Source organism: Cajanus cajan, chromosome 3 (assembly GCF_000230855.2).
Source record: "Cajanus cajan strain Asha chromosome 3, NIPB_CcT2T_4, whole genome shotgun sequence".
Classification (NCBI taxonomy): domain Eukaryota; kingdom Viridiplantae; phylum Streptophyta; class Magnoliopsida; order Fabales; family Fabaceae; genus Cajanus; species Cajanus cajan.
In genome coordinates, this window is record NC_138519.1 from 20,787,420 (window position 1) to 20,859,508 (window position 72,089).

General features: G+C 35.8%; 4 protein-coding genes and 1 long non-coding RNA gene across 6 annotated transcripts in view; 4 read left to right on the plus strand and 1 right to left on the minus strand.

Annotated features, from left to right (window-relative positions):
* The window catches only part of LOC145955670 (DEK domain-containing chromatin-associated protein 1-like), a 7,628-nt gene extending 2,529 nt beyond the window's left edge, over positions 1-5,099 (minus strand). For both annotated transcript variants that reach the window (XM_083070667.1, XM_083070666.1), the window contains exon 1: positions 1-5,099. This exon is cut by the window's left edge and continues 1,215 nt beyond it. The gene's annotated coding sequence lies outside the window, so the exon portion shown is untranslated.
* Positions 5,100-19,476: 14,377 nt separating this feature from the next.
* Positions 19,477-21,018, plus strand: LOC145956137 (putative disease resistance protein At4g27220). Its single transcript, XM_083071700.1, has one exon. It carries the CDS (start codon positions 19,477-19,479, stop codon positions 21,016-21,018), a length of 1,542 nt encoding a protein of 513 aa, XP_082927826.1.
* A 12,820-nt stretch (positions 21,019-33,838) lies between these two features.
* Positions 33,839-37,603, plus strand: LOC109793653 (transposon Ty3-I Gag-Pol polyprotein). Its single transcript, XM_020353113.2, has one exon. It carries the CDS (start codon positions 33,839-33,841, stop codon positions 37,601-37,603), a length of 3,765 nt encoding a protein of 1,254 aa, XP_020208702.2.
* Positions 37,604-43,512: 5,909 nt separating this feature from the next.
* LOC145956139 (uncharacterized) lies at positions 43,513-45,664 on the plus strand. The gene is made up of 2 exons (XM_083071701.1): positions 43,513-44,323; positions 44,837-45,664. The coding sequence occupies exons 1-2, from the start codon at positions 43,670-43,672 to the stop codon at positions 45,662-45,664; spliced, it is 1,482 nt and encodes a 493-aa protein (XP_082927827.1). The 5' UTR covers positions 43,513-43,669.
* Positions 45,665-71,298: 25,634 nt separating this feature from the next.
* The window catches only part of LOC145955671 (uncharacterized), a 10,569-nt gene continuing 9,778 nt past the window's right edge, over positions 71,299-72,089 (plus strand). Inside the window, exon 1 of the long non-coding RNA XR_014432321.1 lies at positions 71,299-72,089. This exon is cut by the window's right edge and continues 2,575 nt beyond it. This is a non-coding gene — a long non-coding RNA (uncharacterized LOC145955671).

Consider the following 72,089-nt stretch of genomic DNA (forward strand, 5'->3'; position numbering starts at 1 on the left):
TATATATTTTAAAGTTTTTATTTTATTAAATTAATTAAAAATTAATTATATTTTATCACTTTTTAATAAAGTAAGTGAATGATAATTAAATATTATAATTATTTTACAATAATTTAAAATGAAAAGATAATAAAATATGTTAACTTATGTTTCAAATAAAATGCTTTAAAATATTATAATCAAAAGAAATCCAATATTAAATCAAAAGATTATAAAAATTATAACTAAAACATAATAAATATTTTGATATTAAATTTATTATATCTTAAAATTAATTAAATATTTGTATCAAATAAACTGATACAGATTTTAGATTTTATTTACTATGTTTTATAATAAAAAGAAATCCAATATTAAATCAAAAGATTATAAAAAATTATAACTAAAATCATAATAAATATTCTGATACTAGATTTTAAAAATATATTTTAATTAAAAATATATTTTTGGTGAATATGATGGTTAAAAGTATTTTTTATAAATAATTATATCAAAAATAAATTTTAAAATCTTATAATGGTGTTTTTTTAATGATGTTAACTTAAATATTCCCAAGATTTTAGAATAAATTAAAATGAAAAGATAATAAAATATGTTAATCTGTGTTGGGATTTTATTTCAACACGAAACTTTAAAATAAATGTGTGAATAAAAAAAACTCTGTCAAACGGTCATATATTCTGTTTGATAGAGAAAAAAGTAAGGAAGCACATTGTGATGTATTAAAAACTGATCAAAAAGAACCAGCGGGTGGTTTGCCCAATTAATTAAGGGGGAAGACTTAAGATTTTCTCCACGTAAGTATTTGTATGGATTCGAGCTCTACTATCAGTAATTTTAGCCTTTTTAAACAAAGTAGGTGTAATTGTAATAAAAAGAAGGTGTATATATCATAAGTTAAATACTATGAACATCTATGAGTAAATTAAAATCAAAGGATAATAATTTTTTTAATTACTAAAAAATATTTCATTTTATAATTATTTCACAAATTCTTACTAATTTTTGTATAAGTCAATTGCTTTTAAATAATGAAACTAACACGATTATATCCATTGAATCGAATGATTAAGCCTAACTTTTAAAATATCAATTGAAATAAAACAAGATTCATGAAAATAATTTCAAAATATATTAGGTAAATAATTTTTATATATAATAAAATTAAAGACAAGGATTAAAATAATCAATGGAGTTAATGTAATATTCATTTATAAATCCAATATTAAATCAAAAGATAATAAAAATTATAACTAAAATATTTATAAATTTTCTAATATTAAATTTAGTATATATTAAAATTAATTAATTAAATATTTGTATTTAAGAAATTGTTAAAGATTTTAGATATTTATTTTAAAGTTTTTATTTTATTAAATTAATTAAAAATTAATTAAATTTTATCACTTTTTAATAAAGTGGGTGAATGATAATGAATTAACTAAAATTCAAAAATATATTTTAATTAAAAATAATTTTTTGGTTAATACGGTAACTAAAAAGTATTATAATAAATAATAAAACTAAAAAAAATAAATTTTATAATGGTTATTTTTTTAATGATGCTAAATTAAATATTTTAATTATTTTACAATAAATTAAATAAAAAAATAATAAAATATGTTAATTGATATTTTAAATAAAATATATTAAAATATCATAACCAAAAGAAATCAAGTATTATATTGAAAGATGAATAATTGATTTAGTATGTATATACCTAATTTTATTTAAATTATATATTGAATTTAATTTTTACGTATGAATTTTTTATTACTGAAACAATTAAATTCTTTGTTTAAATATATTTATATTATAAACAATATAAATTGTTAAGATAATTCTATAAGATATAGTTTAGATATACTAGTTTATACTCTCTTAATTTATTGTTTAGTTTCCTTAGTCAGTTTTATCTAAATTCCTAAACTTTAGGGATTGATTATGTTTTTTGTCTATTTATTTTATTGTATCCATCAATTCAATAACATGAAAATCATTCAGATTCAAGTACTAAGGAAACTAAACTAGAAATTAGGAGAGGATAAACTAGTATATCTAAACTATATCTTATAGAATTATCTTAACATAAATATATAACAAAAAACACAATATTTTTTTAAAAATAATGTAATTTACTCTACTCACATACAAAAATTAATAAACGTACAAAGTAATCAAATATAAAGATAATAAAATAATTTAATTATTTTACAATAAATTAAATATAAAGATAATAAAATAATTATTATTATAATTACTAGCAAGAAAAAGGCACTTCGTGTCTGCATTGTATTAAAAAAAATTAAAAGAAAAAAAATAAAAAATTACTCATAAAAAAGTAGTTATTAAAAAATAAATAAAGGATAAAATAATTCATGTAAAAATAAAAAGTAAAAGTAATTATTGTAAAAATGATTTATTAGTTTCAAATTATTAAATTTGATTAAAAAAAATTTTTCTAACTTTTTAACATAAAAGGGTATAATGGTCCAAAAAAAAATGGAGACCAAAGTAGTTACTGAAAATTATATTCCCTTTATATATTAGTATAGATATTAAATTTACAATAATATATTGAAATTATATATACTTTTATTTATCTTTTAAATATTAAACTTGTTGATTTATATAATAAAGTGAAATTTATAAGTCTAAAATTTTGTATACTTTTATTTATCTTTTAATCAATATTAAACTTGTTCCAGACATGGCTGTTGTACCTTAAAATGTGATTCCAGAACGGGCCGTTCTGGATATACATGCTTCTTTTGTTATTTTTCTTATATTTAAATATAAATGTATAATTTTAATATCTCTATGGTTCCTATGAGAAACCTAAGGGAATGCATTTGTAATTGTAAGAGACAATTATATGAGTCAGATGTTTATTGTATGGATTAAAGTGCTCTGTGGGTTCTTAAGAGAACCATGAGAGAAACAAACAAACTATACAAGTTTATATTTTGCTTTTTGATTGTTCTGTTGTATTCCTTGTTGCATGAGATGTATGAATATCTATTTAATTTCACAAATAGATGAGTTTTGATTTGAATTAAACATGTTTGATCTCTTATTTCATTTCAACTTTTGAAATATATATATATATATATTATTTATTTTATATTTTTCAATAAATAACTAAATTAATACTTTTGAAATATATAAAATTAAAAATTATGAAATTAGAAAGATATTTTTTAATAAATAAATAAATTAGTTAATTATTATTTATTTTATATTTGTGGACATTATCTTCTTATAGTTATTTTAATGACTTTTATAGAATGTTTTAAAGGTTTTTAATAATTATTAGTATTTTAATAATGAATATTTATGAAAATTAATTTTTGTAATATTTTGATTTTTAAGTAGCCCAAAACGGGCCGTTCTCAAACTTGGGCTTCTACGCTCTTAAGTAAAAACAGTTGCGCCCTGACTATCAGCTGCTTTTGGTTTAGTGGCCTACCATGGTCATGTAATCGATTACCAGTGCGTGTTTGCTTGTTCTGATATATGTAATCGATTACAGAGTAGTGTAATCGATTACCAGGGGCAAAATGCACAGAATCTGAAAAGGGGTAATCGATTACCATATTAATGTAATCGATTACTCGGCGCATCTGCACTTATATTCGTGCAGTTCGTCTTCTTCCTCATGAAAGAAAACCCAAATAAAAATTTAATCTTTTGATTTGAATTCCAAGCATTTGTGAAATTCTTTGAAATAGTAGAATTTCAAATTCTCCCAAAAATGTAAGAATTTGAAATTCCTCATATTTTTTTCCCTTATTTCACTTATATATTTTATCTTATATCTTCATATTTTTAATTATTGAATATTCAAAAATACTTTAAAAATTATTAAATATTAACTAAATTAATTTTTAAAATTATTAAATATTTAAAAATTGGTTAACATTTTTTTTATAAAATTTTATTTAAAAATCTCAACATATAAATATCCTTTTAAAAGCAATTTTATCATGATAGAATCATATTATCATATCCAAATTAACAATTTAAAATTTAAAAAAAATTGAATTGACTTATCCAAACAAAATATTTTAACAATGATAGAAATTGAAATCAAAGTAATTCAAATATCAAGAATTTCAAATTCCTTGAATTTGTAAAATTACTCATCCAAACACACCATAAAGGAATGCAATTGTAAGAGACAATTATATGAGTAAGATGTTTATTGTATGGATTAGAGTACTCTGTGGGTTCTTAAGAGAACCTGAGAGAAACAAATAAACTATGTAAGTTTATATTTTGCTTTTTGATTGTTCTGTTGTATATTTATACATAAACTAATAATTTGATAAATATAACTTATTATATATTAATATACTTTTACAAAAATATAAATATACATATCTTATATATCTACTATATTTATATTTTTGTAAAAGTATATTAATATATACTAACTTATATTTATCAAATTATCAATTTATCTATAAATATACTAAAAATATTATTGATATTAATTTATTAGCAATATTAAATTATTAATAATATATAAATTTTATTTATTTAGTAATAATAAATATATATCATTTGTTACATTAATAAAAATTATAGTATATGTTAACTTAAATAAGCAAATAATTGTATAATTTTAAATTATTATTATTATTATTATATATACATATATTAAAATTTTAAAATTATTAAATTTTTAATGGGAGAGATTCAAATTGCACAATTATGATTTTTGAGGGACTATAATTGTTCAATTAAAAATTAAACGACTAAAATTGCACAATTACAATCCTTTAGGGACTAAAATTATCCAATTAAAATCTTAGGGATCAAAATTGCACAATTACAATACTTGAGGGATCAAAAATGTAATTAAGCCAAAATTAAATTAATATTCTTTTTTTTTTTAATTTCATAAGTTTTTTTTTTAAATATTTTTAATGAATGTCTTAGTTTCTTATGTTCAAAATTGACAATTTTTTATTTAATTAAATGAATTTCATAATTTTTTCAGTCCTTTAATGAAATAAAATATTTTTAATTTTATTATTTTTTTAAAAAAAATTTAACATATTTTCTTTAATTATGCATAATTCTTAAATATAAAAGTTTCATAAATAAAATTTAATATTTTGAGAGGAAACAATTTGTCACAAATTTTTCACAAAATATTTTAACCTATTTGTGACGGAATTTTGAGAGGGAAAAATCCGTCACTAAATTTTTTCATTTTAGTGACGAACTTTGTGACGGATTTTTTAGAGACGAAGTTCATTCCGTCACAAAATCCGTCACAAACATTTTTTTTATTTAGCGATGAAATTTGTGACGGATTTTTAGAGACGAAAATTTTTCCGTCACAAAATCCGTCACAAATTTTTTTTTTTTGATTCAGTGACGAAATTTGTGACGGATTTTTAGAGACGGAATATATTCCGTCACAAAATCCGTCACAAAAGTCAATAAATTCTAGTCCGTCACAAAACTTAAAATTCCCTCACAAAATCCGTCACTATTAGCGATGCTATTTTTTCCGTCACAAAATTCGTCACAAATATGAATTTTTCTAGTAGTGACTTTAGACCGCCGACGCAAAATGACAAATTACAAAAGCATCTTTTGGGCGACGTGGGGGACAAGGGACCCACGACTTCTTACTCAGATGCCTTAATCTTCAAAAGAGTCTTCAATATCTTCTTCTAGTCTTTTCAGAAATTTTTTTTGTATTTCTTCATGTTGTTGGGCTTTTTGAGCAGCGGCCTTTTTTATATTTTGCATAATTTGGGCCACCTTTTCTATTGGTTGCTACAAACTCGCAAAATCGACTTCTTCATCTTCAGGGAATTGGGCCATTTGCATTTCATAACAATCTTCAGGAGTGTTCTCTTCATCTTCAGATTCTGATCCCAAAGAGGATAAAGCTTCTAGCAATTGTTTCTTCAGTAAAGCCTTGTCTTCTTTGGTAGCAGGAGCTTTATTTAAATCCAAAATAGATTTTTTGGATAGATTTTCGATTTTTTTGGAGGATTGGGCCTCAGAGCGATAGCCCACAGTTTTCCATTTCTGAAATTTATCTTCTACATATTTAATTTCAAACTTTTTCCACCAAAAAACTTTCGTTTTTCAGCAAATGGTCTTCGGATAGGATTCTTCTCGATGCTGGTGTATTTCAAGAATATGGGCTAAAAGCCAACTTATGCCCATGGTGGAACAAAATTTTATTAATCGAATATGCTGGGGAAAGTTTGGGGTAAGGGTTTTATATTTTCTATAAATATTCAAAACATTTTCAGGAATGATGGACTGAACTAGGCCAATTGAAAAGAACTAGTCTACAAACCAATTTGGAAGGGGTAAGGGTAATTCATTCTTAAAGCTTATATACCAGGAATGTTTTGGATTTTCTTCAAGGAGTATATAAGTTCAAGCAGTTTGATAATCAAAATAAGTATATGATGGAGGGTCAAAGGGTCTTGAAAAGGTTTTTTCTGTGAAAGGGTGTTGCTTCCAGTCATGGTAGGACAACACTTTGGCTATTTTTAGTTTGGAATAATTTACTATTGAGGAATTTTTTGGATCTGTAACCTGAGTAATTTCAACGGAACCAGTGTCTATTAAAATAAATTGATAAAATTTTTTGGTTTTATTCAAATTTTCATTTTTAGGAATCCAACTCCAATGAGGAGGAGCCAAATTCTTGATTATTTTCCATGGGTTTTCTTGATGGAGGACCATCCATGGTACTTCATGTGAAACCCATCACATGGTTCATGAATATGACCAATTTGAGTAGTATAGTATTTTATTTTTTATTCTTCCAATTTTACCCTTGTATTTTGGGGTATTTTAGTCATAGGATTTATTTTCTTTGTATTTCCCATTTTACCCTTGTATTATGGGGTGTTTTAGATGATTAGGGTTTTAATTTTGGGCTAGGGTGTTACATGAGGAGGTGACGCATTTTTGGTGAGCATTGGACCTATTTTTGGTGTTAGAAAGGCTTAGGCCCAAGTGGAGGGCAAATGTTGCATGGACTTATCATGCACCTAGAAATAGCCAATCTAACCCCTTAGATTCCATCCTTGGCCACCAAGTAGCATCTAGGGTTCATTTGGCATTTCATTTGGAGTGCATTTGCCTTGTGAATTTCGGCCATGCATTGCTCCAAATGCAACCCTAGATGCCTCCCCTCCTATAAATACCCAACACCCCACCACTTGTAAATACTTTGGATTATATGATATTGAGTGAGCCTTTTGTGCCTCAAAATCCATCCTTAGTCACTAGTTAGTTTCGGCTAGCCTCCTCCTATCTCCACCCTTGGAGAATAGGAACCCTAGAGTGGCCTCCACCTATACTTGGAGTGAGCCAACCTTGAGCAACCAAATACCATTCACCTAAACATTTCCGCCACCCTAAACCTACTTCACGCCCATCTTCCTTTCCCCATCATAAGTCACCTTTTGTCTACCCTTTTGTGAGCCTAGATCAAGGGCGAGGTCTCCTCCCTTCACACTCTACATCAATCATGGAAAGGAGGAAGCCATCAAGTGGTATCAAGAGCCAAGGTTCATCAAGGGTAAACGTTATTTTTCCTTGTCTCCTTTGTCTTCTTTCCATTCGGTCTTTGTCTCTCTTTTGCTTTCTTTGTATGACCGAATGTTTGGGTTCATATTCTTGCTTCTTGTGAACCTTCCTTGAAAATTTTAGGTTTCCATTATTAGGTGTTGCCATGCTTTTCATTTTCTTGAGTCTCACATGAACATGAAGAACATGCTATGAACATGCTTTTTGATTTTTGAATCCACCTAAAGTTTTGTCTTTTTTTTGTTTCCTATATTTTGTCTACATAAATTCCATGTATGTGCCAAACACTTTGCATGAAACACATGAACAAAATATGCCATATTGCATTCCATAGTGGGCGTGACATATAACTTTCTTTTTAGGAGTCATTCATGCATGCTACCTAGTCCTAGCATGTTCTATGTGATTTTTTGATTTCCATGTGTAAACATTTCCTTGCACATGCATAACCGCCCACTCTCCTTGCATTCTCACTTGATTTGGTCATCTTTCTATGCCTAAAGAAACCCTAAAAGAATCTAAGAGGTGTGCTGAAAAATTTTGTGCCAACAACTTGTACTAGATAGTACAAGTCATTTTCCACTCAAAAGATACCCTAAACACCTCTAAAATCACGCCACTTGTCTTCTTCTCCTTCTCCTAAAATTTGACCTAATTTTCACCACCCACAAGTGCAAAACCTAAGCAACAATGGGCTGAACATTAAAGAAAAGAAATTGGACCCAAGAAGCCTAAAAGAAATTGACGTGAAAAATAGAACAAAAGAAGAAAAAGTATCAAAAAAAAAATTGGACCAAAAAGGACTTGTTGCTAGACTTGTGGACTTGGACCATTACCTAAGCATTTGGAGTTGGACTTGTGACATTTTTGGACCATTGTTGAGACCTTAATATTGGCTGGACCGAATCACTAAAAGACTTAATCAAGTGAGCATAAACACTAATCCACTCTAGTGCCTTTCTAGGATTAATCTTTTGTGTGCTTCCTTTTTTTTTTATTGAGTCTTAATTTTTAGTTTGTCTTTCTTTGGCCTCTTTTGTTTTGTCTCCATCAATTCTCCTTGAGTTTAGCCTTCCTAATTGTGCTTTTTCAGTTTTATTTCTTGGACTCTTGCTCTTTGGGTTGGTTTCACTTTACTTGTAGGTGAAGAACTTCTCTAGTAAACTATCACACCCTTTGGTGGATTTGAGTGGAGGGGTGAACCGAATCCAAACCTAGCCTTTGGAGGGATTTCACTACACTAAAAGGAGTGATCAAACACTTGGAGAGGACTAACAAGTTTGCTCTTTGTGAAGGAACCAAGTGGAGGAGTTTGAAGACTTAGACTTGTGTTTTTCATAATTTTGCTTAATTTTTCTTCTTCTCGGCCTAGTGTGTTTTTGGGCCTTAGTTTCTTTCTTTTTGGTTTGTAATTTGGCCATTCTTAAACCTCTTCATTTTGGTTTAGCTTCGTGTAGTTTGAAGGTGATTTGAAAACCTTCACCTAGGACCTCGACTAGAATATGTTTTAAGTGCTTTTCTTTTGCATGCTTTATAGTTTTTGGTAGTATAATTGTTAGGACTCTTATCTTTGCTCCAATTTACGTTTAGAAGGCCTTTGCCTACTAGCGGTAACGTGCACACACACACTTTACTATTGTGCCAAATTGTTTTGGTAAGAAAAGTAGAAAAGGCTTAGTGATTTTTACTTGATAGGGCTTGGTTATTAAGTGATTCTTTGTAGTCCACCTCCCCTTGAAAGTTCACTTTGTACACTTAGGCCTTTTCCTACCTATCTTGCACCTTGAAAACCCTTTTTGTGAAAATCTTTTTATCACTCACTCTTTGTGAAAACCATTTCAAACCCTTTTTGAAAACAATTTGTGAAACAAGGGTCCTCTAGTGTGGAAGAATATAGGCAATCTATGGAGTTGCTAATGATGAGGGCTGGGATTAGGGAGGAAGAGAGGACCACAATCTCTAGATTTCAAAGTGGTCTAAACCTTGAGATAAGAGACAAAGTTGAACTTTTGCCATATAGAGATTTGAATGAACTTGTTCAACTTTGCTCAAGAGTGGAGCATCAACTTACAAGAAAACCTTTTCGAAAAGACTCCACTCCCTCTTATTCCAAGAATTTTAAGAAGGAGGGTCACTCTTCCCTACCTTATCCCAAAGAAGAAAAAGAAAAAGAAAAAGAAAAAGAAAAACCATCTTTTAAGGCATCTTCCAAAGACACTAAAACAAGTGACATCAAGTGTTTCAAGTGTCTTGGCCGTGGGCACATTGCTTCACAATGTCCCACCAAGAAAACCATGCTTTTGAAGGGCCAAGATCACTATAGTAGCCTTGATGAAGTTACTTCCTCATCTTCAAGAGATGAAGAAGAAGTTTTAGAATCCGAGGAAGAAATCTTACCTTGTGAAGGAGACCTATTGTTGGTTAGAAGGCTCCTTAACAATCAATCTAGTGAAATTGACCAATCACAAAGAGAGAACTTGTTTCAAACAAAATGCAAGGTCTTAGAAAGTACTTGTTCTCTCATTGTCGATAGTGGGTCTACTTCTAATTGCTGTAGTACTAGATTGGTTGATAAGCTAGCCTTAACTACAAAACCTCATCCTAAACCTTACAAAATGCAATGGATCAATGAGGAAAGAGGTGTTGTAGTTAACCAACAAGCAATCATACCAATCTCTATTGGCAATTATAAAGAAGAAGTTTTGTGTGATATAGTGCCATTAGAGGTTAGCCATGTCTTGCTTGGGAGGCCATGGCAATTTGACAAGCAAACAATCCATGATGGCCTCACAAATAAAATAAGTTTCCAACACTTAGGTAAGAAGTTTGTGTGCTGTCCTCTATCACCCTCTCAAGTGAATGAGGACCAACTCAAACTAAAGGCTAAGAAAGATGATGAAGAGAAAAGCAAAAACAAAAACAAAAAGAAAAGAAAAGAAAAAAAGAATTTTTCCTTTGAAGAAAAAGGGCTAGGTTCAAGTGAACCTTAACCCTTGTGCCATCCTCTTTTCTTTGGTGCCAAAGAAAGATGGCAATAGAGGATGTGCACCATTTTAGAAAGCCATCATTGAATAAAAGGCACCCAATCCCTAAGTTAGATGATTTGGTGAATGAATTGCATGGGTCAATAAATTTTTAAATGATGATGCCTCTTTGGCTCTCCCCTTTGCCCTAAGCACTTTCATTCAACAAATTGTGTACTTAAGGATTGCATAATTAAGTTTTAATATTTTACTCCCCTAATTGTGGTTTCACTTCTTTTGAAGGATCAATGGAATTGGAAGAGCTTAAAGATTTGAGGTCAAATCCCTCTCAAGAAGGAGGGGATGATGGAGGACCATCCATGGTACTTCATGTGAAACCCATCACATGGTTCATGACTATGACCAATTTGAGTAGTATAGTATTTTATTTTTTATTCTTCCAATTTTACCCTTGTATTTTGGGGTATTTTAGTCATAGGATTTATTTTCTTTGTATTTCCCATTTTACCCTTGTATTATGGGGTGCTTTAGATGGTTAGGGTTTTAATTTTGGGCTAGGGTGTTACATGAGGAGGTGACGCATTTTTGGTGAGCATTGGACCTATTTTTGGTGTTAGAAAGGCTTAGGCCCAAGTGGAGGGCAAAGGTTGCATGGACTTATCATGCACCTAGAAATAGCCAATCTAACCCCTTAGATTCCATCCTTGGCCACCAAGTAGCATCTAGGGTTCATTTGGCATTTCATTTGGAGTGCATTTGCCTTGTGAATTTCGGCCATGCATTGCTCCAAATGCAACCCTAGATTCCTCCCCTCCTATAAATACCCAACACCCCACCACTTGTAAATACTTTGGATTATATGATATTGAGTGAGCCTTTTGTGCCTCAAAATCCATCCTTAGTCACTAGTTAGTTTCGGTTAACCTCCTCCTATCTCCACCCTTGGAGAATAGGAACCCTAGAGTGGCCTCCACCTATACTTGGAGTGAGCCAACCTTGAGCAACCAAATACCATTCACCTAAACATTTCCGCCACCCTAAACCTACTTCACGCCCATCTTCCTTTCCCCATCATAAGTCACCTTTTGTCTACCCTTTTGAGAGCCTAGATCAAGGGCGAGGTCTCCTCCCTTCACACTCTACATTAATCATGGAAAGGAGGAAGCCATCACTTCTTCTTGCCAGTGGTTTTCGATGGAAACCACATGTTGACAATGATCAAGGATATGAAAATCTTTGGGAATTCTTTCCCTATTCTGGGATGATGATGATGAGGCCTTTTCAGGGGTTAATGGATTGTGAGCTAATACTGTAAATTTATTTTCAAGAGGAGTTTTATTCAAGGTATGAGGAAGTTTTCTAGTTTGGGTTGTTTTTGAATATGAGGGTGCAAAGTCATCTAGCGTGAGGCTAGATGGCCCTGACTTTTCAGAAGGGTTGGGCTGAGAGCCCATTTTCTTTGTCGGGGTGGTCATGAGAGGAACCCTGCAAAAATTCTCTTGTTAAAAAATCTGGAATAGAATTATTTTTCCCTTTTATAAATTCAATTTCAAAGTCAAAACAGGATATTAAACTTTGCCATCTTGCAAAGATTTGTTTCGAAACTAGGTTTTTAACATCTTTTTCTAAAACTTCTTTTGCTGATTTACAATCTATTCTTAGCAAAAAGGTTTTATTTATTAAATCATGCTGAAACTTTTGCATGCATAAAACAATGCTTAAAATTTCTTTTTTAATAGTACTATATTTGGTTTGGGCTGGATTCCAAATACCCGAATGGTATTTCACTATTTGTTCAGGATGGTTTTCTACCTTTTGCTTAAGTATTCCCCCATACCCTTGGTTTGAGGCATCAGTTTCAACTATTAGTTGGGCTTCGGGGTTTGGTATTCCTAAACAAGGTAAGGTTTTTACTTGGGCTTTTACATCCTGAACTATTTTAGTGAGCTCAGGGGTCCAAGGTTTTGGGTTTTTCCGTAACCTATTATACAAGGGTTTACACAATATTCTAATTTTTGGAATAAAATCAGCTACATAGTTTACACAACCTAGAAATCGTTGTAACTGAGTTTTATCTTTAATTTCATCAAGAAATTTTTCAGAAAATTCAATACTTCTTTTAATAGGGGTAATTGTTCCTTGGTATATATCATGACCCAAAAATTTAATTTTTGTTTGGGCTAACTTAATCTTCTTTTGAGATACTACCATCCCATTTTTCTTGATTAAATTTTTAAATATTCTTAAATTTTTTAAATGTTGTTCAATTGATTAAGAGAATATAAGCACATCATCTATATAGACTAGTGCAAATTTTGAATAAGGATTCAAAATAGTATTCATTATATTCTGAAATTCTGATGGGGCATTTTTGAGTCCCATTGGCATTACATTCCATTCGTACTGTCCAAATGGAACTATGAAGGAAGTTTTATATTTATCTTCTTCTTTAACTTTTATTTGGTAATATCCACTCTTCATATCAAATTTTGAAAATATTGTGGCGTTATATATTCTACTTATTAATTCTGATTTGTTTGGTAAAGGATACCTAATCCATTTTAGAACTTTATTCAATGGTTTATAATTTATAACCATTCTTGGTTCTCCTCTTTCAATTTCAGAAGCATTCTGTACATAAAATGCAGCACAACTCCATAGAGATTTACTAGGTCTTATTAATTTTTTATCCAAAAATTGTTTAATTTCTTTTCTACAATATTCAAGGGTTTCTTTATTCAATTGTACTGGTTTTGCTTTAGTTGGAATGTCTTTTTCAGAAAATCCTTCTTCATATGGTAATTCTATTTCAAAGGAATTACGATCCCAGAAAGCATTAGGAACCTCTGAGCATATTTCCTTTATAATTTCATTTTTAATATCCTTAAATTGTTTTATAACTTGAGGATTTTTTAATCTTTCTTCAATTTGTTTATATCTTATTTCATTCTTTAATAATTTAATTTGATCGGTTTTTGCTTGTATTCTGGTTAAAAAATTGTCTTCATTTATATCTTTTAAATTATGTATTTCTTTTATTTTCTTTGGTTTTATAAATTCAAATATTAATTCTTTAAATTGTATTCCTTCTGATGTTAGAGTAAAAGGGTATATTTGAGTTAGGAAAGGGGTTCCTAAAATCATTTCTTCACTAATGTCTGGGGTTAATATAAATGAGTTCTTAAAACATGTTCCTTTATTACAAATATAAGCATTTGAATGTTTATATTTTACCTTTAATTTATTTGAATTAGCAGCTCTTAAAGTTTGTACAGTTTTCTCATAATATTGAGTAGGGATTAAACCTTCTCTTATACAATTTAAATCTGCTCCTGAATCTACTAAAGCAGTCAAGGTTTTATGAAAGGTTCTTCCTATCTTTAAAGTAGCTTTTATTAACCATTTTTGTTGTATAATTTTTATTTGCTGTATTACGACATTTTCTTCATTATTATTTGAAGTAGAGGGTTGATCTTCTTTTTCTAAAATAGCTTTTATTATTTCATTTTTTTGAAAATTTTCTTGTTTTATTTCTAAAATATGATTTTTAATTATATTAATTTCTTCTTTTAATTTATTAATTTCTCTTTGCAAATCTTTTATATCTACAGGTTTTTCTCGTATTGCAGCTTTCTTAATTATTTGTGAAAAATCATATCCACTAAATTCAGGAGTGTCTACTGGTTCTTCTTGATTTTTATCTTCTAAAATTAAATATTTTAATTTAACTAAATACGCTAGTTTGTCTTCTTCATTTGGTATTTTATCTATCATTTCTAGTATTAATTTAGATTATGCAGTTATTACATTTATCTTAAATGAGCACGCACAAAGTTCTTCATCACATTCACACTCACTATCTTCTTCACTAGAGGTTTCTAAATTTTCTAAAAAATCTTCACTATCACTATTTTCATTTTCACTTTTAGATTCATATAATAATAATTTTGCTATTTGATCTTTTAATTCTTCTGACATATTTAAATTATTAATTTTTTCTTTTACTTTACAATCTTTTTTCATGTGATCATAACGACCACACTTAAAACAAACTATTCCTTTATTTTTATTTTGATAGTTTAGTTTCTTAAACTTTTTCTTATTATTATTGTTGTTATAAAAGTTTTTCTTTTTATAAGGTATATTTTTTCTAAAATTCTTACTTCTTTTAAAAGATTTTCTAAAATTTTGTTTATTTTTTCTAGAGGGAGGAGTTAAACTTTCATACCCATATTGGGCACAAAAATTACCTAATTCTTTATTTCCATTTTCTTTTTGCTTTTTAATTTATTTTTCTAATTTCATATCGTTGCAAATCTGTATGACGGTATTTTTTATTACAGCAATTATTCTTCCATAAGTTAATTCTTGTAGACTTTCATCATATAATTGGCCTAATTTTTCTCTTACTTTAGTAGCAAAGACTGGGAGTAATCCTATGTTATCAAACAATTATAAATTTTACTTTATTTCTCTTTATTTTTTATTTATTTCTTATCAAATCAATTCTCAACTATTCTTTTTCATTCCTTCTATTCTTCCCACTCCACCAAACAAAACATTAGCGAAAACTCATCCTTTTCCCTTTTTGTCCTTCATGACTAAGAGAGAGAGCCCAAAAAACCTACAGAAACACGGATTTTTAGTGGCCCAAACTACTCCCTTTCTCAACCTACACCTCAATCCCAACAATAAACCATCAAATCTCACGAATTTAGCCACATGCAACAACAAGAAAATTGAAATTAACCTTTTTCTCAAGAAGGACCCAAACCCATTTTCCCTCAACATTTTCACATCAATGCAACTTAAAATCACATCATCTTTAATCATACATAAGTTAAGAACTCAAATCAAGTTTCTCTTACCACGATTAACTTCTTAAAAGCTGTAATCGAGGAAGGAAAGTTTTCCCAAAAACTAGCTTTTCTCTACTTTTCTACTGGAATCGCAACTCTAAAGATCACCCTTTAGCTACTCGAGACTTGAATCTCTAGCTTGAAAAAAATCAGGGGTTCTTGGAAGTCTTGGAGGAGAAAAAAATCTTCTCATTTTCTAGAACCCTTATCTCTCTTAAAATTTAAAAATGAAATATGAAATTTGGCTTTTCGTTACCCTACATTAACCTTATCCTCCTCTTTTCCAACTTTATCCTTTTATTAAGTTTAAGACTTCATAACTTTAGGATTCTCTCGTCACTGTTCCTTCTCTAACCAGCAAACAACATCAGACAAAGCAGTTAATAAAAATAATTTTCATATAGGAAAAACGATTGTGTTACATAATTTATATTAAAAATATTTATTTATTATGAATTTTAATTTTAATTATGATTTTATTTTACATACTAAAATATTAATTACATTTAAAATTCATATAAATAAATATTTTTAAATATATAAATTATATTTTAGATTTATGATAAATAATATAAATTGTGACATAAGATTATTTTTAGTTTTGATAATTTATTTTAAAAATTAAAATTTAATTAAAAATAAATATGATCAACACTAATGGAAATAGATAAAAAGTTAACTCTGTGCAAACTTTCTTATTGAGAAGAATGTCTAAGAAAAATCTTGTTAAGGAAAATTTTTTAAAAACATTATCGTGCAAGATAATTATTATCATTTATATATATAGAGTCACATGGAATATATTTTGATATTTATAATCATTATTACTTATTAATTAGATTATTTTATTATTTTTTTCATTATGTACTTGTCCAATTCAACAACATTTGTCTACCTTTTCAATTTTTCTCTGTTATAATTAATGTTACACTTGTTTATTTATTTTTTTTTAACCAAGGTTTAGGTATAGGGTATTTATCGTCAAAAACAGTTACTAATTTTCATTAAGGACCGTTAGTGTGCACAAGGTTGATATTTTCCTCCCACCGTAATATTTTCCACCTAACGACTTGTGTCAACTAATGTTTGTATTATACTTGATGTTTGAATTTGAATAATTAATACTTATTTCTTCCATCAATTTCTATTATTAGTTGCAATAATCCATGCTAATCATTCTACAAGTATTTATCTTTTTCTTTTTTTTTTTCAATTCAAAACTTAATTATGAATTGACATGTCCTGTGAGAATGACACAACTAGTTAAGTTCCTTTACTCCTACCGACTAGGACTTAGGATAAATCTTCAAAGATGTTAGTGGTTGACTTTGGACTTGTATGGAATTGTACCTTGCTCTAATCTAATTGAATTGACATTGTTATAAAGTCAGAGTTGTAATATCTCCATTCCCTCCTCGTGTTTATATCCTATATTCATCTATGTTCCCATATTCTACGGTATGAAATTTGTGTCGCTATCTTTGTTCTCGTAGGGTATTAGATATACTAGCATTTGTCAAAAATTAATTAAATATTTTTTTTTGCAAAATAATATAAAAAAAAAATGAATTTCAACATAGAGTAGCAATACAAAATTACATTAAGTTTCATTTGACATAAATTTAAAATAGAGTAAGAATTACATAAATCAAGTAAATAATAAAAAAGAATAAATTAAGTTTCTAAAAATTTAAAGTGAGGACAAGTATAGATATAGGGTGAGTAAGTATATATCCATTCTTATCCTCATACCCAATTTAATAAACCAAGTATTATAGTTAGATTAGATATTTTCATCAAAGTCGCAATGGATTCGGATATTATCTACATGTTAACACAAAACAATCCTAGAGTTGATGTTGTGCCAATGAGACCAACATGCATATCATGACATGTTTGATAAATAATCTTAATCTTCAAGTATATCACTAAGAGTTTGATTATTAGTTCTATATGTTTGAAAAAAAACTTATCGAAAGAGATCAATTTCTCTAATAGAACTCAATATCTCCATATATTAACTTTTAAGGTGTACTTAGGTTATGTGAAAAATATAAAAGTAAATGAGTACTTATTGTTTGTCTAAAAGCAACTGTGGTGTTAGTGGATTGCGTATTGTAACCGCGTTGATGTCTTGTAAAATAGATGAATACTTAAGAAATATATTGATGTTGCGTACTAAAATAATCCTTAATTTCTAATAAGGTTTTATCATATTTTTATTTTTTTTTATCTCTATAATTTGATTTTTAGTCTTTATTATTATATAACTAAAATTTTGGTTCTTATAGTATTATCATATTTTATTTTATTTATTTATTTTTTTTTTTAATTAGGAGGTATAATTTCTTTCCATGTGATTAGCTAGTATAGGCCGACCTTTCTTGAACAGGTCTGTTCTAAAGGCTCATACCTCTGTATCCTTGAGTTCTAACGACTTACATCTAGTTGATGAACCATGACCGTAAGAGCATGATTAAGGGTCTGATGTGCCCCTTTGGCGCTTCAGCTGAGACTGTAGAGGATCGTTCTTGGTCCACTAATGGCTGAGATGGTCACACTGTTGTCTGACAGACCTAAATTTTTATCAATATTGGTTGGTATAAGTGGTAATGACTTGTGTTCCTTAACCAAGATGTCTAAGCTTGAATCCTAACTTAAATATGGAATAAATTATGTTGAAAGAGGAATATTCACTTTACATGTGTTCACGGTCTTTGGTGAAGACTAATCGCAGATACTTTTTACCAATTATATGGTTATCCAAAAAAAAACCTCTATATGAGCAAAATGTTACCTCCGGTCACAACTCCATGCTAAAGTCAAGGATCGAACTTGATCCTTGATTAAGGAGCACAAGTGTGCCAAAGTGTCAAATGGTTTGTGCTAAAATCTTTTGGTTATTTTACTTTATTGATAGTCCTTATAACTTTATTTCGTATAAATTTTGATTTCTCTGGCATTGTAAATATTATTTTTAATGATTGTACGTGTTCTAACGTGTTTTTGATAAAAGAGGCGAAAACTAACATCTATAAATATAAAGATGAAAAACTAAACTTGGAAGAGACTAAAACCAACATTGAATTAAATTATTGGAAACAAAAATGTGTTTAAACATTCTGATATTTGATTACTTGGTATTAATGTACAGGTGAAGATGTAGTTAATGGCGGGAGAAAAATCAATATTGAAGCATGGATGTTGTTGATTTGCTTTTGAAGGTGTTACAATGTCTAAAGCCTGTGTTGCAATATCTATGGTCGGTGGTGTCGCCATATCTACAGTTGGTGGTGTCGCCATATCTAGAGCAGGTGTTGCAATATCTAAAGTTGGTATTGCAATTTCTTAAGTTGGTGTTGCAATATCTAAAGCCGCAACTGTATGAATTGTTGCCTTACGAAATCAGAGTTAAAAAACTAGCCAAAGGTGTCAACAAACTGCTGGAAGTGAAAAACAGGGTGCAACTTAAAGTTATAGAGGAAGAAGAAAATGAGAGAGATATTGGCGATGTTACTATATGGTTACAAGAGGTAGATAGGGTCATTTATGACTATGAGGATTTCATGAAAGATGAAGAGCATCCGTATGCCGTGTGTTCCGATGGTTACCTTCCTAAACCAGCAATAAGATATCGTCTAAGCAGAATAGTAAATCGTATTACAAGAAGGGTTAATGTACTACTGGAGACCGCAAATAAATGGTTGGACTTGGGCCCACCTCCTTCCAATGCTGATGTTGATAACATTAGGTATGAAAGTTTTGCATCGAGAAATCATACAATGGGTGATATTATGAAAGCCTTGTCTTAGAATAGTGGATTAAAGCCTAACTCAACCTTACAAAACCGGCTTTTAAGGTAAAGGTTGCTTTCCACTTATATATTATTTAATTGCCTAATCTCTAGTCGATGTGAGACTTGGGTTTTTCCCAATACCTTGGAAGACTCAAATGTTGGAGTGATTGGAGTTTGTGGGTGGAGTGGTGTGGGCAAGACAAGTTTAATCAAAGAAGTTGCTAAGAAAGTAAAAGGCAACATTTTTGTTGAGGTGATTATGGTGAACGTTACAAGTTGTCCCAACATACCAATTATTCAAGGTCAAATTGCTGACAGGTTGGGGATGAAATTGGAAGAGAAAACCGAGAGTGGAAAAGCAGCTCGCTTAAGGGAGAGATTAAAGAACTCCAAGGAGAAAACGCTTATAATTCTAGATAATATGGGAGTCAAACTGGACTTCAGTATGTTGGGAATTCCATTTGATAACAATGATCGTAACAAGATGAATCACAAAAAGAAAAACCCTTTGGCCTACCACAATTATGCAATGAAAATAGAGGAATTTGATGCTACCAGTTTGTTGAAGAAAGAAGATTCTCTTACAAGTTACAAAGGATGCAAAATTTTGATGATTTCCGACAATAAACAACTTTTGTTAAGTCAGATGGATGGGAAACAAATTCCAACTTTTTGTGTAGAAGCATTGATGGAAGAGGAAGCAAAGATGATGTTTAAGAATATGGCTGAAATGGATGATGAAAATACTCTATTTGAAGCGTTAGCAGCTCAAATCGCCAAGAAAAGTAAAGGGTTGCCCATGACGATCGTAACAATTGCAAATGCATTAAAATATAAGAGTCTTCCTATATGGGAGGATACATATCGAAAGCTTGAAAGCCAAAACTTGACAACAATGCTCGAGTTTACCATAAAGCTAAGTTATGATCTTTTAGAAAATGAGGAACTCCAACACTTTTTCTTACTTTGTGCTCGCATGGGTCATGATGCATTAATTACTGACTTGGTGAGATATTGCATTGGTTTGGATTTACTTCATGGAGTTTACACAGTAAGGGAAGCTAGAGATAGAGTACACGTGTTGGTTGCGAAGTTGAAAGAGTTAAGTTTGCTGTCTGATAGCTTTTCAAGTGACCGTTTCACCATGCATGATATTATCCGTGATGCGGCTTTGTCGATAGCGTCCCAACAAATGTATGCATTTGCACCAACAAAGGAAAAACTAGATGAATGGCCGAGCATGGATAAGCTTAAAAGGTACACTGTTATTGTTTTACAACATTGTGATGTGACTGACATCATGAAAGAGTTTCCTCAAAGAATAAATTGTTTTGGACTTAGAGTCTTCCATTTTGACAATAAGGATCCACGTCTGAGAATACCAGACAATATTTTTTATGGAATGAAAGAACTTCGGGTGTTGATATTGATTGGCATTCATCTATCACCATTACCTTCATCAATTAAATGCTTAACAAAACTCAAAATGCTTTGTTTCGACCAATGCAAGCTTGGTAAAGATTTATCTATCATAGGAGAGTTGGAGAAATTAAGAGTTCTTAGTTTATCAGGAACTGATATTGAACATTTGCCTGTTGAGTTGAGGAAGTTAGCGAAGCTACAAATTTTTGACATCAGTAATTGTTTTCAACTTCACACGTTTCCTGCTAATGTATTGTCAAGTTTGACTAGCTTGGAAGAGTTGTATGTGGGAAATAGCCCGATTCAATGGAAAGATGAAGCAGGACAAGGAAACCAAATTGGAAATGCTAGTCTTTCTGAGCTAATGCATCTGAATTAGTTAAGGAAACTAGACATTCAGATCCCAAAAGTCACCCATTTGCCAATGAAATTGTTCTTTGACAAGTTGGACAGTTACAAAATGGTCATTAGAGAATTTAATTCGTATACAGTGGCGGATTTCAAGATGCGAGAGACTTTTGAAGCATCAAGATATTTGGCACTTCAGCAAGAAGAAGGCTTTGACATTCATCATCGAAAAGAGATCAAATTACTATTCAGAAGAGTTGAAAATTTGTTGTTGGGACAACTAAATGATGTCAAAGATATTTTCTATGAATTGAATTATGAAGGATTTCCATATCTGAAATATTTGTCCATTATAGGTAACTCAAAAGTTAAGTTCATCATCAATTCAGAGAACCCAACATATCCTGAGAAAGCATTTCCCAAATTAGAGTCATTGTTTCTCTTTAAAGTCAACAACATGGAACATATATGCCACACTCAAATTACAAACGATTCGTTCTGCAAATTGAAAGTCATCAACATCAAGATCTGTAATCATTTAAAAAATGTCTTCTTCTCTTCTATGCTCAAACATCTTTCTGCACTTGAAGCAATAGAAATTTCTGAGTGTAGCTCTTTGAAAGAGATTGTTACCGTGGAAAACATTAGAGATCGAATTAAGTTTCCTGAATTACGCTCTTTGACACTACAATCTTTATCTAAATTTATTGGATTCTACACCCTTGGTGCATCAATAGGAGAGCAAATGCCAAATTGGAAGCCTCGTGAACTTTTTGATGAAGAGGTGTGCTCAAAATTGTTCTGTTGATTTGATTTATCTTTAATGTTTTGGACTTGCTTATATTCTATACTATATTCAATTCTAGAAGAGATGTGCTCAAATTGCGAGTAACTTGAATACAAACTTGAGAAAATCAAAATAAATTTTTTAACTTTGGAGACCAGTTAATTAAATATGTTTGTCGTTGCACGTTGCAATTTTCAAATTAGAGAGATTGGAGCTGTCCTCTTTTAAAATCGAAAAATATGGAATGACCAACCTTTAACTAGACTTTTCTTTCAAAATTTGATACACTTGGATGTGAATAATTGCTGCAATTTGCGATACCTACTGTCCTTTCGATGTCCAAAGGTCTGATGAATCGTCAAAGCCTTTTCTTAAGTGAATGTAGGATGATGGAGAGCATATTTATTGCAACGGAAGTTAGTATGATCGAAATTGAGGTAAGTTGATGGACTATATCATATTTCAGATCTTTAATATTTGATATGTAGCTGCTACCCATGTTATCTCAGATATTAGATGATTTAAATTTTTTGTGATGATGAAAACTACAAAGAAAAACCTAAATCTCACATAGGCTAAAGATTAGGCAAAAATATAATATTAGGCAAAAATATAATATATAAGTAAGATCAATCTTCATTTTACAAGATAGTTTTATATGATTCACTTAGATCTAAAATCTGTAGTATACTAGGCATGGGGAGCTGTATTAAAAAAAACACATAAGATTCACACTATTAGAGATAAGACAAAAATAGAGTATATAAATAAAAGTTGATTTAGGCCCAAAACTAGTGGTGCTAGATGTGAAGAAATGTAATGAAAAAAACTTAAGTCTTACATCAGTTAGAGATAATACAAAAATAAAATAGTAAATGAGGGGTCAACCTTCACCTTACATGTTGATTTGAACTCAACCCATAGTGTTGGGTGTGAGGGGACATATTAGAAAAAATCCAAGTCTCACATCGACTAAAGATAAGAAAAAACTAAAGATAAGACAAAACTAGAGTATATAAGTAGAGGACATTTTTCATCTTACAAGTTGATTTAGGCTCAAAACTCAAGGTCCAGGTGTGAGGAGTGTATTAGAAAAATTGCAAGTTCTACATCAGCTAGAGAATAAGTTGAATAGAGTATATAAGTTGACTTAGGCCCAAATCTTAGAGTGTTTGTGATGGAAGACTTGTTGAGAAACCGGATTGATGTTGATTCCCCTTCAAGCTTCTCCCTAGATCTTTGGCTCCTTGATTCTTCCTATGCTTGGTTAAGGTCTCCTATGGAGGAGGAGGCCTTAAGACCACCACGGTTGGTGGAGAAACTCTCCCAAGAGGCGCCACTCCTTGAAGAAGAGATAAACCCCTTCAATTCTCACCACACTCTTCTATGGAAGGGATAAGAGAATTGGATACACTCAAAGAGGTTTAGGGACTTTTGGAAGAGAGAAATCTGAACTCAACTCAGAAAATGCAATCTCTAATTCATCAAAAGTGTTTTACAATGAAGGAAAAACGAAAATATAGGAGTAGGAAGCTTGGAGAGTAAGCTAGTCTTAACCATGGTTCACTAGGAACCATGGTAAGGTCTAGCTAACCACTCATGGTCTTAGAGGCTTGGAGTGCAAGCTACTCACTTAGCTTGCTTGGTAACCAAGCTAAGGAGAAGCTTGTGCTTCAAGCTTCCAAGCTTGAGAAGAACCAAGCAATTTGCCAAGTGTGAACACAAGTGTGAACACAAGTGTGAACACATCTAGGTGGGCGGCCTTTTGGACCTATTTTACTCCAATCACGTTTGAAAATGGTTAATTTGGTTTAGTTAGGTTCATTCAATGTGAATGGAACCTAGCTAAATCAAATCTATGAAAAATTAGGAGTAAAATGAGTCCAATATGTAAATTTTAGCCTAGGACCACCTTTGGCTAAATTGCTAGGAGCACTCTCTAGCTTACTAAGGACACTCTATATTTTGCTAATGCCACTCCTACTAGAAAAACTAAAAAGAATGTATTTCTAGGTTAGGTTAAATGGAGTCAAAGTGCCCAAGTGACCTACCCTAGAAACAATATACAATAGCTACTAGAAAGGAAATAAAGTGCCTCACAAATACAAAGGCAAAAATACACCTATACAAGTATCTAATATATACAAGGTACAAGAAATCAACTATACAAGTATGTACAATGGAAACTCAAGAAACTAATAAGAGGAAACATAATCAATGCTCATGAAGAGCAAAGGTCTAAGAAGCACCTCCTCTGTAGAAGTCTCTTCGAGCTTCCTAACCATGGACCTTGTTAAAGGCCCAATGGTCTTCAAGTGTGAGCATCCTTGGTTCACCCTTCACCCTTCTTGGTCTTACTTCTTCCAAAGGGATCCTTGGGGATTAGATTTCCATCATACCCTCCCCCTTCGAAAGGATTTGTCCTCAAATCCAGTGGTCCTTCCACAAAGATAGCATCACCTACAATGAAAATAAGAAATAAAGCATTAGGGATGACATATTCATATAACAGATGTGGAAAGTGCACCCTATGAGGAATTCCTTCTATAGTCCTAGAAAGGGTCCTTAGATTAGGAAGGATGGGTTCTATAAGAATAGGATCCTCACTATAGTGTAGTCTGAGTGTAAAACTAATTCCTAAAAATGTTAAAGTGCTAAAACTATAACAAACTAATGAAGTAGTCCTATATACTAAGATATCTTGCCTAAAGTACCCTATGTAGTAACCTAGGCTTCTATAAGAAAACAAAGTGAATATAATAAGGAAACTACCTAGACAACCCTTGATCATATTATATGTTAGATACATCATGGAAGAGGGTGTAAAGAGTTTAGAAAAGTCATAGAATCTAATTTGGTCTTGAAGGAAAGTAGTAAAATTAAGTTCAAAGAAGTTTGAACTTCCCTTAAGATCAAAAATAGAAATTAAGACACCATGAGATGTATCTAATAAACAATATAAATCAAAGGTTGGGTGCTTTATTAGAACAACTAAAGAAAGAGAAGTCCTAAATAGACAATGGCTGTCTACTTTGGGCACCACCAAAGTAGTAGCATAAAAAGTAGAACTAGGTGAAGTCCACTCCTTCTTCACAAGACTAAGAACTTGAGATCCTTTATTTTCAAAAATGTTTAGGTTGTGGATCTTAAGCTCTAAGGCTGTGGCAGCAGTAGAAAAAGAGCTAAAATCTTTGTGAAGAAGAAAAGTCTTTTTGCAATCATTTTGAATTAAAAAGTGACTTTCCTTTTGCACGAGATTTTTGGAGGAGACACTATCCTCCTTACTCTTTTCCAAGAGTAGTGTCTTTTTAGTGTTAAGAAGGTGAAGAGGTTGTTCAACTAGAAGACATTTCTTGATAGAATGTTTTATTAAAAATTGACTTCTAGGAACAACTTCCTTAGAGGAGACACTACCCTCCAACTCTAGAACCTTCTTTTTCTCCTCTTTTCTTTTTTTTGATTTCATAATTACTTGATCCTCCAGCACTTGTGAAGGTGAAAGAGGAGTCAAGGTGTGTTTCTTGCCTAGGTGGACTAGGCAAATTTTGTTTGTAACACCATCATGAATGGCCTTCCTATCATGTTGACAAGGCCTTCCAAGTAAAATGTGGCTTGCATCCATTGGAATTATATCACATAACATTTCATCTTTATATTTTCCAATGGAGAAAGGAACATTTACTTGATCCTTAACTTCTATAGGGCCATCCTCATTAAGCCATTGAAGTTTATAAGATTTAGGATGGGCTATAGTAGTTAGGTTAAGCTTATCAACCAACCTTTGGCTTACAAAGTTATTACAAGATCCACTATCAACAATGAGAGAACAAGTTTTCTTAAAAATTTTGCATCTAGAATGGAAAAGGTTCTCTCTTTGTGATTGATCATTGGGTTGGTTGGTAAGTAACCTTTGGGCAATGAATAGGTCACCTTCACATGGTGCTTCCTCACTAGAACTAAGACTAGCATTTTCTTCATTTGAGGATGATAAAGAAGATGAAGTGCTTTCCTCACTTAGGATCTCATTGCCCCTAATGATCATGGTCTTTTTTGTGGGGCATTGGGAAGCTATGTGTCCCCTCCCTAAGCACTTAAAGCACTTAATGGAACTAGTTCTAGGCTCATCGGAAGGCTTTTGTTTTTCTTTATAGGGTAGTAGTTCAACTTTATCCCTAATCTCTAGGTTTAGGCCACTTTTGAAAGCTAGCTATGGTGGTTCTCTCTTCTTCCCTAATTCCAGCCCTTAGCATAAGCAACTCCATTTGTTGCCTATATTCCTCCACACTAAGGTTCCTTTGTTGGAGTCTTTGGAGCTTTTCCATTAACTCCCTCTCAAAATAAGGAGGAATGTGCCTTTTCCTTAAGGCACTCCTAAGTTCATTCCAATATTTAATGGAGGGCTCTCTCATAATTTGTTTTTCTCTCATTAGGGAAGTCCACCAATGCATAGCACTCCCTTGAAAACTAAGGGTAGCCATAGGAACTCTTTTCTCTTCACTCACATTGTGGCAAGTGAAGATTTGTTCAACCTTCATCTCCCAATCCAACTAATCATCAACATTATCTTTTCCATGGAAGGGAGGAAGGTCAAACATAGGTTCTCTAGAGGTTGTATCATGCATAGGCCTATGATGCCTAGGGGGTCTTTGATAGTAGCCATCATCATGGTGACTACTATAAAACCCTTCACTTGTTAATGAGTGAGTGTGTGAGTGATGGCTTTTGGGTCTAGATGACCCATCATCATGTGAATGCTTATGGGACCTAGAAGGCCCCTCTCCATCATGTCTCTTGGGCCTAGAATGCCCATGTCCCTCATTGGCATGGGGTTTGCTAGCCTCACCCCCCACCACAAGTTTACTTAACAACTCTCTAATGGTTTCATTATTTTTTTCATTTTCTAAGTCTTTTTTTCTAATATACTCCCTAAGTTTTCTAAGTTCATCTTTAGTGCTCTTATGACTCTTAAGGGAATGTTGACCATGCACACTACTATTATGAGAATGATCACTCATTTTTGCAAGGTAAAAGGTTTTCACAAATATTTAAAGAATTTTGCAAAATGAGTGATAAAAATTTTCACAAAGAGTTTTTTTTTTCTTTTTAGTGTAATACTAAGTACTTGGAGGTCTAAGTATACAAGTTGCACTATCAAGGGAGGTGAGCTACAAGGAGCCACTTAATAACCAAGACTTTTCAAGTGGAAATTACTAAACCCCCTTATACTTTTCTTACAAAACAAAGTTTTCACACAAGAAAGCAAAGTAGTTGTGTGTGTGTGCACGAAACCCCTAATAGGCAAGGAAGCCTTCTAACACGAACTTAGAAGCTAAACAAGTAAAAGGAAAGCAAGTAAAGCATGTACTAGTCGTAGGGTCCTAATGTGGAAGTCCAAGTGGCACTTGAAGCTTTTTGGGACACTCCCACAAATCTAAACGAAGTATGAAAGCAATAAATCTAGGCGTGTCCTAATGGAGCCCAAATGGGACTTAAAGCCTTTGGGGACCCTTCCACAAGTACTAAACGAAGCTATGAGTCTTTATTTAGAACTATTTAGGAAGTGGTGGAACTTAAACAATGTCCCAAACAACCACTCCTAAATGTAGGTTTGTATACAATAGCAAAATTAAACAAAACTAACCCAAGTAGGGTTAAAGAGTTACAAATCAATGGAAACAAAACCAAATCAAAATCTTCTTGAAGAATCTCCTCCAAGAGTAGTTAGGACAGGTCTAGAACAGCCTTGAAACCAAGAGAAAACGTCCCAAATTGGTCTCCTCCAAGCCTTCACCAAGCCCTCCAAATCCGTCACTAATTTCTACAAAATCCGTCACAAATTTGTCTCCAAATCCGTCTCTAATTGTAACCTAAAATTCAAAAACAATTCTTGGCTGCAAAATTAACAAACAAGTGAGCCTATCCAAGGTGTTTCACTCAGGTTTGGTGTACCTCAATCTCCTTCAAGTATAAGCTCCTTTGAGATTAGCCAATATATCTCAATTATTCCTTCCTTCCAAGTGTGATGGCTTGAAAAAGGATTATGGCTTCACCAAGGCTTAACAACCAAAACAAGAGAGAGTAGAGGCCAAGGAATGAAAACTGAAAAGTACAATTTAGAAAGGCTACACTCTAATGGGAATTAATGAGACAAAACAAAGAGGGCCAAGAAGACACAAAGCAACAAATAAAAGCAAATTTCAAAAGCTAGCACACAAAAGATTATACCTAGGAATGGTACTAGAATGGATTACAAAAACCAAAATAAAATTTGTGCAATTGTTTTGAAGGTTTTAAAGTCTTTTTCCAACCACTGGACAGCAAGCAAACCTCACAAAAATTCACACAAAAATTCAAGGCCAAGTGCTACAAAATTTGCTTTGTTTTCACTTTAATTTTTCTAGGTTTTCTCTTTTGTTTTCTTTTCTTTTTCTTTTCCTTTTGTCACTTTTCTTTCTTTCTTTTCTTTCAATACAGAGTGTAAGCACTTCAAACAGAGGCCAAACAATTAATAAAGAGGTTTTCAAGTGGTGGAGAAAAGAAGAACAAGAAGAGTAGAAGTGTAAGTGTACTAGTCAAAAAATTTCAACACAAAATGTTACTAGTTTTAGTACTAGTTTGTTCACTTCTTTTGTACACTTTAATTTTCGTTTTCAATACACTTATACCTCTGTTTTCTTTTATCAAAACAAGCACAAGACACACAAGGAATTGCTGGTCACAAATTGCTAAGAAACTATTAGCAAAAGAAGTTCACAAAAATTGACTCTAGAACATGTTAGGTCTAATAACATGCATTGGAATCTTTTATGAGCACACTAAGATTTATTTAATGTTCAACCAGAAATGACACAATTCAAGAACAGAGGTTAACACATTAAGATTCAAAAAGAAAAAGGCACAACAAGGATTTAATGACAAGAAAAACAACTACACATGACTCTAAGACAAAACTAGTAGATTAAGAAATGTAAAAAGCTTGTATTCTTGTTTCTTTTTAGGAGTTTTCTTTTAGTCCGAATTTATAGGAGTCCAAAGATAAAAGCAATCCTAAAACAATCAAAAAGACATACAAAGAATACCTAAAGGCACATACAAGGATTGATTCACAAGAAATTATAAAATGAATCAAGAAAAGCAAGACAAGGTGAGTGTGTTCTATAGATTTATATATGTGACACAAGAACCACTCAAGGCACACAAACTCAAGACACAAAAAGGAAATACATGGAGGAATAGTAAAGACACATAACAAGATGATATTGGACGAACAAACACAAGACAAAAAGCATAGGAACGAATTTACCAAGGAGACCTAGCTCTTGATACCAAATGATGGAAGACTTGTTGAGAAACCGGATTGATGTTGATTCCCCTTCAAGCTTCTCCCTAGATCTTTGGCTCCTTGATTCTTCCTATGCTTGGTTAAGGTCTCCTATGGAGGAGGAGGCCTTAAGACCACCACGGTTGGTGGAGAAACTCTCCCAAGAGGCGCCACCCCTTGAAGAAGAGATAAGCCCCTTCAATTCTCACCACACTCTTCTATGGAAGGGATAAGAGAATTTGATGCACTCAAAGAGGTTTAGGGACTTTTGGAAGAGAGAAATCTGAACTCAACTCAGAAAATGCAATCTCTAATTCATCAAAAGTGTTTTACAATGAAGGAAAAACGAAAATATAGGAGTAGGAAGCTTGGAGAGTAAGCTAGTCTTAACCATGGTTCACTAGGAACCATGGTAAGGTCTAGCTAACCACTCATGGTCTTAGAGGCTTGGAGTGCAAGCTACTCACTTAGCTTGCTTGGTAAGCAAGCTAAGGAGAAGCTTGTGCTTCAAGCTTCCAAGCTTGAGAAGAACCAAGCAATTTGGCCAAGTGTGAACACAAGTGTGAACACAAGTGTGAACACATCTAGGTGGGCGGCCTTTTGGACCTATTTTACTCCAATCACGTTTGAAAATGGTTAACTTGGTTTAGTTAGGTTCATTCAATATGAATGGAACCTAGCTAAATCAAATCTATGAAAAATTAGGAGTAAAATGAGTCCAATATGTAAATTTTAGCCTAGGACCACCTTTGGCTAAATTGCTAGGAGCACTCTCTAGCTTACTAAGGACACTCTATATTTTGCTAATGCCACTCCTACTAGAAAAACTAAAAAGAATGTATTTCTAGGTTAGGTTAAATGGAGTCAAAGTGCCCAAGTGACCTACCCTAGAAACAATATACAATAGCTACTAGAAAGGAAATAAAGTGCCTCACAAATACAAAGGCAAAAATACACCTATACAAGTATCTACTATATACAAGGTACAAGAAATCAACTATACAAGTATGTACAATGGAAACTCAAGAAACTAATAAGAGGAAACATAATCAATGCTCATGAAGAGCAAAGGTCTAAGAAGCACCTCCTCTGTAGAAGTCTCTTCGAGCTTCCTAACCATGGACCTAGTTAAAGGCCCAATGGTCTTCAAGTGTGAGCATCCTTGGTTCACCCTTCACCCTTCTTGGTCTTACTTCTTCCAAAGGGATCCTTAAGGATTAGATTTCCATCAGTTTGGCATGGGATTAGAAAAAATTCAAGTCTTATATTGTTTAAAGTAAAGGCCAAAATAAAATATATAAGTGAAGGACAATTTTTACTTTATAAGCTGGTTTAGGCCCAAAACTCATAGTTTTGGATGTGAAGATATGTATTAGAAAAAAACTTAAGTCCCATATTAGTAAGAGATAAGGCCAAAAATAGAATATACAGGTGGGTAGGACAATTCTTATTTTACAAATTGATTTTATAGGATTGAGTTAAGTTTAAAATTTACATTCTCTAATTGCACATTAACTAGAAATAAAGCAATGGTTGAATTAGGCTTAAAATTCACATTTTATAGCTATATTAGAGCTCTAATATAAAGTTTAGCTATGATTTTATAGAGTTAAATTAGGTTAAAAACTCACATTCTCTAATGGTTGAATTAGGCTTAAAATTCACATTTTATAGCTATATTAGAGCTCTAATATAAAGTTGAGCTTTGGTTTCCATCCTCAATTCGTTTTGCTTCGTTTTTATTACTTTTTGATATTTTGACCAGTGCAGCAAACTTTTATTATTACCATCGTCTGCATGAAAGTCCTTCAATTGTTTTTTTTTCCTTCTCTTCTTGACAATAAGAACTAACATGCTTGGGCTCGATCGATGCACCTAGCTTTGATTTTGAAGAATAAGAAGTTCGTGGATGGTATCATCCCTAAACCTGTAATTTCAGCCTTTCAGGACCATTATGTTTTGCTTGGACTCGTTGCAATACAATGGTTGTTTCTTGCCTTCAAAGATCCATATCATAAATTCATAATCCATAGTCAAACATTGTTAGATGAATTTTTGACTTAATTATGTTTTTAATCCTTCTAATTTGAAGAATGTATATTTTTGTCCCAAAATTTTAAAACTTATGTTTTTAGTCCCTAAAATATAAAAAATTATTATTTTAGTCTTTCAAATTCAAAATTTATCTTTTTAATCGTTCAAATTTAAAACATGTGCTTTTAGTTCTCAAAATATAAATACATTATTATTTTAATTTCTATACTCAAATATTATTAATTAATTTATTGTACAAAATTCTTTTATAATTGTTAGTGAAAACATCACGTTAGATCAACTAATTAATACTATAAAATTATGTTAATTTGTTACTCTCAATTATACTATTGCTAATATTACATAACTATTGTAATCTATCATTGTCAATTAGACTATTACTAGTTTCATTCTCAGTGAAAACATCACATTAGAGTGACTAATATTACAAAATTGTCATGATCAAATATTGTCAATCATGTTATCAGTGGTCATTAGAGACTAAAATAATATTTTTAAAATTATAAAAACTAAAATAACAAATTTTAAATTTGAGGGATTAAAAATAATAATTTTTATATTTTGAGGACTAAACACATATTTAGTTTCAAGGACTAGAAGAATATATATGTACTAGTAAGGCCATTCGGCCACCTGGTTTGGCCACTCGGCCACCTGATAGCCGACACCCAATCGGCCCCTGAATGACCGAACCAGGTGGCCGAATGCCGTTCGGCTACCAGATGGCCGAGTGAACTCAGATTCCTACTAATAGAGGTAAGAATGTACCCATAATTAAGGATTAAGGGTTAAGCATACCCGTAAGCCGATTAGGAGCGTATTACCTAATCTGGTAATCTTGTTACAGGGCCCATGGAAGTCCGGGCCCATAAATGTCAGTATAAATAGCTCTTGTCACGAGGTAAGGTCACTGTTCATTAATTGCCATCGATATCTGCGCTTTGTCCTGACTTGAGCGTCGGAGTGCCTTTTGCAGGTACCTCCCCCACACCGGAATATTGGTTCGGAGCACTCGTTCGGCCCTCAGAATACGAAAGGATTATTGGTGTATCCTTTAGACAGGTACATTTTGGCGCCCACCGTGGGGCCGAACCGAAACGATTCTAAAAGATCAACTGAGCGAAAGCAATGGCGATAACTAGGAGAACGAACATGGAAGAACATCAAACCGAAGAAGAAGAGCACGTGGAAGTGGTAGATGAAACTGATCTTTCGGAGACTGTTCGACTGATGAAGCGAGAGATGGAGAAAATGAAGCAGCAGCGAGAAAAGGATGCGAGGGAGCTTTCAGCCTTGAGAGCCGAGAATGAGGCGTTGAGAAATCAAGATTCATCGTGGAAACCTACTCAGGCCACTAACACGCAAACCCAGGGGTCATATCAATCCCAGGCAGTACACACCTCGGCCCCTCATGCCTCGGCGGTGGCACCTCAAAAATTCCCTTCGGTCATACCAACAGTAGGCCGACCCACAGATTTGGCAACTATCGGATCGCACCGACACCCATTCACTTCATCCATCATGCAACTCTCTTTGATGGACAATTGGAAATCTTTACCTATCGATAAGTATGATGGTACCACTAACCCTGATGAACATCTCGATGTTTTCCTTACGCAGGTAACCTTGAGCACTACGGACGACGCTGCCTTATGTCGTATCTTCCCAACGTCTCTCAAAGGTAGGGCCTTGAGTTGGTTCACCCGACTACCTCCCAATTCAATCGATTCTTTCAGCACCTTGTCGTCACAGTTCACTATCCAGTTCGCGACAAGCCGTCCCCATAGCTTGACCTCTCTGTCACTAGTCAGCCTTCGGCAAGACAAGAAGGAGACGCTTCGTGCGTTCATGGATCGGTTCAATAAGGCAGCCCTAGAAATTCGAGACCTCAACCCGGCCGTAGCGCTTCATCATCTGACCACAGCGCTAAAGCCGGGGCCATTCGTCAATAGCCTTTGCAAGAAACCTCCTACAGATATTAACGACCTGCGAAGAAGAGCAGATAAATATATGCAGATGGAGGAGTTGGCCGAGTTCCGAAATCAAGCCCGAGTTGAACCGTCGGGAAAGCCCGAAAAACCGGCGGAACCATCCTATCGGGGGCGAGGTAAGGAGATCACACTTCGGGATCGGCCAACGCGGGGTCCGAAGTACACTCACTACACTCCACTCAATGCAAGCCGCGCTGCAGTTCTTGAACAAGCTCTAACATCGGAGGTTCTGGCCGTCCCAAAAAGAGCTGCCACGCCACCGCGCGCCGATACTAGTAAATCTTGTCGGTACCATCGCAATAGGGGGCACTCTACCGAAGAGTGTGCGGCCCTCAGAGACAAAATTGAAGATTTAATCAAGCAAGGGCAGCTTCATAAGTTCGTGGATCGGTCTGATTCGCAACGCCAACGTTAACCTAGACATGACCCACCTCGGCAAAAACGCGCCGATAGACCTCGCCGCGAGCGAAGCAGATCACGTGAGAGGAAAGATGAGCCGACATCTTCCCATAGGCGAGTCATCAACACCATCGCGGGGGGATTTGCGGGAGGAGGTTCAACCTCTTCGGCGCAAAAGAGGCATTTACGCGCCGTCCGGTCGGTCAATATGGTCAGTCGGCAACCTGTTCGAAGATTACCCGCTATAACCTTCACTGACGCTGACTTCCAAGGGATCGATCCCATACAAGACGATCCAATGGTAATTAGTGTTGAAATCCACAATTGCATAATCAAGAAAACCTTGGTGGATCAGGGCAGTTCGGCCGACATTTTGTACTGGAATACCTTCAAGCAGTTGGGGATCTCAGAAAAAGAACTCATGCCATACGATGATCCCTTGGTTGGATTCTCGGGAGAAAGAGTCAGTACCAAGGGGTACATTAAGCTTTTCACTCGCTTCGGTGTCAACGAGCAAGAGTACAAGGAAATCCAAGTTAAGTACATAGTGGTACATGCTAATACTTCCTACAACATTCTCCTCGGTCGGCCGTCATTGAATAGGTTGGGAGCTATTGTCTCAACACCACATCTCGCAATGAAATTTCCATCCGACAAGGGCAAAATTCTTACAATGCATGCCGACCAAAAGGCAGCTCGAGAATGTTACTTCGCTAGTTTGCGAGTAGCCCCCGTGGAAGAAAAGCAATCGAAGTCAAGGAGAGTTCACGTGGTAAACCCTATGGTAGCAGATAAATCCTCGGCATGGGACTTGGATCCAAGAATGAATGCAGATGAGCGAATGGAGTCAATAGAAGAAAAAGTTGCAGTCCGGATCGGCCCCGATACATCGCAAGTCACGTACTTGGGAGCCGGATTATCTGAATCAGATCGCCGTGCGTTAAGCAGGGTCATTCAGAAGCACGGAGATCTTTTTGCATGGATCCCCTCAGATATGCCAGGCATCGATCCTAAGGTTATGTGCCACAAGCTCTCTGTCTGCCGAGAGGCCAAGCCTATAGCCCAACGAAAAAGGAAGATGGGCACCGAAAGGAAACTAGCGGTTGAAAATGAAGTGGCCAAACTACTTGAAGCGAGGTTCATCCGGGAAGTACAATACACAACATGGCTCGCTAACGTAGTTATGGTCAAAAAACCAAACGGAAAATGGCGAATGTGCACGGATTACACCAACCTGAACAAAGCCTGCCCAAAGGATGCTTATCCTTTGCCCAACATTGATCGTCTGGTTGATGGTGCCTCGGGGCACAACATGTTGACATTTCTCGATGCCTATTCAGGATATAATCAGATCCAAATGCACCCACAGGATGAGGAGAAGACGGCTTTTATCACCGACTCGGCTAACTATTGTTATCGAGTAATGCCATTCGGCCTTAAGAACGCCGGTGCAACGTATCAACGACTTATGAACAAAATATTCAAAAGTCAGATCGGCAAAAATATGGAGGTTTATGTGGACGATATGGTTGTCAAATCCAATAACCTTAATCATCACATCACAGACTTGAGTGAGATCTTCCACCAAATTCGGCATTATAACATGAGACTCAATCCAGAAAAGTGCGTCTTCGGAGTCGCAGGCGGCAAATTCCTTGGCTTCATGCTTTCGGCCAGAGGCATTGAAGCCAACCCTGATAAGTGCCGAGCCGTGATCGAAATGCGAAGTCCTCAAAGTGTCAAAGAAGTACAACGATTGGCTGGTCGGCTTACAGCTCTGTCAAGGTTTCTCCCATGCCTCACAGAAGTAGCAAAACCAATCTTGAAACTTCTAAGAAGAACAAAGAAATTCGCATGGCCCGAAGAGTGTGAAACGGCTTTTCAAGCGTTGAAGTTGCGTCTCGGAACGCCCCCAATACTCTCTAAGCCCGACCCATCATCGGCCCTTGTGGTATACCTGTGTGTCTCCCAGGAAGCCATTAGCTCAGTCTTGATACAAGAAAAAGAAACTCAAGTGCCCATTTATTTTATCAGTCGCATGTTGCAAGACTCGGAGAGTCGGTACCAATTACTTGAAAAAGTGGCACTCGGATTGGTTCACACTGCTCGGAGATTGCGGCAATATTTCCAGGGACATAAGATTGTGGTTCGAACTGACTGCCCTATCGCTAAGGTCTTACGGAAACCCGAGCTCGCAGGCCGAATGATGGCATGGTCCGTTGAACTGTCGGAGTTTGACATATCATTCGAGCCAAGGGGGCCGATTAAATCACAACACTGGGCTGAGTTCATTAATGAGTTGCAACCTAGTGGTCAATTCCAAAGCGATCAATGGACAATGCACGTTGATGGCTCTTCGAACAACGTTGGCAGCGGGGCAGGCATAATTCTTGAAGGACCAAAGGGGATTATCCTTGAGCAGTCAATGCACTTCGGATTCCGAGCCTCCAACAATCAGGCCGAATACGAGGCGCTATTAGCAGGGCTAAGATTGGCAGATGATATTGGGGTTCGGCGTTTAATTTGCTGGACAGATTCACAGATTGTGTCGGAGCAAGTTAACAATCACTTTCAAGTAAAGGATCCCAACCTGCTCCGTTATTATCACCTCTTCCACAACATGTGCTCCAAGTTCGATGAAATACAAGTACGACACACGCCAAGAGAAAACAATGAACGCGCCGATCAACTAGCCAGGTTAGCAAGCAGTTCCAGAAAACCAGGTCAGCTAAGAACTACCTTGCACCTAGAATTACCCACTCCAAGCACCGCTATGACCGATAGCATGGTGGTAGAAGAAACAGGATCAGAATCACCCGATACATCTTGGATGACCGAAATTCTTAATTTCATTCTCCATGGCAAGGAACCGGATGAACCTTTATCCGCTAAAAACCTACGGACTAAATCTGCTAGATATTCGGTCATAGGAGGACAATTGTATCGGAGGGGTTTCTCAACCCCGTTACTCAAATGTGTAGACTCGGCACAATCTGATTATGTATTACGGGAGATTCATCAAGGCATTTGTGGATCACATTCGGGTGGACGAACCCTCGCAGCAAAAGTGTTAAGGGCAGGTTATTATTGGCCAACCATCAAGAGTGATTGTGCACAATTCGTCAAAAAATGCATTCAATGTCAAAAGCATGGAAATTTGATCCACGCCTCGGCAGAACAACTTCATACTATCAGCTCGCCTTGGCCATTCGCTCTGTGGGGCATGGACTTGCTCGGCCCATTCCCCATAGCCAAGGGCCAGTGCAAATTCTTGTTGGTGGCAGTTGATTACTTTACAAAGTGGATTGAGGCCGAGCCACTTGCTACCATTACGGCAAGTAATGTTCAGAAGTTTCTTTGGAAGAACATTATTACGCGTTTCGGAATACCATACGCCATCATCACTGACAATGGACTCCAGTTTACAGATCGCAAGCTCAACAAGTTTGTGGAAGACTTGGGTATTCGACACCGCTTCACCTCAGTCGAACACCCACAATCAAATGGGCAAGCTGAAGCAGCGAATAAGGTTATTCTTGGTGAGTTGAAGAAACGCTTAGGCGACGCCAAAGGAGCTTGGACCGAAGAGTTGCTGGAGGTCCTATGGGCCTATCGGTGCACACCACAGTCAACAACAAAAGAAACTCCTTTTCGGCTAACGTATGGTACGGATGCTATGATTCCTGTTGAAGTGGGAGAGCCATCGTTTCGGAGGCAATATTTCAATGAAGACAGCAATGAGGCATCCCTCCGGGCCGAAATCGACATGGTCGATGAAGTTCGTGCCCAAGCTCAGATTATGGTGGAAGCTTGCAAACAGCGAATGGCAAGGCGATTCAACTCATCACTCGTCAAGAGGGAGTTTCAGATAGGAGACCTCGTGTGGAGGGTTCAAGGGTCGGCAAGACGCAATCCTAGGGAAGGCAAGCTGGCGGCTAATTGGGACGGCCCGTTTCGTATTCGCCATAACCTTGACAATGGAGCATATAAGCTCGAGGAACTGTCGGGCAAGGTCGTTCCAAGAACATGGAATTCGTCTCACCTGAAAGTGTATTTTAGCTAGGTTTTTGAATTCAAACATTGTAATCACAACATATCTTCTCGGTGCACTCTTTTCCTTATCGGTCTTTTTTCCCCTTACAAAAAAGTGAAAAGGGGTTTTGGCCGATAAGGTTTTTAACGAGGCACCTATTAATGAGAAGCAGCTTAACTCAACACGTTTTATCTTCCACTGATTACAATAAGGCTTCCCTCCCGAATGACCCCATTCGGCCAAGGATGTGCCTTCGGAATCGCACAATAAGGCTTCCCTCCCGAATGACCCCATTCGGCCAAGGATGTGCCTTCGGAATCGCACAACAAGGCTTCCCTCCCGAATGACCCCATTCGACCAAGGATGTGCCTTCGGAAACGCGCAACAAGGCTTCCCTCCCGAATGACCCCATTCGGCCAAGGATGTGCCTTCGAAATCGCACCATAAGGCTTCCCTCCCGAATGACCCCATTCGGCCAAGGATGTGCCTTCGGAATCGCACAATAAGGCTTCCCTCCCGAATGACCCCATTGGGCCAAGGATGTGCCTTCGGAATCGCACAATAAGGCTTCCCTCCCGAATGACCCCATTCGGCCAAGGATGTGCCTTCGGAATCGCACAATAAGGCTTCCCTCCCGAATGACCCCATTCGGCCAAGGATGTGCCTTCGGAATCGCACAATAAGGCTTCCCTCCCGAATGACCCCATTCGGCCAAGGATGTGCCTTCGGAAACGCACAATAAGGCTTCCCTCCCGAATGACCCCATTCGGCCAAGGATGTGCCTTCGGAAACGCGCAACAAGGCTTCCCTCCCGAATGACCCCATTCGGCCAAGGATGTGCCTTCGGAATCGCACAATAAGGCTTCCCTCCCGAATGACCCCATTTGGCCAAGGATGTGCCTTCGGAATCGCACAATAAGGCTTCCCTCCCGAATGACCCCATTCGGCCAAGGATGTGCCTTCGGAAACGCGCAACAAGGCTTCCCTCCCGAATGACCCCATTTGGCAAAGGATGTGCCTTCGCAATCGCGCAATAAGGCTTCCCTCCCGAATGACCCCATTCGGCCAAGGATGTGCCTTCGGAATCGCGCAATAAGGCTTCCCTCCCGAATGACCCCATTCGGCCAAGGGTGTGCCTCCGGCATTGCTCAAGGTAAGCAATCCGAGTGAACCCACTCGGCATTGCTATAAAAGACAAGCAATCCGAGTAAACCCACTCGGCATTGCTCAAAAAGACAAGCAATCCGAGTAAACCCACTCGGCATTGCTCAAAAGGACAAGCAATCCGAGTGAACCCACTCGGCATTACTCAAAAAGACAAGCAATCCGAGTAAACCCACTCGGCATTGCTCAAAAAGACAAGCAATCCGAGTAAACCCACTCGGGATTGCTCATAAGGACAAGCAATCCGAGTGAACCCACTCGGCATTGCTCAAAAAGACAAGCAATCCGAGTGAACCCACTCGGCATTGCTCAAAAAGACAAGCAAGCCGAGTGAACCCACTCGGCATTGCTCAAAAGGACAAGTAATCCGAGTAAACCCACTCGGCATTGCTCAAAAGGACAAGCAATCCGAGTGAACCCACTCGGCATTGCTCAAAAAGACAAGCAATCCGAGTGAACCCACTCGGCATTGCTCAAAAAGACAGGCAAGCCGAGTCAACCCACTCGGCATTGCTCAAAGACAAACAAGTCAAATAACCCCGCTCGGCATTACTCAAAAATAATAGTCCAAATCACAAGTTTCTTCAAAAAGTACTCTTTCATTAATAGAAGGAATAGGCTCTATCGGCCAAGTTCTACAAGCAAAAAAAAAAAAAAAAAAAGAGAGGCTCTATCGGCCCAACATACAAGAAGCCTAAGTTTCCTACAAGACTACTCTTCGGCATTGTCATCAGCATTCCCTTGTACCTCCGGCTCGTCCTCCTGAGTCGGTCGCGACTCTTGATGAATTTCAGTGTCACCATCTGAAACGGCATGAGTCTCCTCATCCTCGCCATCATCATCGTTCGGTGCGTCACCATCAGGAGTGGCCCCTTCAGGCATATCTTGAAAAGGCATGAAAGACCCTTGGTAAAAGTCTTTTGACATGTCAAATTCAAAGTCCTCCGGGAAACGGCCGAAATGTTGCGCTTGCCGAAGGGCATGACGGAAGCCAGCTTCATGTTGGGCCACAATACGGTCCTTGGCCTGCTCCTTCACCCTTTCCAACTCTGCCTTTGCCTCCTCCAATCGGCACTTCTCTTCATTTGCAGCCTTTTGCATGTCCAGCCGAAGAGTGTCATTGTTGCGCCGTTGAACATCCAGCTCGGCCGCGAGTTGCCGATTCCTCTCTAGCGCTTCCTCGGCAGTTGCCACAGCCTCGGCTATTGCCCTATCGGCATCCTCAACTCTTTGTCTTAACTGCACCAACTCGCCGAATGGCTGCAGGGCGAGATGGTGTGCAAGTGCCATTGACCGAGATTGCACCTCACAAAAATACTTCCACTTGGCCGCAACATCTAACTGGTCCAGAAACTCTCGACCATTATCCGAGATGGTGCTTGGCCGAGCCAGCATCTCGGCCGAAACTTCTTCACTCAAAAAACCCCTTGACATTATCATGGGGGGCACACATATAGTCGTCCCGCCAGGAGAAGACATGGTCTGTTTGGACTTCTTGGCTTTCTCGGGCCGTTCCTCATTGTTTTTCCGTTTCGGCCCTTCATGAGCAACCTCCTTCCCTTTCTTCGCCTTTCTCCGCTTCCGTTCGGGAGTAGGAGGGGTTCGGTTGTCACCGGCAGGACGAGGCGTTTGGGCAATTACCGAACTGCCTACGGCTCCCGAGGCCTTAGCCTGTCGAATCCGCCCGGCCAGAAGGTTACGAATGTTAAACTCGTCGGCTCCGCTTTTCACCATGATTCCTGCATGAATAAGCCAATGAACATCAATATGAATTTAGACAAAGGCCGAAATGGGAAAATCACGTACCTATTAAGTCACTATCCCATTTGGGAGAGTCAACCACATTTATCAACGACCTCGTCGGCAAGCGCCGAGGAAGCCGAAGTAAAAACTGCAAATCCCGTTGCTCTTCGGCCGTGAGAAGCTCATCCGGCACCACATCATAGGGACGAGGGGCGTGCGTCCAGTTCAAAGGAAAAAGACTTCGGCCGTCGGCCCCGAAGAAGAAACGTCTTCCATTCGGTCGGACAGTCACTCTAAAAAACCCAGCTTTGAAATTCTTATACGACGAAGTAAAACTATCCAACAATAACCGAGTCCCTACTCGGCTAAGAGATAGCCACTTGGCCAAATCGGAAGGACGGGACGAATAAAAAGATAGAAAAAGCAAAGGTGACGGCCTAATATTTATACATACGCATAAATGCTTGAAACCTTGAAGTTGAGCCCAACTATTAGGGTGTAATTGGGTCGGCGCAACATTCAAAACCCGAAGCACTCCCATGGTAAATTCGTCAAAAGGCAACTTCACCTTTAAGTCTCGGAGAAGACAGTCATACATGTAGAACGAAGCCATCCTCTCGTCCTGCTTATCCAAGCACACAGTGTCCGGATTGGGAAAAGCATCGTTTCGGCATGATCGAACCCCGATCGGATATGGCTCCTCTCGAGCATCAAAGGTCAGACATTTCGTATATTCCAGCAAATTTGTGATCATGTCCGTATCTCGATACCGGGAATAATACGAAGTCACTTCTCCGTTTACCCATTCGTACCCAGGAACTCCCGATGGTCCATATCTTTGCCGATTTGAGACACGCCTCGCTTTGGTTGGCACTTCTTCACTCCCACTAGTTGAGGCCTCTTCTCCTGTACTTGCATTTTCGCTCGACCTATCCGTACTCGGCCCCGAAGCCCTGGACGACGACCCCTCGGATGACGCCGACCGAGCCACACTAACCGAAGAGCCCTCGGAAGAAGTAGCCATTCAAATAAACTTACCAAGAGAGTCCAAGATTGAAAGTCACTCGGCACGCGTTGCTCAAACCTTGAACCTGCTAAAAGATAACCCTATTCGGCTGAGAGCGATACGGAGGAAAGACCCCACCACGCATCTCTATATATAGCAAAGAAAAAGGGCGGGAAAATTCAAAATTCAGAAAAAATGTAACTGCCTGATCTTCAAAATCCAACGATGCAGATCCATCCAACTTTTCGACTTCCTCCACAACTACACTTAATCTTTGTACCCTTGCAAAAGGTAACCCTTACGCAAGGCTAGGGGGCAAGTGTACTAGTAAGGCCATTCGGCCACCTGGTTCGGCCACTCGGCCACCTGATAGCCGACACCCAATCGGCCCCTGAATGACCGAACCAGGTGGCCGAATGCCGTTCGGCTACCAGATGGCCGAGTGAACTCAGATTCCTACTAATAGAGGTAAGAATGTACCCATAATTAAGGATTAAGGGTTAAGCATACCCGTAAGCCGATTAGGAGCGTATTACCTAATCTGGTAATCTTGTTACAGGGCCCATGGAAGTCCGGGCCCATAAATGTCAGTATAAATAGCTCTTGTCACGAGGTAAGGTCACTGTTCATTAATTGCCATCGATATCTGCGCTTTGTCCTGACTTGAGCGTCGGAGTGCCTTTTGCAGGTACCTCCCCCACACCGGAATATTGGTTCGGAGCACTCGTTCGGCCCTCAGAATACGAAAGGATTATTGGTGTATCCTTTAGACAGGTACAATATATAAGGACTAAAACATTTTTTTTGAAATTACATGAGCTAAAAACAAATTTTAAATTTATGGGAAAAAAATAGTTATCCTAAATTTAGAAGACTAAAAACATAATTAAATCATGAATTTTTTAAATAAAATTTTAATAGACCAAATAGATTAATGAATTGTTGTTATCCAACCTATTATAATTTAACTAAAAAAATTATCTTATCCATCCATTTGTCATTTTTGTTTGTAGCTTTATGAGACTTGTTTTTTTTTTTTTTTCAATAAAAATTTCGTAAACAACATGTGATATGTAATTATTTCATATCCAATACTTTTACGTTCAAATTCTTTGACAGTGTGTGGCCTTTCAAATACCACGATCATAAGGGTCACAAACTCACAATATTGTTATACCAAAAATCCTATGATTTCTTGCTTCTCTAAATTCCTATAAATTCATAGGGGTCACGATACTGTTATGTATACCAAAAAAATCCTTTGACTTCCTTGCACCTCTAAATTCTTTCCATCAATATATTTTAAATTGCATTTCTTATGCCATTCTTAACCAGTAGGTCATTTGTATACACCGTTATGTAATTTTCCCTTAAGTTTTGTTTTATAGAATCGACAAGTTCCTTGATCCCTTCACAATTAATTTTTTCTAACCAAAATAATAATAATAGTTATTCTTCATCATTCATAACTGTGACTAGCTCGTTTTGTTTGTGTCATAATTCACGATAAAAGAATTGAGTATTTTTTTTTATTAGTTTTACCACATATTTTTTAATCAGTAAACAATTTGACTATACTTATTGGTGTTGGGATACAAATTAACAAGTCACACATCAATAAAATAAAATAATAAATAACAACTTATATAATACAAATATACTTCAATGATCGAGAGCCCTTTTGGATAATGACCAAAAGCAAAACCGTGAGGGCTAAGGCTCAAAGCGGACAATATCTCATCATTGTGGAGTATGTTTGTGTAATAACCTTATAAAAATAACCCTCATAAAATATCCCCTCAGACAAATACTATAAAAAATAACCCTATCAATTGGTGATGCCAATATTATAGCAATATAAACAAATATAACCATTAGCTACCCAAACCACAAATTAAATATTATAGTTTTATAATGCAATAAGTTATATATATATATATATATATATATATTATTTTTCTTTATTGATTTGCTTTGATTTTCTTTAATATAAATATAACCATTTTCTGCACAAACCACAAGTTAAATACAATTGTATAATGCAAGTTACGTATTTATTTTTCTCTCTTTATTGATATGTTTTGATTTTCTTTAATGCATTTGTTAATTAATTAAATTTGTGGGAATTTTGAACAAAGGAAGGAGGCATCTTTCCAAAGTTGAAGACTATCAACTTGACAAGCATGAAAAGATTGAGACAAATATGGCATCCCAAGTTTCCTTTACGTTCCTTTGGCAAACTGCATGCATTAATCATAGACGAGTGTAATCAACTTGTAAATATTTTCCCTTCATATATGGTCGGAGGTTTTTTTAGTCTATGCGACTTAAAGGTTACTAATTGCAAGTCAATGGAAGAGATATTTGACTTCAAAGATGTTGGAAAACGTCGTGCTAGGGAGATCACCAGTTTGCAAAATGTTCATGTAGAAGCACTGCCAAAATTGAAGCGCGTATGGAATAAAGACCCAGAAGGGATTCTGAGATTCACATATTTGAAAAAGTTATGGGTTCAAGACTGTGTCAAATTAGAACACACATTTCCAATTTCTACAGCCAAAGATCTTAAAAATCTTGAATACCTTGAAGTCTGGAATTGTGGTCAGATGAAGGAAATCGTTTTCAGGGGGGAAACTATCAACGTGAGTAGCGTTTTGTTTGAGTTACCTAAACTAAGCACTGCCAGGTTCTCGAAACTGCCAAACCTTGAGAGTTTCTTTGGGGGAGCACATGAGTTACATTGTTCAACACTCAATAATTTATATGTGGAACATTGTCACAAACTCAAGCTTTTCATTGCAAACCCAGAAATAAGGCCCGTCTTCTTGCCTGAAGAGGTACTAATAAGCCTTTTAACTCCTATGCACTCTCTAATTCATAGAGATAGAATGAATAACAGAAAACAAAACAAATTTCTCAATTGTTACATACGAGATCTATTTTCTTCTATAATCTTTTACATTAAGGGGGTGTTTATAACGAATGTGAAAATTAGATTATTTTAACAATAGATTATTGTTTTAATTAATTATATTCAAAAAAAAAATTTTGTTAGGATAAATATGTAGAAAAGTGATTTTGAGATATTTAATTTTATTTGGATATAAAAAAGCAATTTTTATAAAACAAATCAGTTTTTAGAGGGAGAAAAAAAATTGCTGAGAAATAATCATAATTTTCAAATTTTAAGATGCATAAAAATAACTAATATTTATTTGAAAAAGAAAACTTTTTTGGTTGTCTTAAACATACTTATTTTTCTTCTGAGTAAATAGCTGAAATTGGGAAAATTAGACTTTCCAAAACATGCTCTTAACTTGCCTATCTTTATTTCATCCATCCTTTCTTAGGTAATTTGGAATTTGAAGACCATCCAAATAGAGGCAAGTGATGAAAATTCTTTGAAGAGATATAGAATGCACAAATTAGAAGAGTGTCAACTATCTAGATTACTGGATATTGAGATTCTATATTTTCTCCTTCATAGAAATCCTAATCTGAAAAGCCTATTGTTGAGTAATTGTTTAATTAAGCAGTTAGTGCCTCCGAGATGCTTTATTAATGAAAAATTGGGGGTTGTTCCAATGCTCAAAAGCTTGATGCTAATGAACTTACCTTCACTTAAGATGATAGGCTTTGAAGAAGATGCAATACTGTTTCAAAGGTTAGAGTGCTTGATTTTAAAGGAATGTCCATGTCTAAACATTATAGCGCCTTCCTCAGTATCTTTCACTTGCTTGACAAATCTGGAAGTGAGTAATTGTAATAAATTAATCTACTTAATGACACCATCAACTGCAAAAAGCTTGGTTCAACTCACCACCATGAAGGTAATTCAATGTGACTCGATGGTAACCATTGTATCAGAGCCAGAAAATGAAGAACAGATGCAATGGATTATTTTCAGACAACTGAAGGAAATAGAACTCGATTCTCTGCCTGAACTCGAAAGTTTTTGTAGCTCCAACTGTTATGTCTTCGAGTTTCCATTGTTGGAGAAATTTGTAGTGAGCGCATGTAGCAATATGAAAAGCTTCACATTCTCTAATCAAGTCAACGAGACACCAAATTTACGACAAGTATGTGTTACACATGGAGAGGAGGAAAAAATATCATATTGGAAAGGTGATTTAAATGCTACCATACAGCACATGCACACGCTCTGGGTACGTATCTAACTAACTATTATTGATGGTTATTGACTAACTCATTATAGTATTCCGTTAAGTATATTCTTTTAATTAATGAGGCTTGCTAAGAACTTCGAGTAAAGTATTAATAAATGAGTTAATCACCAGTGTAAGGTTTTTTTACACTGAACCAATCAGATCTTTTAAATTATTTTATTTTATTTTTATTTTATTAAATAAGTAATTGATATGACACTATTAAAAATTCTGATTGATTGTTAGTGTAAAAAAACTTTACACTGAAAATATATAGATAATTAACTCTAAATAAATAACTTTTTTTTTTAAATTACGATGGAATTAAATTAGAAATCAATCATGCCATAGTGAAGTGTGTTGCTGGTAATACTTTTCGTTTCCACTTGCCAGCATTCTACTTTTTTATATTTGAATCTATCTGAGTTTCATAAGTTTACTTCAATTTTCAAGTTTGATTATCTTGGAAGATGTTAAAAAGAATTTATTTTCTTTGATCAAATCATGTTAATTTAAAATATAATATATTAAATATTTTTTCTTTTCATTTTAAAAAATTATTTAATCTTTAACAAGTATATATCCTCGGGCATACATCAATACAAGCCTATATTTTAATTAAACTGGATTTAAAAGATATATATATTTTTTTTAGCTTTTCAAAAGTTTGCTTTTCTTATTGAAGGATTTTCCGAATTATAATATAGTGTTCCCTATGTGTTTAATGAACTAATATGATATGTAAGGTTTACTCTCGTCAGATATTTTTTGGTCCTCAATCTCAGATTATTTTGAAAAAATCTATTTTCAGGTGAATTAATGAAAAAACTGGATATTCTTGTAAGAATTAATGATATTAAGGAGATGTTTGAACAAATTTCTTTGTAAGCATTTCAAGATGAAAAAAAAGAAATAAAATAAAATAAATTTCTCTATAAATAAACATTAGCTTATATATAACTTAAAAACATATTTTAGAAAAATTAATATAAGAGAGGATCTACAAATTGATATCGATATTTTTAAAAACTTCATTAATAGTTTGATACATTGTATTGGTGAAATTTCCGAATCTTTAAAAATTATGAAAACCTAATACATCTGTTTACGGTGGAATTTGTTTCATGGATTCTTTTTCTTTAGACTAGCATACAACGTATTTCAATTTAGGTGTTTCACTGTGTTAGTGCTATTGAGAACGAAGACTAGGGAAAGTTTTAGTAATTACATGTTTTCAAATATTCTTCAATTAATACTAACAAGTAACGTTCGTGCACGCAAATAATAATGTGAACAGAATGAACAATACATATCTGTCCAATGCAGATCATGGTTCATACTTTTCGTACATTACAGCATTATCAAAGTACTGTGATTACAAGAAAAGGTCACAAGAACAAAGAAGACTAAACTACTCCTAATCTAGAAAGGAAAAAGCAAAAGTGGTCGAAAAGCAGTCATACCCAAACATGATTCCATGCACGAAAGCCATATGCGCAGGCAGAGAATGCTTCAGAGTTCTATTCAAGTATGAGTTTTTATGACCCCTGCACAGGTCTGTAATTCTTGTATTTATAGGACAATCAAGAGCGGTTAATTTGTGCATGTACGCCTCTGACTCATAACCGCTATCCACTATGCTGGCTACGTGATTTTAAATGATAACTTCCTTTAACCGCTCTTCCCAATTTGTTTCTTCGACTGATTTTTGGTAACTGTTTTAGCTTAACCACCTTGGCGTGACCATACGGAATCTTCGATAACTTTCCTGTCTCCGAAGACTGCATCTACTCGAGACAATTTGTTTTCGACCGTACGAATTCTTGCCTATGCTTGGCGTGTAGATTTTGTCTTTATTCTCTCGAATATTATCGTATAAATTTCGACTCTTGTCATCTTCGAGCAATCCTAACAAATGCCTTGTAGTCTTCGAGTAGGCCTAACAACATCATAAAACATATAAACATGTATAATATCAAAACATAGAAACTTTATGTTTTTGATGAAACGAAAATGGAAATCATTGTCTTTATGAATTATTTCCAGAAAGAAATGAGAATGATAGTATTATTTTTTATTTTTGTAAGAGAAATGTTAGCGATATTCATTCTAATATTCTCTTTCTAATACTCTTTAATATTAGTTGAATATCATAAATTGTGATAGGTTTTATCACTAAATCAAGTGAGAAACTCAGTAAATGAGACGTTGAACTCACAATTTGTGATTTCTAATAAATTCCAATCAATAATAAAGAGAGTATTAGTAAATGAGTGTTAGAGAGAGTGTAATTAACACTCCTCTTTTGTAATCTTATCATCTTATTTGATATATATCATATATAATACGCACACTGTATCTATGCATCGTAGATGACCATCATAGATGTTGAAAATAGAACATGAAAACAGAGGTATATGACCAAGCACAAAAATAAAAAATTGAAATAAGAAAATCTGGAATTTCACACATACAAAAGGGGACAAAACTGATTTGATATATTTGAGTTAAGAATTCAGCTTTGCATACATTGAAGGTGTTTACATCAAGTGTTTAAATATTAAAACTGACTAACCATTGGTTGGGTAAAGCAAACAAGTGAAACAACAATTATAATTAAACTAACAAACAAACATCATTTACATGCACAACTTACTTTTTTTAAACATTAGCAACCTTTAACCAAACTTACAAGCAAAACAAAAATTGTAGAAACTTTTTGAGTTTGTTGTGATCAAAGGTCACCTTCTCTTGAGTAGCTTTTATTATGAACCCATTTGAATCACATTTTAGAGTCTAAAATGTTTTCCACTTGTGCTCTTTCTATCTAGTCTACACCCAGCATAGTCTGAATCTGAGTAACCTATCAGACTTAGTGAGACTCCCTTTGGAACCCCACATTGGTTGTACCTTTCAAATACTTAAGGATTCTCTTCACACTCTTCATATGAGATTCTTTAGGATTAGCCTGAAATCTTGCACATAGGCACACAACAAACATTATGTTAGGCCTACTTGCTGTCAAGTACAAGAGTGATCCAATAATGCCTCTATACTTTGAATTATCAACAACAACTCCTTTCTCATCTAAGTCAAGATTGCAATTGTTTGTGTGGAAACCTCCTTACACCCTTCCATACCAAATTTTTTCAGAAGTTCATTGCAATACTTGCTTTGGCTTATAAATATTTTATCATGCATTTGTTTAATTTGCAACCCCAAAAAGAATGTGAGCTCTCCCATCATTGACATTTCAAATTCTCCTTACATGGGTTTAGCAAATTTTTTACATAGAGAGGTATTTGTAGATCCAAACACAATATATTCCACATATATTTGTACATACATTGTATCATTTTCAAACTTCTTGACAAACAATGTATTATCCACCTTTCCTTTTTCATAGTCATTCTCAATCAAAAATTTGCTCAACCTGTCATACCACGATCTAGGAGCTTGCTTCAAGCCATAGAGTGCCCTTTTGAGCTTGTACACATGATTAGGCTTCTTGAATTCCACAAAGCCAGGTGGCTGTTCCACATACACTTCCTCTTGTATTAACCCATTGAGGAAAGCACTTTTCACATCCATTTGATAAAGCTTGAAATTCTTTATAGAGGAATAAACAAGAAGTAATCTAATGGCTTCTATCCTTGCTACAGGGGCAAAAGTCTCATCATAGTTAATTCCCTCTTCATGGTTATACCCCTTAGCTACTAGTCTTGCCTTATTTCTTAGAATTATTCCAGATTCATCAAGCTTATTTCTGAAAACCCACTTAGTTCCAATAATTGCATAATCTTTTGGTAATGGCACTAAATCCCACACTTCATTTCTTTCAAATTGATTTAGTTCCTCTTGCATGGCCATTAACCAATGCTCATATTTAAGTACTTCATCAATGATCTTAGGTTCAACTTGTGACACAAATGCCATAGTGTTGCAAATATTTTTCATAGCACTCCTAGTTGAGACTCCCTTACCAATATTTCCAATTATGTTGTCTATTGATAAGTCTCTAGAAGTCTTCCACTCCTTTGGCAATTTTTCACTTATTTCCCTTGCTTTCTCATGTGACTCACTCTCCTTAGGCTCTTCGTTTGGTTCATTCTCCAATAGGGATTGATCAAGCAACTCATTTAAATCTTCAATTTCAGTTTGCCTTGACTCTTGTTTATTTGACTCATCAAATACCACATGAACAGATTCTTCTACAACTAGAGTTCTCTTGTTATAGATCCTATAGGATTTACTATTTGTAGAGTATCCTAGAAAGATAGCTTCATCAGCCTTTGCATCAAACTTTCCAAGTTGCTCTTTCCCATTATTCAACACATAGCACTTACACCCAAACACTCTAAAATATGAAATGTTAGACTTCTTTCCTTTGTAAATTTCATAGGGTGTTTTCTTTAATATAGGCCGAATCAGAACTTTTTTTAACACATGACAAATTGTGTTAATAGCATCAGCCCAAAAATATTTTGGCAAGTTTGTTTCATTCAACATTGTTCTAGCAAGTTCTTCTAAGGACCTATTTTTCCTCTCAACAATCCCATTTTGTTGAGGTGTCCTAGGTGCTGAGAAATTATGGTTTATACCATGTTCCTCACAAAATTTCTGAAACATCATGTTTTGAAACTCACCTCCATGATCACTTCTTATAGAGGTGATGTTTGAGCACTTCTTATTTTGAACAAGCTTGGCAAATTTTCTAAAGGCATTAAAAGCATCATTTTTGTTTGCAAGAAACATAACCCATGTATATCTTGAGTAGTCATCAACAATTACTAAGCCATAATAGTTTCTGCCTAAGCATCACATAGTTTGACCTTACCAAACTTGAGTTTAGGTAGACCAACCACTAATTCTTTCCTACTCAACTTATTCAAATGATCCATATGAATATGTGCAGCTCTCCTATGCTAAAGCCATATGTTTTCTTCTTGAGTTATTAAGCACTTAGTGTTTGAAATTGCTATAGAGTGTTCTAAGTTAAGCATGTATATATTGTCAATTCTTTTTCATATGAATCTGATTTCTTTAGTCTTTTTATCACATATCAACCAACATGTATCATCAAATTCAATTCTAAAGCCTTTGTCACTTAGTTGACTTATACTCAGCAAATTATGTTTCAAACCATCAACAAGCAATACATTTTCAATCAATGTTTGAGAGGAGGAATTACCAACATTTCCATGGCCAAGAATTTTCCCCTTGTTGTTGTCACCATAGGTAACATACCCTTCATTCTTCAATTTCAGACTTGAGAATTTTGAAGGATCCCCAGTCATATGCCTTGAGCAGCCACTATCAAGATACCAAAGTAGATTTTGGCCCTCAAGCATTCCTACAACACAAATTTAGAGGAAAAATTTAGGTACCCATGTGAAGAGTTCTTATAGGTTAGTTCTCAGCCTTTGACTCTTTTCAACCCAAATCATCTCTCCATTTGGAACTCCATATTTCCTAGAATAACAGTTCCCAATTGTATGGCCTTTTTTGCGGCAATAAAAACAAGTTGTTTATCTAGAAGAGTTGCTTTTAAATTTTCTAAAATTTTGGTTTTTCACAAAAGCTTCTTTCTTTGACTTAAATGGCATGCTCATGTTTGCATTAAAACCAAGTCCACTCTTATCAAAAGTGTTTCTTTGTTTTCCCAAAAGAATGTTTAAGTTTGCATTTCCATTTGTGAACTTTGCAAGAGTGGATTTTAAATCAACATTTTCCTTTTCAAAAATTTTGCAATGTTGACAAATATTTTTTGAGGAAGTGGAGTTTTCACAAAGAGCTTCACTAAAGTTAAACATGGTTTGACGATTTTCATGCTCACACTTCAAATCCTCAAGCTCTTGTTCAGCTTTAATTAAAGCATTTTCATACCATTTTAGCTTATTTTTCAGCTTTGAATTTAAGGCTCCTAATTTGACAGCTTCTTCATGAATTTGTATAAAAGCTTCTTGGAGTTGATCATAGTCCAGATTAGATTCAAGGTCAGAATCACTTACAATTGTGTCTTGTTCAGTTCCAGCCATCAAGCACAGGTTGTTCTTCTCACACTTAGATTCATCACTTAATGTGTTTGAGTCATTATCTTCCCAAGCAATGTAGGCTTTCTTTCCTTTTCCATTTTTCTTGAATTTCTTCTCCCCTTGTTGCTTCTTCAAGAGATTTGGACACTCAGCTTTCATGTGTCCCGATTTTCTACATTCAAAGCAATTGAAGGAGGATGTGCTTGCTTCCTCTTTCTTGTTTGTCTTTTTATTGAATTCGTAGGGGGAATTCTTCTTTCTTCTTATGAATTTCCTGAACTTCTTCACCAGCAGATTAAAGTTCTCAGTTTCTGAATCATCGGAGCTTGTTTCTTCACACACCTCTTTTCCTTTGGCAGATTTCAAAGCTTTCAATGACACTCCTTTGCCTTTCTTATCCTGCTGCTCATGTTCTTCAAATATGTGCAACTTTTGCTCATGCTCTCTTAGCTTTCCAAAGAAAGTAGCTAATGTCAAGGAGGTCAAATCCTTTGATTCTTCAATGGCTGTCACCTTTGCTTTCCATGTTCTGTCCAAGCATTGTAGCACTTTTAAATTCAACTCTTCTTTCTCAAATTTCCTGCCAAGGTCAACAAGGTGATTTATCAAGTGTGGAAATCTCTTTTGAAAACAAGAAATAGATTCACCATTTTGCATTCTAAACAGCTCATATTCTCTAATGAGAGTATGCTTTCTTGATCTCTTTACATCACTTGTTCCTTCATGAGTGACTTGCAAAGTATCCCACATTTCTTTAGCAGATATGCATTGTGAAATTCTAAAAAATTCATCAATAGACAATGCAGATGTTATGATATTTTTGGCTTTCTTATCATGTTGGGCTCTTTTCTTTTCCTCATCACTCCATTCACTCCAATGTTTTTCCTTTAGCTCATCACCATCTTTTTTCATAGGGATATAGGGTCCATTTTCTATAGCATCCCATACAGCAATATCAATAGCTTCAATGAAAATTCTCATCCTAATTTTCCAGTAGACATAGTTTTCACCATTGAAAATAGGAGGTCTATGAATAGACACACCCTCACCATAGGGTAGGTTGTTATTGGCTATTTTTGAAATCTTGAATAACTCTCAAGAACCTTGCTCTAGATACCAATTATTAGAAAAGAATGGCACAATCCAAGAGGGGGGTGAGTTGGATTCTATGACCCTTTAAAAAATTATCAAAGTATTTAGGATCTTTATTTCACTTTTAAACTTTTCTAAGACTGAATTTTCAAATGAAGCTTTTCCAAAGACTTGTTATGAAAATATGAATGCATTATGCTCTCTTGATTACAAAATTATGAGGTTCAAATGTAATGTTCTAATTCAGATTTAAACCAACAATATTTACATACACTTGTTAATCAAGATTTATCTTCTTTAAGGTTCAACCAAGAAATTACACAAAGTAAAAGATAAGGTAGGAGAAGATTGCACAAGTCTTTTATACTGGTTCAGCCACTCCACATGTGACCTACATCTAGTCCTTAATCAACACTGGATTAAGATTTGTTCCACTATCTTAAGCAAGAAGGTTTACAAGAACACACACATGCATATACTTCAACACTAAAGATAACCACTTTCTTGACCCCAAGAAAGCACCCCTTGTAGAACCCACTACAAGAAACCTTAGCACTTGAGAAACCCTTCTCAAGATTTTTACAAAGATTCACAAAGAAGAAAGGAACGAATTCACCTGGAATTCTTGAAGCAAATCTTAATCTTCCCCTTTCAAGAATATGATGTTGATGATCTTCCAACAAAGTTTTGCACAAACGTTTTCACTCTTGGATTTCACAAAGAAAACTCTTCAAGATGGTCACAAAGACTCCACAAAACATTTTTCACAATTTGATTATCAGTTCTGACTATATGTCTGAAGTTTCAAAAAGTTCAATCTATTTATAAAAGTCTCAGACGCAGATAATCGATTATTTTAAAGAATAATTGATTATTTTGTTCTTCAGGTTCTCTGAAAACCAACCAAGAACAATTTAATCGATTATTTCACTAGATAATCGATTATTCTAGAGAGTTGTTTCTGGGATAATCGATTATTTTGGCAAATAATCGATTATTGCAGCAAGGCATCCCATTTTGCCTGTTGCTGGAATAATCGATTATACTTAACGATAATCGATTATTTTGAGTTAGTTTTCAAAACTTTGTTTTAAGTCTCAAAATAACTTTTCAATCTTTTCACTCATCATCATATACTCTCTACTTAGCTCAGATATAGATTTTGCTTATGCACAAAGCATACTAACCACACACAACATAAAAACTTAATCAAAACAATTTATAAACTCTAAACTCTATTATATAGCACTATTACATAGCATTCTCTTGACTCTTCTTTGACTTTGTTTTTGTGCTTCCAAGTTGTTGTTGTACACTTATGTTATGATCATCAAAACTCCTTTAAGCTTCAAGCTCTCCTAAGCTCAACAACTTTTATACAAATTCATAAAGAAGTTGTAAAATTGGATGCATTTAATTCAAAGTTGAAAAATAAGTTGAAATGGTATGAAAATGCTTTAATTAAAGCTGAACAAGAGCTTGAGGATTTGAAACATGAGCATGAAAATCTTCAAACTATTTTTAACTTTAATGAAGCTCATTGTGAAAACTCCACCTCCTCAAAAGATGTTTGTGAAAATTGCAAGACTTTTGAAAAAGAGAATGCTGATTTAAAATCTACTCTTGCAAAGTTCACAAATGGAAATGCAAATTTAAACATTCTTTTGGGAAAACAAAGAAACACTTTTGATAGGAATGGACTTGGTTTTAATGAAAGCATGAACATGCCATCTAAGTCAAAGAAAGAGGCTTTTAAGAAAAACCAAGATTTTAGAAAAGTTAAAAGCAATTTCTCAAGACAAATAACTTGTTTCTATTGTTGTAAAAGAGGTCACACAATAAGAAATTGCTATTCTAGAAAATATGGAGTTTTAAATGGAGAGATGGTTTGGATTGAAAAGAGCCAAAGGCTGAGAACTAACCTACAAGGACCCTTCACATGGGTACCTAAATTTTTGCTCTAGGAATGCTTGAGGGCCAAGAATCTACTATGGTATCTTGATAGTGGCTACTCAAGGCATATGACTAGGGATCCTTCAAAATTCTCAAGTCTGAAATTGAAGAATGAAGGGTATGTTACCTATGGTGACAACAAGAAAGGGATAATACTTGGTCATGGAAATGTTGGTAATTCCTCCTCTCAAACATTGATTGAGAATGTATTGCTTGTTGATGGATTGAAACATAATTTGTTGAGTATAAGTCAACTAAGTGACAAAGGTTTTAAAATTGAATTTGATAATACATGTTGCTTGATATGTGATAAAAAGACAAAATAAATCATATTCATAGGAAAAAGGATTGATAACATATACATGCTTGACTTAGAACACTCAATAGCAATTTCAAACACTAAGTGCTTAATAACTCAAGAAGAAAATATATGGCTTTGGCATAGGAGAGCTGCACATATTCATATGGATCATTTGAATAAACTGAGTAGGAAAGAATTAGTGGTTGGTTTACCTAAACTCAAGTTTAGTAAGGAGAAACTATGTGATGCTTGTCAAAAGGGTAAGCAAGTGAAGGCTAGCTTTAAAAGTAAAAATCAGATTTCCACAACTAGACCTTTGCAATTAATTCACATGGCTTTGTTTGGTCCTTCAAGAACCATGAGCTTAGGTCGAAACTACTATGGTTTAGTGATTGTTGATGACTACTCAAGATACACATGGGTTATGTTTCTTGCAAACAAAAATAATGCTTTCAATGCCTTTAAAAAATTTTCCAAGCTTGTTCAAAATGAAAAGAGTTCAAACATTACCCCTATAAGAAGTGACCATGGAGGTGAATTTCAAAACATAATGTTTCAAAAATTCTGTGAGGAACATGGTATAAACCACAATTTCTCAGCACCTAGGACACCTCAAAAAAATGGGGTTGTTGAGAGGAAAAATAGGTCCTTAGAAGAACTTGTTAGGACAATGTTTAATGAAACAAAATTGCCAAAATATTTTTGGGCTGATGCTATTAACACAGCTTGTCATGTGTTAAACAAAGTTATAATCCGGCCTATATTAAAGAAAACACCCTATGAAATCTATAATGGAAGGAAACCTAACATTTCATATTTTAGAGTGTTTGGGTGTAAGTGCTATGTGCTGAACAATGGGAAAGAGCAACTTGGAAAATTTGATGCAAAGGCTGATGAGGCAATCCTTCTAGGATACTCTACAAATAGTAAAACATATAGAATCTATAACAAGAGAACCCTGGTTGTAGAAGAGTCAATCCATGTGGTATTTGATGAGTCTAACAAACAAGAGACAAGGCAAACTGAAATTGAAGATTTAACTGATTTGCTTGATCAACCTCTATTGGATAATGAACCAAATGAAAAGCCTAAGGAGAGTGAATCACATGAGAACACAAAGGAAACATGTGAAAAATTGCCTAAGGAATGGAAAACTTCTAGGGACTTATCAATGGATAACATAATTGGAAATATTGGTAAGGGAGTCTCAACTAGGAGTGCCATCAAGAATATTTGTAATACTATGGCTTTTGTGTCACAAGTGGAACCTAAAATTATTGATGAAGCACTAAAAGATGAACATTGGTTAATGGCCATGCAAGAGGAACTAAATTAGTTTGAAAGACATGAAGTATGGGATTTAGAGCCATTACCAAAAGATTATCCAGTTATAGGAACCGAGTGGGTTTTTAGAAATAAGCTTGATGAATTTGGGATAATTCTAAGAAACAAGGCAAGACTAGTGGCAAAGGGGTATAATCAAGAAGTGGGAATTGACTATGATGAGACTTTTGCCCCTGTAGCAAGGATAGAAGCCATTAGATTACTTCTTGCTTATTCCTCTATAATGAATTTCAAGCTTTATCAAGTGGATGTGAAAAGTTCTTTTCTCAATGGGTTGATACAAGAGGAAGTGTATGTTGAGCAACCACCAGGGTTTGTGGATTTTAAAAATCCTAATCATGTGTACAAGCTTAAAAAGGAACTCTATAGTTTGAAGCAAGCTCCAAGATCATGATATGACAGGTTGAGCAAATTTTTTTTATTGAAAATGACTATGTGAGAGGGAAAGTGGATAATACATTTTTTATCAAGAAGTTTAAAAATGATACAATGTATGTAAAAATCTATGTGGATGATATTGTATTTGGATCTACTAATATCTCTCTATGCAAAGAATTTGCTAAAACCATGCAAAGAGAATTTGAAATGTCAATGATGGGGGTGCTTACATTCTTTTTGGGGTTGCAAATCAAACAAATGAGTGAAGGAATTTTCATAAGTCAAAGCAAGTATTGCAATGAACTTCTGAAAAAGTTTGGTATGGAAGGGTGTAAGGAGGCTACCACACCAATAAACAATTGCAATCTTGACTTAGATGAGAAAGGAATAGTTGTTGATAGCTCAAAGTATAGAGGTATCATTGGATCACTCTTGCACTTGACAGCAAGTAGGCCTGATATAATGTTTTTCGTGTGCCTATGTGAAAGATTTCAGGCTAATCCTAAAGAATCTCACATCAAGAGTGTAAAGAGAATTCTTAAATATTTGAAAGGTACAACATTTGTAGGTTTGTGGTATCCAAAGGGAGTCTCACTAAGTCTGATAGGTTACTTAGATTCAAACTATGCTGGGTGTAGACTAGATAGAAAAAGAACAAGTGCTACTTGTCACCTACTAGGTAGTGCACTTGTCTCATGGCATAGCAAAAAGCAAGCTTGTGTTGCTTTAAGTACAGCTGAGGCTGAGTATATAGCTGCTGGAAATTGTTGTGCTCAAATTCTTTGGATGAAGCAACAATTAAGAGATTATGGAGTTGAGCTAAATAAAATACCTTTGAGATGTGACAACATAAGTGCAATAAATCTGACCAAAAACACAATTTTGCACTCTAGGACAAAACATATTGAGATAAGACACCACTTTTTGAGAGATCATGTTCATAGGAATGATTGTGTTGTAGAGTTTGTAGAGACTAGCAAACAATTAGCTGATATATTTACAAAACCTCTACCAAGGGAAAGATTCAACCAATTAAGAATTGAATTGGGGATAATCAATGAATCATGTTTGAATTGATTATGATTTGAGAGTGATAGTTAGGGATGTATGATACATTGATGCATAGAAGAGAGTACTCAAGTGACAAATTAGACTTAGTGTAATTTGAAAGGTTAAAACTCTGAGAAGTAAAACTTCTCTGGAATAATCGATTATCGTAAAATAATCGATTCTTTTAAGTAAACCCATAAGAATAATCGATTATTTGGGTAATAATCGATTATCTGGAAGATGAAGAATTCCAAGAGCCTCTGAAATAATCGATTATTTGGGAAATAATCGATTATCTGGTATGAAGAATCTCAAGAGTCTCTGGAATAATCAATTATCTTGGGAAATAATCGATTATCTGGGAAGAGGAATTTGAAAGGCCTCTGAAATAATCGATTATCTTGAAAATAATCGATTATCTGGGCAAAGTTAGGAGAAACTACTCTCTGTAATAATCGATTATCTTGAAAATAATCAATTATTCACATCAGATTGAGTTTTTAAAGGTTTTTATTAATACAAATAATCAATTATTTGTATAAATAATTGATTATCTGGGCGACCTTTGATATTTCTGAAGGATTTGAATGGTTATATACGCGCCAAACTCTTAAAACCTCTCATTACTCTTAAAAACTCTCCCACTCAGAACGTGCTTGTCGCCACCGGCCCGAAACGGGCTTTCGGCATTCGCGAAGGATGGTTGGACTCTTTTATTTGTTTAAAAATATGGATTGCTAGAATGACTTATTCTCAAACTGAGACCTCGTCAAACGAGCAATTTTATTAAAAGGCTCACCAATCCATGTTAATCCCAAGCGGGACCCTCCATGGATTAGCGGTTTTCATAAAAAGGAAGGGTTCATGGAGTCGCCACCAATGTTTTACTCAAAACATTGGAAAAAGAGATTTAAGGCAATCGATTCAAAAATCGACTTCGGCCATTACAACCAGAGTCGGGTAAGGGAGTCGGTTACGCGTGGGGAAGGTGTTAGCACCCCACAGCGCCCCTTTCGGGTTCCCTATGACAGATTATTTAAAAATAATAGTGCGAAATTACTAAATTACCCCTATTTATTCTAAGCAATTATAAATTAACTATCTACATGATGACAGTTTAAATATGTACACACAGAAAGCGGTAAAAGAAGGGACTTTAAAGAGATAAACCTTTGAAGCGTGCTTTCTTATATATCTTGACAGAAATTGGGAAGCGTTTTGGCGTTCCCTCCCTCTACAAGACTGCTCGCTCCCTCCTATAAAATTTTAACTATGGAAATCCGGAGGATTTCCCTTCGACTAGGTTCGAATCTCCAAGCTAAATGCTCAGAATTCCAGAACTTCGTCGGATCGACTCCCAGAGAGATTTCTAGGGCAGAACACTGCTCAAAAACCCCAGAATACTCAAGGAGGGAGTCAAAACTGTGTGGAAAAGTGTAGAATGACGTCCCATTGGCGTCATATTTATAGGGATGAGGCTCAATACGGTTTATGGGGGTCAATACGGTCCGTATTGAAGTTTTGAACTACAATACGGCCGTATTGAATTCAATACGGCCGTATTGAAGTTCAAAAAACCTCAATACGGCCGTATTGAAGTTCAGTGCGGCCGTATTGAAGTTCAGTGCAGCCGTATACGGCCGTATTGAGTTCAGTGCGGCCGTATTGAAGTTCAAAATGTTCAATACGGCCGTACTGAACCTCTGGGAGACCGTATTGGGCTTCATTCCTCCCACTTTTCTTATTTTAGCTATCCTAAGACCTCTAGACCTATAGAGAACCCTCCTTGGGCCTTCTGGAAGTCCTTCTGGCTGATCTTCCTTCAGTCTTCGAGAGTCTTCAAGCTTTATTTCCGACCCAGACAAATTTAGGGGTCTACAGCTGCCCCCCCTTTACTTAGTCGGACGACCTTTTGGTGTACCGGCTGACAAGTAAAGGAGTTGACCCAATTGTCCAGGTGATGTGCCAACCTTCTGACTTGTAGCATCTTCCGGTGGAAAATTGTTGTGTAGCCTCTCCAGGTTGTTGCATACCTCGGCGCTTCTGACAACCTCGGTAGCTAAGTTTACCCTCTCCAGGGTCAACTTCACTCGACGCCCGAGCTGGAAGTTGAACACCAACGTGCCTCTGACGACGCTGATGGTTGAGTACTGTCTCTCCAGACCTTGAGTACCGTCTCTCCAGACTTTGAGTACTGTCTCTCCAGACCTTGAGTACTGTCTCTCCAGACCTTGAGTACTGTCTCTCCAGACCTTGAGTACCGTCTCTCTAGACTTTCTTTGAGTACCGTCTCTCCAGACTTTGTTTGAGTACCGTCTCTCCAGACCTTGTTTGAGTACCGTCTCTCCAGACCTCGTTTGAGTATCGTCTCTCCAGACCTTGTTTGAGTACCGTCTCTCCAGACCTTGTTTGAGTACCGTCTCTCCAGACCTCGTTTGAGTATCGTCTCTCCAGACCTTGTTTGAGTACCGTCTCTCCAGACCTTGTTTGAGTACCGTCTCTCCAGACTTTGTTTGAGTACCGTCTCTCCAGACCTTGTTTGAGTACCGTCTCTCCAGACCTTGTTTGAGTACCGTCTCTCCAGACCTTGTTTGAGTACCGTCTCTCCAGACCTCGTTTGAGTACCGTCTCTCCAGACTTTGTTTGAGTACCGTCTCTCCAGACTTTGTCTGAGTACCGTCTCTCCAGACTTTGTTTGAGTACCGTCTCTCCAGACCTTGTTTGAGTACCGTCTCTCCAGACCTTGTTTGAGTACCGTCTCTCCAGACCTTGTTTGAGTACCGTCTCTCCAGACCTCGTTTGAGTACCGTCTCTCCAGACCTCGTTTGAGTATCGTCTCTCCAGACCTTGTTTGAGTACCGTCTCTCCAGACTTTGTTTGAGTACCGTCTCTCCAGACTTGAGATGATTTTGTCTTCACAGTCCACGATGCTGCTTCGACAGTTGTTTTTTATTTTGATGCCACTGAGGGCTGGATAACGCAAGGATCCGTCTAGGGGATGTGCAGTCATTCATAGGTTTTTTGTGCCCCAACTTGCATTGCTTAGTTGGTACCCATGGAGAATTTCTGACTCCTTGAGGTGTAGACACAGATGCTCTCTCTTTGAGTTGAGCGATGCCTTATGTTTGGCTGACGTCCTTTGACGTTGGTGGAGTATCCCGGTTATCCTTATTCGGGCGACTCTTTTGGATTTTCTGATTTTTGCTGCCTCTGTGTAGGCTGTTATCCGCTGGGGATTCTGGATGTTGATTTTTGATTAGCCTCTTCTGTTAGGCATATCATCTTGATGTTCAATGATTGGCCGAACGCCGAATTCCGCTTGGGGAATATTTATTGATATTTTTTATTTTTCTCCTTTTGTAGGGATGCCTCTTGAGTAGGCGACTGGGGATTTGGGGATCTTATGTATCCCAGAGTATTATTTAGGAAGCCTCTGCAGGCTTAGCCTCACTCAGCGCTTGAGTCAGAGAGCTATCTTCCACTGAGGAAGTTTCAAGTCCTTTGACTGAATATTTTGCTTGGATGATCGCGCTTCCATTGGGGATTTTGACGATCTTGCTTTGATAGCTCTCGCTGGGGATTTGTTCCATGAGCTTAAGTTGAGGTTTCTCTGGGGAGTATTATTTCTGCGAGCCTCTCCAGGCTCATTTATTCTGTACAGTTGGGGAGTATTATTTCAGCAAGCCTCTCCAGGCTCAGTTATTCTGTGAGAGTATTATTTTGGCGAGCCTCTCCAGGCTCAATTATTCTGTGGGAGTATTATTTCGGCAAGCCTCTCCAGGCTCAGTTATTCTGTGGGAGTATTATTTCGGCAAGCCTCTCCAGGCTCAATTATTCTGTATGATGAATTGGTTTTTTGTTCAGCCCAAGAATGCAAGCTGAGATGTCTTTTGGAGAGTATTATTTTGGCAAGCCTCTCCAGGCTCAGTTATTCTGTATAATTTGTTGGATTTTCTGTATTTTGCCTTTTTGTTGATTTTGGCTTTTTCTATGTTTTTGCCTTTTTTGTTGATTTTGGCTTTTTCTGTGTTTTTGCCTTTTTTGTTGATTTCGGCTTTTTCTGTATTTTTTGTTGATTTTGGCTTTTTCTGTATTTTTGCCTTTTTTGTTGGTTTTGGCTTTTTCTGTACAGAAATGTCTCTGAGGAGTATTATTTTGGCAAGCCTCTTCAAGCTCAGTTATTCTGAGAGAGTATTATTTCGGCGAGCCTCTCCAGGCTCAATTATTCTGAGAGAGTATTATTTCGGCGAGCCTCTCCAGGCTCAGTTATTCTGAGAGAGTATTATTTCGGCAAGCCTCTCCAGGCTCGGTTATTCTGTATGGTGAGAGAGTATTGTTTCTGCAAGCCTCTCCAGGCTTAATTATTCTGAGGAAGTATTTTTTCAGCAAGCCTCTCCAGGCTCAATTATTCTGTACAAACTGAGGAGTATTGTTTGTATCTTTGCCTTTTTTTCGTTTTCGGCTTATGTTGATTGCTGTCATACACAAGCAATTTTTCCTATTTTTCTATTTTATGTAATTGCCTCATGAAGAGGTCTTTGAAAATTTCTTTGAGGCCAATACGGCCATATCCATTTCAGTATGCCCGTATTGAATTGAAAATTTGTTCATAACCCTAATTTTGGTACGGGCGTACTGAACATGATACGGGCGTATTGTTTTTCTGAAGTTTATATTTTTTTTGTTTTTTTTCAATAAACAGAGAATAAGTGATCTTCCATTACACCTATCATCTGTATGCATGTATGCAATATGATGCACCTAATTCTATTTGATTCACTTTTCAAAAGAATTAACCGATGCGTTTCTCTGTTTGGATTTTTGCCATTCCTCTAGACGGGCTGTGTGCTGCCGATTTCTGTAACCGAGGAATGATGCATGTTATATTGAGATTTGGTGTCATCAACCAAATGATTTTCCTTTCCTTTAGAAGATGTGTCAACCCTCCTATTGACTACTATATCTCCATGTTTCCACTAGATTATTCAAAAATCGTTTGGGACAAGAGAGAAAAGAAGGAAAGGATATATTTTTTTTCGAAAGTTTGTGTTTTAGAGGGGATTATTTATTTTTTTGAAAAATGGATTTTGTAAGAATGGCTTGGCCAATGGTAGGCTTAAGTGTTTAGGCTTGTTTGATTAAACACTTATGAAGTTAAGCACGTCTTGGTTATTAACATTTGTGATTTGACAACTTGGATAGCTTTTCTTGAGCCCCTTTGTTGAATTCAGTTGGTGGTACCATCATGGATTTATTCTGTTTTTCGATTGCCCTAACTTTTGCCTAAAACACCCATTTGTGGAGTTTTAGCGGGCTTTTGTTTTTGTTCATTATTTTGTAACCCTAATTTTTGCCTAGGTCACCCTTTTGTGGGATTCCTAGCGGGTCTTTTGCTCTTATTTTTGCGCAGTCCCCTTTTTGGGTTTCCTGCCGAGCTTTTTGTTTTTTAGGATTTTTGTCCTGAATGGATTTCTTTTTATCCATGACGGCACTTATTGAGGCTAAGGAAAGGTGCTCTAAGTTGTCACGCACACTTCCACATAAAAATGATGTGGGTTTATTGTTATTAAGACAATTTTAACCTCATTTATGTTTATTCAAACAGGGTTAAAAATAATGTGGTCTAGAGATTTATTGCAAGCAAGAAAAGAAGCAATAAGAAAGAATAAAGAATGATTTTATTATAATCATAATGGAAACATGTGCCCTATCGAGGCTCGGGGGTCGGGCTGTCCCCGAGGAGTAATCTCTAATAGTCATCGAGTTTATACATCCCTATCGGAAGAAGAAAAACACTTGATGACGACAGCCGGCCTTGATATTTGTGAACCAGCCTTCCTAAAGATCTGGCTTAAAGAACGTCGAGAAGGATCTTGATTCCTCTTCGTTCTTTGATCTTTAACGGGGTTGTATCCTAACCCTTGTTTCCCCGGATTATCCTTGATAATGGGTAGCTTCGGGATTCCTTGGGAGTCCTTGCCTAATCCTTGTCCTGGCAAGTATCCGTTCTTAGTGAGCATATGGGCTACCTTCTTCATTTCTCGGGGAAACGTCTCAACATTGGCAATTTCCAATGCTTGGAAGGCGGTTTCCAAAGCTTCCTCTGCTGCATCCACATAAGGTATGTTGGATGGCTTGCTGATGAGTATGTCATCTTCAGCTTGTACAGTCACCAGTTTGTCACCCACTATGAACTTGACTTTCTGGTGGAGCGTAGAGGGTACAGCTTTCGCATCATGAATCCAAGGTCGGCCAAGGAGACAGCTGTATGCAGGAGTAATATCCATTACTTGGAATTCGACATTAAAGATAGTGGGCCCAATTTGGATTGGAAGACTGATTTCTCCCACCACTTATCTTTTAGAGCCGTCGAAAGCTCGAACGATCATGTTGCTCGGGCGCATTTGGACTCCCTTGATTGCCACTTGATCAAGAGTTCTTTTAGGCATCACATTCAAGGAAGATCCATTATCCACCAAGACTTTTGCGATGTGATACTCCTTGCACTTTACAGAGATGTGCAAGGGCTTGTTATGATTCGGTCCCCCAGCGGGGATCTCTTCATCGGTGAAAGAGAGGCGATCATTAGCCGTGATGTGACTAACAATCCCCTCAAACTTGTCTTGGGAGATAGTGTGCGACACATATGCCTCGTTTAAGACTTTCAACAGAGCTTGCCGATGCGGTTCGGAGCATAGGATCAACGACAACAAAGTGATCTCTGCTGGTGTCTTGTGAAGTTGATCCATAATGGAATACTCGCTTTGTTTGATGATTTTTAACAGCTCATCAGTCTCCTCCTCGGATTCTCTATCTTCCTCGGTTTTCTCCTTTTCTTTTCCTTTATTCTTGGGAGCTTTGTCGTGAAGATCTTCGGGAGTGTAGATCTTGCCACTCCTAGTCATGCCCCCAAGTCCAGCGATGTTAGAGATATCGCTGTCGGCAGAAAAGTGGATGTCGTATATCCACGGCACAGCCTTATTTGATTCGTAGGGGAAAGGTCTTGGAGCAGTGATCCTTAATGGTGTTGGACCTTCCCCTTTATTCGTCTTGATTACCAACAACGGAGTTGATGTGCGCTCGCTTGGCGCGGTTGTTGGCTTACACTTAATAACAAATGGCGTGCGATCCATCTTGAACATACGCATCGATTATTTGTTTCTTTTTATTAATGTTTATTAATGATTTATTGGGAGGGATGTATGAAATGCAAACCTAGATCCCTCCATGATCTTTGATAAGAATGCATGACATGAGATGATGACGTTGAATATGCATGCATTGTGTTTATTCAACTAAGCATTATCATGTTTTCGGGATGTTCCTAAGATGATGCATGATATTGCTTGGTTTGGATAAATAACCCTTTTTTCTCTTTTTTTTTTTGGGTATTTTTATTTATTATTATTTTTTTTGTATTTTTGGGTGAAAAGGGAAACTACCTATATGAATGTGATGAAGGTAGATGTTAACACCATGTAATGGAAGATTCTTATTTCTATTTATTCTTATTTTAAAAGAATAGGAATATTGTATGTTTGAAGAAATGCAATGTATGCTCATACAATGTCACATAATCAATGCACAAACAATTCATTCATCCACGAACAGTCACGAGCGAATCACGAGGTAGGGGTATCCTGCAGAAAAGTGCATATTCAAGGTGGTTCTAACTGTTCTCACCGGTCTGAGGCCCCCAAGGTGCCCCCATTATAGGGACCCAATTCCTCTCGTCGTAAGCCGATGGAAAGCTCCAACGCACTGTCGGACTCGAGTTCATGGTTATCACCTTGAGTGATGCTTTCCGACAACGGTCTACGGGCACCTATAGACCCATTCGACAACCGGCCGTACTAACATCCACTCCCTATGGCTTACCACTCATGCCCCCGGGTATAGAGGGAACTGTTGTGTGCAAAGGTTCGTGTGCAGTTTTTATTTCAAACAATTGCGAGAATTTAAACATACAACAATTATTAAAGCCAAATAGATAAACATGTTATCATACAAGAAAGGGGTAATGAAGTAATTTTAACTATTAAAATAATCTGTCACTAAATGGGACTGACTCTCGAGGCTTCCCCAGTGGAGTCGCCATCTGTCGCCACCGGCCCGAAACGGGCTTTCGGCATTCACGAAGGATGGTTGGACTCTTTTATTTGTTTAAAAATATGGATTTCTAGAATGACTTATTCTCAAACTGAGACCTCGTCAAACGAGCAATTTTATTAAAAGGCTCACCAATCCATGTTAATCCCAAGCGGGACCCTCCATGGATTAGCGGTTTTCATAAAAAGGAAGGGTTCATGGAGTCGCCACCAATGTTTTACTCAAAACATTGGAAAAAGAGATTTAAGGCAATCGATTCAAAAATCGACTTCGGCCATTACAACCAGAGTCGGGTAAGGGAGTCGGTTACGCGTGGGGAAGGTGTTAGCACCCCACAGCGCCCCTTTCGGGTTCCCTATGACAGATTATTTAAAAATAATAGTGCGAAATTACTAAATTACCCCTATTTATTCTAAGCAATTATAAATTAACTATCTACATGATGACAGTTTAAATATGTACACACAGAAAACGGTAAAAGAAGGGACTTTAAAGAGATAAACCTTTGAAGCGTGCTTTCTTATATATCTTGACAGAAATTGGGAAGCGTTTTGGCGTTCCCTCCCTCTACAAGACTGCTCGCTCCCTCCTATAAAATTTTAACTATGGAAATCCGGAGGATTTCCCTTCGACTAGGTTCGAATCTCCAAGCTAAATGCTCGGAATTCCAGAACTTCGTCGGATCGACTCCCAGAGAGATTTCTAGGGCAGAACACTGCTCAAAAACCCCAGAATACTCAAGGAGGGAGTCAAAACTGTGTGGAAAAGTGTAGAATGACGTCCCATTGGCGTCATATTTATAGGGATGAGGCTCAATACGGTTTATGGGGGTCAATACGGTCCGTATTGAAGTTTTGAACTACAATACGGCCGTATTGAATTCAATACGGCCGTATTGAAGTTCAAAAAACCTCAATACGGCCGTATTGAAGTTCAGTGCGGCCGTATTGAAGTTCAGTGCAGCCGTATTGAATTCAATGCAGCCGTATTGAAGTTCAGAAACTTCAATACGGCCGTATTGAGTTCAGTGCGGCCGTATTGAAGTTCAAAATGTTCAATACGGCCGTACTGAACCTCTGGGAGACCGTATTGGGCTTCATTCCTCCCACTTTTCTTATTTTAGCTATCCTAAGACCTCTAGACCTATAGAGAACCCTCCTTGGGCCTTCTGGAAGTCCTTCTGGCTGATCTTCCTTCAGTCTTCGAGAGTCTTCAAGCTTTATTTCCGACCCGGACAATTTTAGGGGTCTACAGTGCTAAGGCATAACTACTCTCACAACTTCTCTTCTCATTTTCTCACATTCTCTCAAACCCACAAACCCTAACCCTCTCAACTCTCTTATTATCTTCTCCTTCACAAAGACCCACTCATGGCATCTTCATCAAAGAGACCCAAGAAGCTTGAAGCGAGGGGGAGCAAGTGCCCTCTGCCCTCAGGGCAACTAATTTCAAAATGGTTCCCGGATGAGAAGACTCAAGAGTATTATTTTGAGTGGTATGCGGGGAGGAGAATCATTCCGCCTAAGACCCTCACGCTTGAATTGTTCAAGAATGAAGGCTTCAGTTTCCCAACCCTGCTGGAGCACCAAGAATTGGGAAAGTTTTTGGAAATGGAGGGACCCTATTACCCTGAACTGATCAGGTTACTCCTCTCCTTTGCTACAAGCAATGAGGGTATCATGCAATCAGTGGTGAAGGGAAAAATGATTAGGCTAGACGGGCCAACATTGAAGGCTACTGCGGGACTGAGCAGCACGGGACGTGAAAAACCCCAACCCTTCAATTTTGGGGATTTTAAAGAACTGACGACCTTCTAGGACTGTCAAAGGAATCCGGTGAATACCAACTATGAGAAGTTTCTGGTGGGAGGTATGAAAAAGAATTCCCGTTTAATTTCTTTTATTATTGCTTGGATGTTGAAACCTCGTTTACATAACCATGCTCAAATGTCAAGAGATGACATTCTACTTATGCATGTGATTAAAAAGAAAATCAAGATTGATTGGGTATCAGTTGTTAATGATTGTATATGGAAGGCAAGACGGAAAGAAGATGGACCTATTCTGTATGCTCTGTTGTTGTCAAAAAATTTTGAGATTGCAGGTGTGGACTTGACAGGGGAAAGGAAAATAATTCTCCATGCGTCGAACAAGATTGAGAAATCTTCCTTGCATCACATGGGGATGCTCAAACAGGAAGATAAATGGGTTTTTAAAGGAGATGTACCCCCAACCCCTGAGCTGACAACCGATGAAGACGGTGTTCCGTCACATGATGAGGATCAGCCACCACAGGTGGAAGCTTAACCTGACAGGGAGCCAGAAGCTTAGCCAAAACCATTTTCACCTTTTGAGCAAATCATAATAAATAAGATTGATGCGGTGATGGAAATGTCTCGAAGGCATGAATCTTTATTTTCTAGTATTCTTGATAGGTTTGATGATCTTGATCATGAGGTGAAGTTACTCAAAACTCACCTAGGCATACCTGAAGATGAAGAATGATTTCTGTTCTGTTCTAATGCTTAGTTTTAATTAGGTTTTTAAATTCTTTTTTTGAACTATCATTTCGATTTGGTTGTATTGTTTTAAATTTCAAAACAAATTTAATGCTTTAAGGTCTTGAACAATTTAAATTTCTGGTGAAATTTGAAGTTTATTTTGCTGATATGATGGCTTGAATGAAGCACCAACTTCTGATTTGGTTGGCTGGTGCATTGATGCTCTAGTTTTTAACATATTTGTTGATGTTTTGTTTTTTAAAATTTGATATCTTGTGTATTTGTGAGTCAATTAAGTCATGGTTGATTGCTGCTTATAATACTCTGTTTTGAGTATAAATGATTGTTGGTAAACTGTTGATGTTTTTGGATTGTAAAATTCTTAGTTGTATTTTGTATCTTGTAATCAATTCATATTGCTGAGCTAATACTTCTAACTTGGATATTAAAGTTCACAAGGTTTGAATCTAATACCTATGATGTGTTATATTTGTTTTCGTATGATTCTGAGTACTTAAGGTATATGCATATGGCTTGTATTGTGTAAAACATAGCTTGGTTTGTTTTCGATAATGCCAAAGGGGGAGAAAGGTTGTTGTGTGCATATGGTTGTTTTTTTGCAGGTATTGTTCTTGTGTGTGTATGTTTTTGCAGGTTTGGTATGTTGAAATTAAAAGCACAATGGTAGAAGCCTAGCTTGGATTGTCATGATTTGAGTAATGGTTTTTCATCATCAAAAAGAGAGTGATTGTTGAGCTTAGGGGAGCCTGAACTTGATGAAGAATCAAGATTATCTCTGAAGCTTAAAAAAGTTTTGATGATCACAAAATGTGTGTCAAGGACAACAAAAAACAACAAACAACTTAGAAGACAAAAACAAAGTCAAAGAAAATGATATGTAATAAGGATTAGTATATAAATTGTTTTGAATGAGTTTATATGTTGTGTGTGCTTTGCGCATAAGCTAAATCTATATCTAAGCTAAGTAGAGAGTGTATGATGATGAATTAAAGGGACTAAAAATATATTTCGAGACTTGAAACGAAGTTTTGAAGACTAACTCAAAATAATTGATTATTCCAGCAACAGGAAAAATGGAATGCCTTGCTGCAATAATCGATTATTTGTTAAATAATCGATTATCTCAGAAATGACTCTCTGGAATAATCGATTATCCAGCAAAATAATCGATTATATTGTTCTTGGCTGGTTTCCAGAAAACTTGAAGAACAAAATAATCGATTATTATTTAAAATAATCGACTATCTGGTTCTGAAACTTTTATAAATAGTTTGAACTTTTTGAAACATAAGAACAGAGTTAGAATTGATAATCAAATTTAGAAAAGCATTTTTGTGGAGTCTGTGTGACAATCTTGGAGAGTTTTCTTTGTGAATCCAAGAAGAAAAACGTTTATGAAAAACATTGAAAAGGATCGTCATCATCACATTCTTGAAAGGGGAAGATTAAGATTTGCTTCTGAATTCTGGGTGAATTCGTTCCTTAATTCTTTGTGAATACTTGTAAAATCTTGAGAAGGGTTTCTCAAGTGGTAAGGATTCTTGTAGTGGGTTTCTACAAGGGGTGCTTTCATGGGGTCAAGAAAGTAGTTATCTTTAGTGTTGAAGTATATGCATGTGTGGTATGCTTGTAAACCTTCTTCATTGAGATAGTGGAACAAATCTTGATCAGGTGCTGATTGAGGACTGGATGTAGGTCACATGTGGAGTGGATGAACCAGGATAAAAGACTTGTGCAATCTTCTTCTACCTTTATCTTTTACTTTGAGTAATGTCTTGATTGTACATTAAAGAAGATAATTCTTGATTAGCATGTGTGTGCGAATATTGGTGGGTTTAAACTGAATTAAAGCATTACATTTGAACCTCATTATTTTGTATTCAAGAAGACATATAGAATTCATTCTTCTATAACAAAGTCTTTAAAGAAACTTCATTGAAAATTCAGTCTTAGAAAAGTTTAAGTGATATAAAGATCTAAAATACTCTAAAAATTTTTAAAAGGTCATAGAATCCAATTCACCCAGCCCTCTTGGATTGTTCCATTCTTTTCTAACAACCACAGGAGAAGTAACTAGGAGAATCGACATGAAGCATTCACACGAAGTCAAAGGTTCAGAAGGTACACTTTTCCATCCTCACCCATCTAGCCAAAGGAAGCAATGTGGAAGCCCCTACATGAAGAAGTAAAGAATAGATCCGGATAAATTCTTTACGTCTTTATGTGCCTTTTGAAAAACAACATCTATCCATACAAAAGACAAGTAAAGAGGGGTAGTTGTAGATACTAGATTTCGTCCAGGCTAAGAAGACCAAGGGCAGTAGACTACCAAAGCAACAGGCCATTCCAAATAGAAAAATTAGGCTAAATCCCTAATTGGCAATGGCTTGTTCCCAATTCAATTTTGAAAAAATGTCTAAATTGATGGAGAAGAAGGAAAGATACAAAGAGGCAAAGGGAAATATTTGGAGTGCCATAAAAGAGATCTCAAATTTGGATGATCGAACTCGCTACATGGCAGCTAATTTGCTTGATACTAATACAAAGAAAGTTTTTCTTTATGATGTCAATAGAAGAGTGCTCAAATTAGATAAAGTACAAGCTAGGATGAAAAATATTGTTTTGGTGTTATTTTGGTTGTGCTTGATTGAAGTATTTTCTTCATAGTTTGGTTGTGTATGAACACGTGTTGGATTTGTCAAACTATGTTGTTTTGGTGTTATTTTGGTTGCACTTGATTAAAGTGTTTGCTTGATATTTTGGTTGTGTGTGAACACATTTTGGAATGATTGAACTATTTTGTTTTTGTGTTATTTTGGTCGTACTTAATTAAAATATTTTAGCATATGTAATGGCAGTTCATGCATTAATTCATGTGATGATTTAGTTTCTAGTTATCATATGTAATGAACAAATTGAGCGTCCAATAAATTGACAACGAATTACTAACATGGAAAATGACTATATACACTGAGTATTAAACGATGATCTTGTAATATTTTGACAAGTTTATAAGATGTATCCAGATGTGTTTTGATAGTTATGTGCAATTCTTAGAGAAAAAACACCTTTAGAGGATACACGATATATTTGTGTTGAAGAAATGCTTATATCATTGCTACAAATTGTTGGTTAGAATACTCAATATTGTGTAATTTGTAACATATTTGGCCAATCACAATTTGCTACAAGTGAAAATTTTCACAAGATTTTGAACGCTTTGAATATGATAGCACCTACATTGATGGCTAAACCAGGATCAATTGTGCCAGCTAAAATTAGAGAAAGCACAAGGTTCTTCCCTTTCTTCAAGGAATGTATTAATTATCTTAAAATAAAAATTATAATTAAATTTGACACTATTATACTTATATTTTTCATATAATGAAGTGTTATATATGCTAAATTTTAGGATTGCATTGGAGCTATTGATAGGACATATATTCCAACAAAGGTGAGAGGTGAGATGTAAGTAGTTATCGTAATCGTCATGGAAATATATCACAAAGTGTATTAGCCCCTTGTAATTTTGATTTGGAGTTCATGTACGTTCTTAGTGGGTGGGAGGGTTTAGCTCATGATTCTGAGCTACTAAATGATGTTATAACAAGGAGGAATGGACTTAAAGTGACTCAAGGTAAATGCTTATTCTTT

Bases quoted from the DNA above. Each gene is read 5' to 3' on its own strand.
- LOC145956137 (XM_083071700.1), top strand. From the start codon at position 19,477: ATGGTGAACGTTACAAGTTGTCCCAACATACCAATTATTCAAGGTCAA.
- LOC109793653 (XM_020353113.2), top strand. From the start codon at position 33,839: ATGGTAATTAGTGTTGAAATCCACAATTGCATAATCAAGAAAACCTTG.
- LOC145956139 (XM_083071701.1), top strand. From the start codon at position 43,670: ATGAAAAGATTGAGACAAATATGGCATCCCAAGTTTCCTTTACGTTCC. The intron at 44,324-44,836 runs GTACTAATAAGC...ATCCTTTCTTAG, and splicing joins CCGTCTTCTTGCCTGAAGAG to GTAATTTGGAATTTGAAGAC.